This window comes from Mya arenaria, chromosome 9 (genome assembly GCF_026914265.1).
Source record: "Mya arenaria isolate MELC-2E11 chromosome 9, ASM2691426v1".
NCBI classification, from domain to species: Eukaryota; Metazoa; Mollusca; class Bivalvia; order Myida; family Myidae; genus Mya; species Mya arenaria.
Genome location: NC_069130.1, coordinates 53,546,794 through 53,618,882, shown reverse-complemented (window position 1 = coordinate 53,618,882; position 72,089 = coordinate 53,546,794). Strand labels below are relative to the sequence as shown.

Genomic DNA, 72,089 nt, shown 5'->3' with positions numbered 1-72,089 from the left:
TACCTCCAAGGGCCGCCTGTTTTCTCAAGGAGTATTTGTATTCATTATTGAACCTGGATGTTTCATACTCCTTTTGAGATCAGAAATAGCTTGCACAAAGATACCTTACATTTCGTTCGTTTTAATTGTATTTAAGCCTTAAGTTTAAATGTATTAGATTGTCTTTAAAGCTCTTATTACTTGCTGTTTTTGTAAACGTCAGGGATTTCTTTGATTTCGAAAACAACTTTAATAACACGTTTTATAACAACACGGCGTGCATTTTCTTTGCCACTTTATTTGGAGAAATAATATTTGAAACACGTTTTTGGCTCTCTTTAGTTTCCAAATGTTTTCAAGTGCAATTTTAAAGCCAATATGACAAATATACGTAAAAATTATAAAATGCATCAGTTTGGACCATTTTATTTTGAACTCAAATAAAGCGCTTGAATGTTTTAGACTTGACATCTCACTAAAAGTGTCCATGTGAACTTCTAATGATACAGCGGTAGAAGGAATATACATAACATTTTAAAACATAGCATGTTGTCGGAAGTGTACTTACCCTTTTAAATGCGTCAAACACGAACAACGAGGCAAAGACAAAGTAAAAAGTCACAACTGATAAACGTCTCGAACGATTAAAAACCATGAGGATATATCTTGAACAAAATATTCAAAAAAACCCTCTTCTGTTGGATTGTAATTATTATTATCAACGTGCATGCATTGTATCTCTATTCCACCACAACGTGTCCCTTGAAAAAAACTAGGACATTTATCAGCAAGATCGATACTTGTACTGGGAATGTAACGCTCGTGACAGAGCTATAGAACAGCTCCGGGATTAATGAAGGAAAGAGCTAAGTCAGCCTTACAAACAACAGGTTATAATTGTCTTCAATTCTGCGAAAAACGTGATTGTACTTAAATAGTGATATGAAGTTTCGTCAATGTCTTGAAATAGAGAGTTATGTAAATGTTACTAAGGGGAAAGTGCGCAGATTTCGAAATTTATACAGATACAATTTTGGTTGAATTAGATGGTTCTCATGCTTCGTCGTAACGTAGTTATCGTCTGAATCATTACATAATTATGTAACTTAAGCAAGACCTATTTTAAATTTATAAATGTCATTTATAGTAAAAGACAGAAGGGCAAAAAACAGGTCGCACTGGTAATGATCTTCTCGCACTGAACGTCATAGCCAAGCAATACGTTTTATTTTTACCTTAGAAAAAAGTTACATTGAAACTTGACGACGGCTGGTAGTCTGAGAGAAATATAAAGAAAGTGTACGGTCTCATTGATCAATGCCACGTTGAAAACTGTTATGAAATATATGTGTTGACTGACCAAGTGAAAGTACAATTTTTGAATCATGTACATGTGCACTAAGTACCGGGTCGTTCGGTTTTTCAGTAACCTTTAAGAGTATGTCTTCATAGTTAGTGCACATGTAAAAAAGTATAATATGCTTGATACTTCAAGTATGTTAATTATGTAACTTGTGTGTATATAGGTATTGTAGTAAGTTTGTATCAAATAGTTATATACCAAGAGTTCTAAAGAGGAATTAAATGTTTTGATCAACTTTGTTGTACTCTTGTGGTAAATGTTATAATACTACTCCTCCTTTTCCAGGATGTTTGTTTGTTTGTTATTGAATAGTCTTATTTTGTAGGACAATAGCTTATAGAGACAGTCCTATAAACCAGCAGGCCTTAATTTCATTTTTTTCAATTAGCCAATATACATGCTTAAAATGGATTTTGATTAAACAAATAATGATTTATTGTGATTATCATCAATACAATACCTATTCAAAGTCTACAAGTTCTTCAAGGAGTATAGATATTTCGCAACTTATAAGAGATGAAAAAGTGAGCTTAGCTTAATCCTGTTATAATGGACTTAGGAAGTTTCGAGAAATTGGGGCCTGCAGGTCCGTCCACTCATAGTTCCGTATTATAGTTAAATCTTCCCTTATCCGTTACCATTGAACACATGTGTGTGGCATTTCACTCCAACCGATATACACATCCCATCGAAAAACCACGAAAAACAGTGCCCAGAAAATTTCGGACCGTTAAACTTATGAGTCAAGGTTATGAAAAACATATCCGATTCGCCTATTTTATTTGATGGGATTTGGCAATATTAACTTTCTTTTAGCAATCGCGAGGAATGTTTTTTTCTTTCCATTTCCAACTGCCATCTGCATGTCAGCATGTACCTTTAATGCATAGCAGGCATTCAGCCGCCTTATCAATATTTGCACTAGTAGCATGTCATTTGATACTTAAGTATCGTTTAAACTATATATCACAGCAATTGTGAAGATAGTTTTATTACCTAATTGCTTAGTAACTCTCGATGGCACGACTGTGCGCGACAATGTCGTCTTGGTTGTGTCGGTGTACTCGCAGAAAACTTTCTCTTGTCCTACTTGCAGGTGACCACAAACTATCAGGACGCCTTGGTAAGAAGCTAGTGCGCTAACTGCCGTAACCGGGCAAGTCAAACATTATCGCAGGGTTACTATGTGGTTAAAACCAGGGGTATCCGACGATGGACGCATCACATGTTTATGTTCCGCTAGGTAGCTTCACTGTTACCACAGTCCATAACATTTCTGAGAGGTACTATCCACTCTTGCGCACAGTGGTCAGAAATTGGCTCAGTGTGAGCATTATTTGATAAGCTCATAGAGAGCTGAATTTTCTACCTTCTGTACCCTGTGCGTAAGAGTGTAACGCCTAGTTAGAATACATCAAATCTTAATTAGGAGATAAAAAGTCATAATAAGGATAATTTTATACTTTGTCTTTATTAGGAGATACTTAGTCAAAATTAGCAGATAAAAAAGAAATAACGAGGATATTAGAATTATGCATCATTAATCCTGATAACGACATACTGTCTCACAATTAGGACTTAGGACTAAGTTTACTATAAATAATAGTATGTATATCCTAACATGGAGATTAATCATTCTTCACCATTATAGACTGTGACACTAGGACGCTTCAATACATTGGTGCCCTACATTCTACGTCGCTGTTGAACTATCAGACAATCTGACATTGCAGTGTACTTGAAACATGAAGGAACCCGTTGCATGATCAATCAATGCTGTGAGAAGTGCCGAACATATATAGGCTGCTGCTCAACAGTAGTGGAAACCCTGTCATGTGATTTTAGTTATGTTTTCAGCGACCTTATGGGAGATATTTATGATCGTTTTCCATGAGTTGTTACTTCAGTTATGCGACGACTTGATAAGAAAATAAGATTTATTGCAATTAAAACAGACGACCCACTCATGCTGGCCTACTTTATGTCTATAGCAGAATACAGAGCGTTGCCAAAAGGAAATTACGCGATAACTGCTGTGAGCATTTACCAACATTACTTGCATTGAATGATTTAACTTTTGTGGGTGGATAATTCAGCATGTATTATCGGTGAAAGAAACCGTGTTCGTTTAGTAACTATCTTTTTTCCAATGCTGCAAGGGAGGAATCGTTTTTTTCTGAGATGGCAAGGGAGTGCTTGTTCATTTAGGTGAATGACTGTAAAATACTTTTTCTTGCAAATTTTGAGCTACGGAGTGATCTTTTTCTCGACATGAATAGCCCCGCGTCCTTTTCCCTTTTAAGACACCCATCTGAAAATATGTAAACACAATCGTTAGATTTTTGCCTTATAATACCTGGAAATACAGAATTAGAATTACGACGATCATTTGCTATCAAGTATTAATTTATTAGACACCAAATGAACCTTTAAGTCCGCGAAGCTGTGTGGTAGTAGGTCATACTTTAAAAAGATCGAAAATGATAGTAATTCAGTTAATTTTCATGTTATGAAATTGCTACAGTTTTTTCACAATTCGTTTCCTACTACATTACTATTCATTCATGAGCACCACAACCTATTCATTAGCACCACAACGTTCAGAAAATCGAGCGTAGTGCAGCAAGTATAAGAAATAAAGTTCTAAAATTTGTAACGCGGCAACCTTTTGTCAACAAAAAAGCCACACACAAGTAATTAAAATGTTTAAACCTAGGGTACGAGAACAATTCTCACAAAATCCAGATATTTACGTTGTCAACACCAACGTCTAGCAAGTTATGCAAGTTCTAGACGATCAGATATTAAATTTTATTCAGAACTTTTACATTAAGAACAACTCATGGTAATTCCTATGTGGAACTACATTTTCCATTTTTTTATATTTACTTGTATAATCCTCTAAAAAATGAAAAATAACAAACCATACTCACTGTTTACATCCATATTCCGCTCATTGGCACTATAACGGAAGACGCGTTGGAGCATTTTCAACATATAACAAAATGTGATTGCTCCAATGATTACCCGTCGTGTATAATAATCACTCTCTTTGGCACGATGTTGCTCGAGAGTTATTCTTGTGTTGAGGGGGAAACCTGAATACCAAGAGAAAACCCACTTGTCCAGCTTGGTGACCACAAACGAAACTCGCATGCTCCGATGCCGGGATTCGAATCCGGGTCGCCTCTGTGTTAATCTTTTCCCCTTTCAAACAAACAAAAAGTAGAGTGGAATTAAATTTTCGTATAAAACAATGGCTCGATATATCACGTGATTGGAAAAACGTGGTTCAACATCAACTCGCGGTCTTGGGGCAGGACCATTGTAACTCAAGATAGAAAGAGAAGACGTTACAACAGTCTGGCGTTAGACCTCGACCTATTCAATATAGCCGACTGATGACGTAAAGGTTCTCTATATATGGGAGCGGTGTGGTCAAGAGGTTCTGGCCTTTGTGAAGGTTATGTAGGCTGTTTGTAAAGTGATTAAGGCTATTGATTAAGTTATGTTTGGTCAACTCAATGTTCACATTGTGTTATAGCTGTATTGTTAATTCGCTTATTCAACTCAAGTAAACTCAACTCAGTGTATTCAAAAATAAAATATAAACATGCTGAAAGCAAATACATCTTACGTAGAATAAATGTTCGGCGTTTCACAAAGAAAATGTGGCTGACAATCATTCATCGAGCTTTCTAGATCTTGATCTTAAAATGGTTATTTAAACCTGTATTATTTTAATGTATAAGAAGGGCTAGTTAACTGCTTTCCCTTTGCCCATTGTTGATCATAACATGTTACTTCAGGTTATCTAACTATTACGTACACACATATAATGTTTGAACAATGAGTCCCCGATTAACGCCTCGTGCCCTGGCGCGTCACTTCCACGTCATAGTCGTATTTCGCTAAGTCACCAACTCCATGGTGATCATCAAGAGATAGTGGCCAGGGTATTTTCGAACTATTTACTTTTTTCATTAAAAGGCTTTTTACAAAAATGTATTCCTTAATTTATCTGAAATGCATAATTTCATGAACACATTTTCATCCGCCGTTTTACAGCAATTATTTATTCACGACTTTGTATATATAAGGGTGTATTTTATGAATATGTTTTGCTCATATAGGTCACACTCGTATATGCCTACTCTGCTTTCGTTTAAAGAAGTGTTTATTCAAGTGTGTATTTCTTATGATATTTTTTTGCGAAGACCTTGGGACTTTTGCATGACGAGATTGTCACCCATTGCACCCTTCCTAGGAACAACTCTTGCCAATAATGGGCAGGATACTACAACTTGAACTTTCAGCTCTAATTCCTAAACAAATGCAATAAAAGGTCTAAAAATATATATATAGCATTTTAATCAGATTTGCGGTAGGCATCTTTCAGACTGTTATCTGAATATGCGGGAAGAAATTGGAAGAAGTTGCAATTATTAATCAGATCGGGGTTACTTATGCAACAAGGAATGTTCCACATTAAATTACGCTTGCCAGTTTATAAATTTTGTGCCAGGAATCAACGTTTTCTACTTTATGGAACATGATATTTCATCCAATCACAGTTACTCGTCTTCTATTTTAGTGTATGGCCACGTGGTAATCGTGTCAGGGCGAGACGTCCAGTACCAACGGTCGCGAACGCATGATACATGTGTTTGAATTGACTGTATACATTTTGATCTTCTTTCCAATATGGTATTGGTTGCCATACAGCTAGGCTTTTTTATGAATTTGGTGTTTTAAGTGCTACTCTAAATCTAACCGCCAAGTGCTGCCATTCCATACCTTTAATTTATGTTTGGTTTGAAAAGATATGTGAAATGGGAGTCATCGAACATTATTCCTTTCATCTACATCTGATGGTTGCCATTCAGTTTGATTTCTTTCTTGTTTTAAAGGATTATCTTTTTCTTTACGTAGATCAAACTCCGATTCAGATCAGAAATAGCTGGCATGATTATGTCTCAAATTGTACTCGTTTCATTTGAATTTATTTTCTATTAAACAGCCATAATTTTAAAATGTTCGATTGTCTGTAAAGCTCTTGTTATTTGCTGTTTTTGCTAACGTCAGAGAAATTCTTGAATTCGAAAACAACGTTAATAGCACATTATATAACAACAACAAGACATTTATGTTCTTTAACACTTTATTAGAAGGAATTATTTTGCATCACTTTTCTTTGTCTGCTCCCAAATGTATTTTAAAGCCAATATGACAATTATATTTAAAATATAATAATATGCATCAGACAGGACCGTTTTATTCTGAAAGCACTGATGGCCTAGGTCTTCATTTAGGGGAATGTTGACAACCATGTTCTAAGAATTGAAAAAAAAATCGGCTCACATCACAAGGGGTCACTGTTTAATGGGCTAGCTTAAAGTTTAGACTAAAACTGCTTGCAAGCTGCAAAGGAAATTTGAAAAATCTAGTTAAGTGTGTGAAGAGTGAGGGGGTTGGGGGGGGGGGGGCTAAAGCGTTTAAACAGATAAAGTCATAGTTCTTTTGAATTTCTCAAAGTCGTTAAATCAGACTTGTACAAATTAATTTACGTGGTTGGCACACATACTTTCTTAATTTGATCAAATCCTTTTATATCAAAGGACTGTTATTTGCAGTTTCAGAGATTTTCAATGATGTAATTATATACTATATAGAAAACCTGTCACCTCTTTTTCAGGGGAGCTTTAAACCATAGGGCCATACTTTGAGCAATCTTTATAAAAGACATCTACATTGTACAGATTGCATACACAGTGCTATTAGGAAGTAGTTTTTATTTAAAAAGTGAAGAATGATTTTGTCCCTCTTAATTTGTGCTTGGTATTCAATTCATATAACATTTTACCATGATAACTTAGTGCTGTTGATAAATATTAGGCACTGCTCTCTGTCTAATGCTATTCATATTACGGCTGCAGACTTTTGTACATAGCAAAGCAAGTTGAGTAGACTAAGATGAGATGAATATCGTTTTTAAAGTTTGAAATATTGAATCTTTTAAATACTTTGACCATCAAATTTCATAACATGGTGTCAGCAGTTCATCACACTGCTAGTGAGAATGGAATACCAAACATAATTTTATTCTTTATTGTATACCCATCATCAATCCACATGCAATACATATCACAAAATACTTGTCATTAAACCAATGTGTGTATCCTTAAAATGAAATTTATTATGCAAAGATGTGGCTTCTAAGTGATCTTATAAGTAATGTATATAATAAAAGGGTTATTAGTACTGCGTTTTGATCCGGATATGGCGGAACGTCATATTTGATTCTGGTAGTTTTTTGTAGATTTTGATTTTACTCGGCTTGTGCCTTGTGAAATCCGAATCTGCAAAAGTCTACTTGAGTCGAATACAACCTCCTGCATCAAAACCCAGTACTTTTAACCCTATTATGTACAAAACCTGTTACCCCGTGGACAGAGAATCTTTAACCCACAGGGCCATTGTAACTTTGAACAATCATTGTAAAAGACAACTACATACATGTACAAGATGCTTGGAAAAATTAAGAACTATTTTCTCTGTCTTAATTTGTATGCATTAGATAACTCAATAAATGCAGCAGTTGACCATTCTTGTATTGTCCTCTGTCACTGTCCTGATAGCTCCCTATCTCAATAGATGCAAAAGGTTGTAGGTTCATGATTCTCCTGGTCCAATATGTCATACAGAAAGATGTTGAATGTAGAATCAGGAAGCTTTCTTTTCAGGCACTCCAAATTGAATAGTACTGTAACATTTGGAGTGCCAAGAATTTGTTGGATTCCTAGGCAACAGGTGTCAGGTGTTGCAGTATATTTGGCAAATACTTTTCACCCATCCTTGTAAATCTAAAAAAGCTTTCATTTTGCAAAAGTAGTTCATATAACTATATTAAGGTTGCTAAATCAGAGTTTGAATAATTCTGAAAACCAGATGTGCTTTTAATTGCAGCAATTTGAACTCCAACTCATAATGTCAATTAAGCTGGTTATGCAATACTGCAGTTCCTTGGTGTGGGGATTGCTTTATTTACTTGAATAAACAAACAGTTCTTGTGTTGGAAAATACAATGTATTAACATGCATTTTTCTTGCCCTGACTCCATCCAAGCCTTAATCTTAGATCAACATGTACTTGGGGCTATTTGTAATATCAAAGAGAACTATAAGTTATGTTCAATTTAGTGCCACTTATGATATTTCATTCCACGTACAAAAACACTAACATGTTCTTTAAAACCAATATCCTATGTTATGATAAAACCATTGCCAAGTTGGTAATTTGAAAAGACAAGAAATTATATCTGGTCAGGGTTTGACATAGTCTTTCTAGACAGTTGGACTTGTTTTGCAGTTACTTTGAAAATCTTTAAAAGCTTAACTGAACAAGACTGGAGCAAAAAACTCACAATACCAAAAGGGGTTTTAATGACTTACGAGCTCATTCTCACATGTTAAATATTTGAAAGTCTAAAAAGTTTCATTTTTTGTGTATCAAAGAACATTTGTGTGTATAATTTTGATGATAATAGATGATATTTTGTGATTCATTTAATTTCATTCTTGTTTCATTTTATAGTGTTCAATCCCAAGCTTTCTTGTTCACATTTAAGTGCAAGAAAAGTCACATAATTATGATCTGAATAAATTCATTATAATGTAAGGTCACATAAAGGATATATTGTGCTTTTAAAAATAACATTTTTTCATCTGTTTAAAATTATGTCAAATGTAGTGCATTGAAATTTTATGATGAGTTTAAAGCTGCACTCTCATTTTGACAACTTTTTATTTTTTGTCTTGGAACGAGCCAATTTTTGCGAAAATCCATGGAAACCAGTTATATAAGACTGCTGACCAAAATTTAGATGGCAAATTTTTATATTAAAGTTAAAAAATGATGTTTTAAGCATTATTCTTAAACTGTTAGTAACGGTTTAAGCCATAAAAAACATTAATTTTCGAACGGAAATATGACACACTACGAGCTGATTGTCTGATATCATTGGTTTGAAGATGTTTACGCAAAAATTTGCTCTTTCCAAGACAAAAAAAAGTTGTAAAAACGGTAAATCTGTGAGAGTGTAGCTTTAAACTATGACAGGAATAATTCAAGGGAATGATTTTTTGTGATTTCTAGCATTAAAATTGTCTGAATCGCATGGAAATTTATAAATTATGTAAAGTATTCTCGCATTGGTCACACTTTTTGAACTTTGTGCTGTCTTCTTTTTGTTTGTCTCAAATTAATACAGCACTGGCTTCACTTGTTGTTTATGAAAGGGACTGTACACCAGATTGGCACCAAAAAAGTTGTTTTTTCCTCTAACGAATCTAAGGACACTTTTTAATAAAATATTTTACTCTTTGATATCGTTATTGTAAATAAAATAACAAAATGAAAAAAGTGCAGTGAAGTGTCGTATCCACTTTGCTATGAAGACTTACTTTTACTGGGTGGAATTTTCCAGATGTATACCTAACTCGCTAACCATGTAATAACATCAACGGCAGATCACGCATAAGGAATGAATTCTACTCGGTAGACAACCTAGTAATCTGTTTTTAATGGAAAAACACGAAATAACTGCTATTAAGTTTCAATGCATTAATTGTACACATCGATACCAAGTTTGTCAAGTTTCTACAATTTTCTCTAAATTTTGGCTTTTTCATCATTAACTGAGTACAGCCCCTTTAAACTGTCCCTTAAAATGTCTGTGACTTATCAAATATTTAATAGTAATGGTCTTCAACCTAGATTTGTTTTAATTATCCAGGTTTCAAACTGCATTGTGAATGCGATTGGAAAGGTAATCATGAAAGCTCACTTAGTATAATTTTTACAAATAACATTCACCCTGCAAGGTACTCATATTTGGATGATACATAAAGATTTGCGCAGTCATTTATGTATACTTGCATTTATTGATAAAGGATACCTTTTTCAAATCTTTCATTTAGATTGCAAAGTATAACTTATATAAATAAATATATATTCAGGGATGTGATTGACCTGGCAGCTGGGGGGGGGGGGGGGTCTGGGGTCATTAGATCCGCGGAATTCCGTGAATCCGCGGACAAATCACATCCCTGATATTCTTAACTTTATCTGAATACACAAAAAGTGATGAAAATGTTGATAATTATGTAAATAATTCATCAGTTTATGGTTGATCTTTTAAATAAATATAAAAACTACTGTCTGGTATATATGTAGTGTGGAAAAATCAAGTTTTTATTCTCAATTATTTAAGAATTAAGTTATCTCCTAAAAACATTTTACTAAATTATCAATTGTAACCTGGAATGTATAACAAAACAGCATATAAAACATACCTGATCTAATATGTTTATTCATTTAATGTATGTACAAACCAATATAGTTTTGGATATATTTGTAATACATTTACTTGTTCCGTTTCGATTATATAATCGATGATTGATCGAAATGGCTCGTCCGATTATTTTCGATGATCGATTATGACTTTGGTCCGATTTTCAATCCCTAATGGTTGGTATCTCTCTGTACTTCAATATAATGTTTTGTAATATGTATAATGCAAGCCACCTTGTTCATAATCACCGACCTTGAGATACAAACCCAGCGAAAAGCGAGAATGCGATTACTAGGACGCCTATAGATGCTTGGAATGCGCTAAAAACTTGGTGAACTAAATGCAGGAGCAAAGAATATCATTGTTAGTTTAAAATTATTTATTTTTACAACGATTGTAAAACAAATTATTGTAGCTTATATTTATCACTTTCGTCGACCAATGTCCGACATGGTGACCACAAACCAAACTCACATGCGCCCAGGCCGGTAATCGAACCGGGGTCGCCTTGGTGATAATTGTTATAAGCTATCCCCCCCCCCCCCGAATAAAAAAGGGATAGCAAACAAAAAAGGTAAAGTCGAATTTCGTGTTATGTAAAACAATGGATGATGTATCACGTGATTGGAAATACGTGGTCGAACATCATCTGGCGGCCTTAGGGTAGGACAGGTGTAACTCTATGTAGAGAGGGAAGCTATTACAACAGGCTGGCGTTAGACCTTGACCTTTTCAATATAGCCGACAAATGACGTTAACATCTCTATATATTTATATAACTACCAGTTTATGAAGCATTATAATTATTGCGATGGTACAATAAAACAGACCAGACCAAACCAGACCAAACTAGAGCATAACATAACGTTATAGAAGAGAAAAGAGTAAACGATATGATTAGATCCTGAATCCCACTACTGACTTTGACATTTAATATACGAAGTTAAATTCAATAACTCTTAGGGTCGTAGGCCAGAGTGGGCTGATACATATTTAAACTTAAGGTCACCGCGTCCTTGACCATATATAAATCATTTAACGACTATGACCAACATCCGTATAGAAGCAAATTAGTTTGAACTGTCTAGCTGTGCGTCATAATATGTTATTATACAGCCAATATTCAGTAAATTGGAAAACGTGATCTAACTTGCGTTATCTTCTGTACGTGATCAACAAAAGTCATATCAGAGTGAAATTAAAACCCCGCAACACAATGGCCTCACTATGTGCATTTTTCCCATACAATACAATAGCGTAAACTACATATTGGTATTGGAAGATGTATTCCGTCCCGAGTGAGGGCCATCACAAACATGTAATAAAGTAAAACTTCTCGAGAATGATAAAAGTGAATAGCCTGAAACATTTAAGTAAATAAATAATAAATTCTCAAAACCGCCTCTAACTGTGAATTCAAGCATATTCAATCTTGTCCAATCCCAAATTGATATTAAATAAAACAAAGAATTTGAACATGTCCACATGCCCTCAATTCAACGAGCATATAATCACACCCAATATAAATTATGTATCAGTTAAACTCGCATGCAATTGTACACACGTTTTCAAAAACAAACAAAAACAAAAAACAAAAAATAAATAATAATAATTAAAAAAATCCAAACACAAAAAAGCACACTAATAAACCCACAAATAAACCAAAAAAACAGCATCAAAACAACAAAACACATGTGTTCTTTCACACTCACGACGCTCGATGACAAATACGTTGGTATCAAAACCACTCAAAAACGTCAAACGGTCAAATGGTATGTCACATAAAGTAAACAGTAGTAAGTTGTGTATATTTTAGGTTTGAAACGCATACCCAAAACATATAACTGTGTGTGTTTGTCCACGGATTAATAATTATTTTTATTTGTTTTAACAGATTATTTGTAATTAGTGATCTAGGGGAAGTAACTAAAATTTCAAAGCAGCCACAGACGATTTATTTATCTCCCTTTGGTAAATGCAGTTATCGTAGACGCAGATTGGAAGACGAGTGGTAAAAGGCTTGGTATGCAAATGAACCAAACCGTATCAGTATTTTTTTCAGGAAATATTATAGACCGCTCGTATTGTCAGTGCGGGGACAATAAAGACACCTTCTACACCTCCGTTCACTTTATCCTGTGGCAAGGAGCACCCAACTCAATAAGTTTGAGGACAGCACATACTGTCTTTAAACATGTACAAACCTATATTCGCCAAATAGTTCGTTTTGATTGTGTGCAATTTTAAAGAACCTGGCAGCCTGATTCTACTTCCTGGCACTGATCTGCCCTTTTAAGCACTTTATCCACCGACGGTGCAATTTGATGTATATTTCAAGATCTTTTAAGGTCATAATGTGTATGCTAATCGCACCTTAAATTAATAATAACACAACACAATTAATACAAGTATTTACATTTTAATGACTTCTAAAAATATTCAAAGAAGTGATACGGAGATGTACTGGTGAAACAAAGTCAATTCATCAGTGAACACATGTCATAGTTAAACAGAATGTCGCCGGGTCTCGCCTCGTGCCCTGACCGTCACGCCCACGTCATAAATGTATTTCTCCACGTGGCCACCCTCCATGAATATCATCAGGAGAGCTCAGGTCGTCGTTGCGTAGGCGAATCCACTGGGATGTCTTCACTCGCTTCAACGTCGAGAAGCCGCGTTCAGAGTATGTAGAAGACGCCGGGATCAGAAGGCCGACGGTAGCGATGACAGCAAGGTCCCCCATTACCGCATTGAACGGACCAACGACCCATTCCAAAATATCTGTGACATTCAGTCTCCGCAAAGTATCATCAAGCTGCTTCCAGCTGTCGGCTGCCCCCATTTTCCGATGCTTTGAAGGTGTCACTGGAGACGTTGGGACCGATGTCCGTTGTAGGTCGCTGACGTCTGTGCATATCTTCTTTGAGAACAATGAACCTCAAATCTAAAGCATTTTGTTCAATTATTTGGAAGACGAGCGGTCAGTCTTTGGGAACAACGACTGCTCAGTCTGTAAAGGATTTACTTAATTTCTGAATCATGTAAAGGTGTATAAAAACTTAAATAAAAACGTTTTGTTTTACCAGTTCGCAGATATTTAATGGTACAATGCGCTTTGACCCCACCCCCCTTAAGAAAAAATGAAAATGAGGCGATACGGACCTGGGGGGAATACTACTAGTTCTATGATATTTCTCTGTTGTTGTTTTTTATGAGGAACATTATCGTTTAATCCCAAATTATGGCATTTTATTTCATTTCATCTTTTTTGTAGCATGTGACGATTTCGTAATAGATCCACAAGGACGCATGGTTACATGACGCGTCACGTGTATTTTAGCAATGTGACGATTTCGTTCGAGTGAACATCAAGGCCTAACATATCATGTTCTTAGAATATGGATCGCTTATTGGCAATTATCGTTCAGTTATACAACTGTAAAACATTCCTCATGCACACTGATAGCGCACCTTCCGGGTCACATTGCCATAGCCAAGTAGGTTAGCTTTACTATTCAGTGTTTGTATACTGAACTATTTTGTACCAATTTGACCACTATAACTAAATATTGATACAGTTTAACTATTAATATAGGTTAACCGATAGATCCGTTATGTATAATGGATCAAAATTTATCTGATTACTGTTAATAACAAAGAGTCTATTTTTATATAAATGTATACGAGATAAAGACCCAGTTTGTTGACTGTTTATCATACCGGGTCCGTTTCATAAAAACTCATAGGAGATTTTCAACTGTTAAAATTCTCTTACGGGTATAATTTGAGAGACAAGAAACTAGATGATACAAATGCAAGAAAAAAGAAATGATCGAAAACTAACATGAAATTAATAAATCGTCGTGTACAACGCATCGAATAGTACATACTAATGTATCACATTGCTTACGACCCATTTATTTTTCGCAGTGTAATTTATCCGGTAAATAATCCACTGGGTGTACTAAGTGTATATACCTAAGTACGTCCAAGAAAGTTAAAAATAGAGTCGGTATATTCAGTGTGTGTATACCACGTGATAAATTACGCCATATATGCTACGTCGGAAGGCAAAAACTTGCTTAAAATGAAGACTTACATCAAAGATAACTTTTCATTTACAACACCATTTTAAGTGAAACAAAGGGCAGTCTATGCCGCTTAAAGAGCCCCGCATTTGTATTATTTCATAAATTTAATGAGGTCATTAGTTTCATGAAACACTTCGACAACCTGTTTCCATAATAATATTTTGAAAGTGCTCCGTCAGACTATTGTGAAAAGGTTTGTCGAAGTGTTTTAAGAAACTAAACTCGCAATCAAATTCTGGTAAAAGACCAAAGGTGGGGCTCTGTTAGGGGCGTAGAATGCGCTATGTTTCATTTAAAATGGTGAAGAAATAGTGAAGTTATCTTTGTTTAAAGTATTTTTTCAAATAAAAATATTGCCTTCCGACGTAGCATTTATGACGCAATTTATCACGTGGTATGTACACACACGGATTTATCATCACTCATCAGGTGACTTTCACATGCTAAATATACACACTGCATGGCTTTATAGTTATGTAATTACTTGTAACACAACATGATTAAGACCCATAGCATCACTCCACATCGTGCCAACGACCATACTATTATCTTGTTACGTTGAAATAACTTCTTTCATAATGGTTGACAATATATCTTGTTAATATTGAAATACATACACGTGTACGTGATTATTTTTGCAGTCGGTATGATTCAATTTTCACGAATTATATTATATAAATTATTGGGTTTGGATACAGTGACGTGAACGCGTGACGTTTGTATAATTGATTCTGGGCGGTGACGGTGAGAAGTAAAGGCGCTAAACACTCGTCTTTCCTTTTCCAGCTTTAATAAGTTTTGGGGAATTTTGAATTGTAAGAACCCGGATATTTGAAGAAATATGTGTGAGGAGCGTCGCTTATACAGGCAAAGTTTTTTGCACTTAATGTATGGTATGTCTTCTGCATTTCATACATTGGGACGTTTGTCTATTGTTCCGTTGTTCATTTGTCCGTCTGCTCGTCTATTTATTTGTCCGTCGAAGGGTAACTTGGCCATACGTCCAATCGCTTCACTTTAACACAATGGAATAGTATGTCTGTATTATTGACAGGTTTAAATACCCACTTGAAAACCAAATTTTAGAAACATTGAAAGTATGATTCCCCATTTTATATAGTATAATATACGACGAATCGGACTTCCAAACCGACCCATTTGTATTTGTTATGTAGCGAGAAGTTTTAGCCTGTATTGCAGGCCTTATGATAAAGAGGCTAATGTTTGGGAAAAAAATAACATTCATGTCATGTTTTGGCTCAACACGAATCGCCATTCTTTGTATAGTCGCAAGAGATATGCGTTCAAATGTGGACCAGTGTAGTCACCTATATTCCACAATACTGCCATGATGCGCGGTGCATAATATCACGTATTATTGAAAACTGCCAGATTTGTGTCAAGAATTGAATCAAGTTTGTCAATAAGGAGTATTTAGGAGCATTATTTTCGAGATGTATATGTATCTTTCCTTCTGAGATATTGGTTTAATCAATAATATGATACACAAACACAACAACATTTTTTTCGGGGATAAATTGATGTTCAGTAATATTTGAATAAATTATTCCTTGCGGGGAGAATGAGAGGGTAGGAGGGAGGGAGGAGGAAGGGGATGCCCGCTTGTCAGTGCCAGGAGGTTGAAAGAGGCAGTCAGTTCCCTTTAAATTGCACACAATCATATAATCAATTATTTTGCAAATTAAGTTCTGTACATGTTTGAAGATAGTCCTGAAAACATATAACTTCTCCAGCAGAGTACATTGTACACTGAGCGGAGACGAAGAAAGAGTCTTGAACGTTCCCGTCCTGACAATAAAGACAACCTATAATATAATATAAACATAAATACTTATCCAGGTTCACGGGATTGGTTCAAAATGCAAACGCCTCAGTCACAGATGGTTGACAACGCGACTAACAAAAATACGAGCGATCTAGGGGAAATAACTATAAGTGCAAAACAGCCAAAGAGAATGATTGACTTACCTCCCTTGGGTCAATAAAATTATAGCTACATTCTACTTCGAGTAAATCGAGCAGTAACAGCATTTTTGTCAAAAGAGCGGGGACATTGAAGACAGGTTTTATTTCTTCGTTCAATACTTTAAGAAGCACTCTTTGGAGAGACATACACTATATATCTCCAAACCCTTTGAGATCTTACAATATGAATGGAAACTGCTTCAATACCGGCTACGTCAATCAAAGTAATTTTAAGGCAATATAATATTATCAGGGTGCGTATAAAACTATGCGTATACTTTTGTATAGTACATAATAAATAACTCCCTTTGATACGCTACAGAATAATATAATAGTAACGACAAGAGATCGTCACCAGATGTGTCGTTTTCTTGGGACTGACCTGCATCTCAAAAAAGAGATGTTGACATTGATTTAGTTAGTACCTTGGTGTCGAATTCGTTCAAAGAGACGGTCCAGTCACCGTTTGTTACAATACACCCAAAAACATCAATATTAAAACAGAATCCTTTCAAAACATTTTTAGAATTTACCATCAATTAAAGCTGCACTCTCACAGAATGGCCGTTTTGACAAAAAAAAAACATTTTTTTTTGTCTTGGAATAAACCATTTGTGCGTGAATATCTGAACACCGGTAATAAAAGAATACTGAATAAAGATAAGATTGCACAAGTTGTTTTTGACGAAAAAAATCCCTATTCTTAATGCGTTAGTAACGCTTTCAGCCATAACACAGTATGAACGTAAATATAAAATGCGCCATCTGATCTTTTGTCAGCAGTCTTATATCATCGGTTTTCAGACATTTACGCACAGATTGGCTCGTTCCGAGACAAAAAAAAATAATATATTGTCAAAATGGTCAATCTGTGAGAGCACAACTTTTAAGAAAGTACTCTTGGTCCCGTTTGGTTCCCGGTTGATGACTACTTGAATAACAACATGAAACCACGATGACACGAAATGACCTCATAGATTATAATGGCTGCGGTCCAAACTGGTGTAAATCTTGACATAAAGTTAGTACGTTAACACATAATTACTCTTCATACCGCGATATATTCCCAACTCAGCAGCTGTTGCACTCCCCGGCGGCTTAATGCTATTTCCTTATCAAGCGATAACCGTCAGCCTTTACAAGGTAAAACCGTTCAGTTTTCACTGATATGTCCGCCCGGGAACTTCGTTTCAATTTAATATAAAAAAATATGACAAGTTTGAAAGTTAGTTAAAGGATACACGATCTTGGTAACGTCACTCTGACGTATCTCATCTTTGTTTTTAAAGCGTTTATTATGACGGCTTAAACGTGGATTGTAAAAGTCGGACATGTTCGAATGGGGGCAAATGAACTCAAATGTTTTGAAAACTGTTATATTTGTTTAACTTTGAAATTAGCACAACAACTTTTAAGCTTTGTTACCATGGAAACAGGGTAAACAAATACGTGTTTGAGTGGTTTCTGGAATGGCGGCGGTGGGCAACCCAACGTTAGCGCCCAACGTGGAGTACATTGTTATCACGTTTTGGGACAAGGTATGATTCTAATAAGTTTATAATAGTATTTGAAAATGTAAATACGGCTAGAATTTATGCTATGAAGCATTCACTGAGTATAACACATCACCACGGCTCTGAATTCAGTGTGTGTATACTACGTGTTAAATTGCGTCATAAATGCTACGTCGGAAGGCAATATTTTGATTTGAAAGAAGACTTTAAACAAATATAACTTCACTATTTCATCACCATTTTAAAATGAATTTCATCACCATTTTAAAATGAAACATAGTGCAGTCTACTCCGCTTACGGAGCCCGGCATTCGGTCTTTTACTAGAGTTTGATTGAGAGTATAGTTTCTTAAAACACTTCGACAAACCTTTTCATAAAACAGCCGTCTGATGGAGCACTGTCAAAACATTATTTTGGAAACAGGGTTGTCGAAGTGTTTGATGAAACTAATCACTTAAGTCCTTATCAAAATTCGGTTATAAAACGAAGACGGGGCTCTTTAAGCGGCATAGACTGCCCTCTGTTTTATTTAAAATGATGTAGTTAAAGAAAAGTTATATTTGATTAAAGTCTTCATTTTAAGCAAAATGTTGCCTTCCGACGTAGTATATATGACGTAATTTATCACGTGGTATACACACACTGGAGTATCCCCGGAAAGGATGATAGCCTAAGCTGGCCCTCTCGTGGGTGTTACATGGCTACCCAACCAATGCAACGCGCATTATAAGATAGTTTTTAGTATGCCAAAGCCGCTGATATTTGCATAATATTTTCTTAGATATTTCATTCAAATCAGTGTGTATTAGCTTTGTCAGTAAAGAAAAGGTTAAGCAAAAACACAAAAGTGCATTGCTGGCGGATATTGGGCGCCTAAAATGCACCATTTCGGTCTAGGAAATGTTAAAATGTTGGGGGAGGGGGGGGGCAGGCAACCCCAAACCCCGTCTGTCATCATATTATGGTTTACAAACATACAAACTTTGTTTGTTTTCAATATATTTCTTATCGTGTTTTTGATTAACCCAACAAATTCATAACCAATGGTAAAGTTGGCGGAGCTGTTTTGTTTTAGGGTGGTGTGGGTGAGTCGGACAAATGACAGGGATTGGACTGTGATTGTTACCCTTTTCTTTTTGTCGACATTATATACGTTAGGTTAAATTGTGTGCGTCCTATTAGAATAATTGATATTGCCCATCCATGAAAATGTACCAAAAGGCGGAGGGAAAATGCGTCAAATAGAGGAAGTGACGGACCAAAAATGCGTCAAGTGGCGGAAATGCGCCAAGCGCGAAAAAGCAGTAACACGAAATGGCAGAATTTAACCACCATAGGTTAAAGATTGATAGTTAGTTAATACATGTGCATTGTTCCTTTCTTTTTCTATAGTGCACATATACTTTATTAATGTGTTCATTGCTTTGTTCAAAATGCCAATGAATAAGTATTTAAAACATCTGGCTTCCTTCAATTCAATAGGTTGACATGAATTCCACCTTTGTCAACAAAAGACATAAACATCTTACTAAAGTGAGCCGAAAATCATAATAAATATCAGACCTACTGTTTTATAAAATAATTTACTTCTATTAAACTACCCCCAGATATACATAGTGTGTGGTGCTGCCGCCCTGCTGCTGTTGCTGCTGCTGTGTATGTTGTGTATTCTGTGTCCGGAGTGCTTCTGCCCCTGCTGCGTGGAGGACGAGAAAAAGCGTCAGTTTCAAAGGGATAGCGACAAGTCAGGTAGATGATTTTTACGAATTATCCCGATCGTTTTGGAACTCGGTATTCAACGTACTGAAGTCTGTCATAGCGCTTATCTGTACACATGAGGGCAGTGTTTATTCGTTCACTTTTAAATATACTCAAAAAGAGTTTAGTCCGTATTCTCAAAGCAACAAATTTGTCATCTTTTAGATACTGATAGTTCGTTCTAAAACAATTATGTGTATTGATATTAACAGGTTAATTAGAACAATATCTACGTTCTGGGCATTTTTATAACCATTGACAGAATTGTTCAAATTCAACTTCCAAATAAATCAAATTAGTTCTTACTAGGTATTTGGTGTGTAGGGACCCTGTCATGTTCGCCTATCTGGAAACTTTAAAAAAAAATAGTTTACACAGATGTTTATGAAGTTTATTTCGTCCTTTAAGTACTAAACTCATGCACGGTACAGCCAGAACTGTGGATCCCTTTATGACTTTACGAATGGTAATTGGGAATCACATAACGTTTTGCTCAAATGGATTTGTTTGTATTATGTGTATATATGCCTTCTCCTTTCAGCATCGCAAAGGTCCAACGCCAGCAAAGGGAGTTATGGCTCCACGGATTCTGACTTTATGTATGGTTCAGGCGACATCAAAGATAGCGGACCAATCAGGTGGATGCCGCTTGACGTCATCAGGGAGCAGACCACGGATTGGTCGTCTGATGCCAGCAGTGGACAGGACGTCATTTCCCTGGACAGGGTTCGAACATATTATTGAAACAATAGTACTAGTCAGGTGTTCATCTTCTAACAAGCGTTTTTTATGTCAACACGTCAGAATGCACGAAGTCACCACAACCACCACGACCAACACCACCACCACCACCACCACCACCCTAACCTACCACCACCACCTCCAACAACAACAACCCCAACTTCACCATCAGCAGTAACACCAACAACATCATCCCACAAACACTACCACCACCAACAACTCCACCATCACTACCACCACCACATACAACAACAACCCCTTCCCACCACCCTTCCCACCACCACCACTACCACAAACAACAATAACAACATTTGCAACAACAAAAACAAAAACAACAAAATCAGAGCTAACACTGACAGTCCCAAATGACTCATGTATTATTGTATTATCGAACATCTACGACAGCAACAGAAAAGAAAAGATATCGTGATATCGTGTTTTCTCATGTAGGTATACAGATATATAGCTGATGGCGACAGCTGCATATTGATCAGAGGCCGGTAATTAAATGTACATATACACGTTACTGCCATCTCCTGAAAAATAGAATTTCAGCGTATGTATCTTATGAAGTTTAATCTTCAAACTAAGAAGTTTCATATTTATAAAAATAAAACAACTGGAAATATCTTTGTCATTATGCTCCAGTCATTTGGAACCACGCCCCTCCCCCACCCCCCAAGTCCGGAGAATAGCGGGGACTTTGACTTTCGGTCCAGCCAACCCCGGGGAAAATCCCTGCCCTGCGGCGAAGAACATATGGTAAAATCCCCGCCAAATGCCCCCGCACCCCAAGGACCCTAGGTTAGGCCCAATCCCCGATGTATTTTTGTGAAAACAAAACCACCGCATTCACCCGGTAATGCGGGGCCACCTGGAAGGTAAAAATACGGCCCATTTCCTCGGCTATCCCCGGTATACCAACAGACCTGGGGGGGGGGGTGGCGTGGTAACAATTGACTGGTGCATTGATCTTTTCACTATAGCGATACCACCGTCATGCCACATGATTATCGCATACAAGACATTAAAGGCATTGTCAGATTGGCATATTGCAAGAAACCAAAACAATCAAGATAGTGTTGTTTAAATCAGTATTGATTTTGAACATGTCCGACGTTTTTTCAGATTTCCATTTATATACGTTGATAATTGAGTAGGAAGCCAGTGGCTTACCAGAAACCTCTTTCTTAACAATGCTTGTTTTTTGATAGTGAACTCTATGGAATTACCACTACTGTCCCAATGTAATTTTCAGAAGAAGAAAGAAGAAGAAGAAGTTCATTTCAGAAGTTCATTTTAATTTTAAGGAAACGCCCGTGTAGTTATATTATTAATCTTCTTTGAATAATAATTGAAATATTAAAAAATAAAACAAACCCACAATACGATACGATACGATACGATACGATACGACACACTACAGTACAATGCAATACAACACAATACAATACAATACAATACAATATCATACAATACAATACAAAATAATAAAATACAATACAAAACTATACAATACCATACAAAACTATACAATACAATACAAAGCTATACAATACAATACAATACAATACAATACAATACAATACAATACAATACAATACAATACAATACAATACCATACAATACAATACAATACAATACAATACAATATCATACAATACAAAATAATACAATACAATACAAAACTATACAATACAATACAAAACTATACAATACAATACAATACAAAACAATATCATACAATACAAAATAATAAAATACAATACAAAACTATACAATACAATACAATACAAAACTATACAATACAATACAATACAAAACAAGGGCCTTGGTCCTTTTCACGTCAATGGTGTGTATTGTGTAAAACAAACTATTGGGTGATATCCTATGCACAATTATTTAACAAATTTGTTTTGCTTTAGATTTCATAACAACTCTTGTATTCAGTTCGATTATTTCTACCTTTACAGAACAAGAAAAGGATCGGGTTTCTCCCTAACGGCAGTCAGAACGGTGACGTCCATCCCCCTGGTACGCCTCCCGTGCTGGAGAAGGGGGAGATCCACTTTGCCCTCAGCTACGTACAGACAGAGGAAAAGCTCGTCATAAAGATAAACGAAGTCAAAGACGTTGTTCTGACTGAAAACCAGCAGTTGATCAGCCCATATGTCAGGGTGTGCTTATATAGGTCACCCAAACAGTTCTTTACTTTCCGGGACGGTGGGAAGACGGAAAAGAATATCACAAACTTGGAAAAAGAGTTGAAGACCCGCATGAAACGCCCCAGTGATGTGTTAGCTTACAAGGAAACATTTGAGATTCCAATGGATTTGGAATCCTTGAAGTCAATGACAATAAACATTCTTCTGTGTGATATGGATAAATTCTCGCGTCACGTCACACTTGGCGAGATTTCAGTGAATCTTAAGAAGGCGAATTTGTTGAACATACAAGAGAGAGAATACTCCGAGGATTTTTCGGAACCAAATAAGGTATATTTTCCATTCATACTTATTGGATAATAAATAATTGTTTATTGTTAGCCATACCGCTAAAACATGGCTGTAGTTATCTTATAAGGTATATAAACACTATAATTAGGTAGAACATAAGTTACCTGAATTAGATAATAAATGAATTTCATTTGGTGCTTACTTGTAAGAACCGAATGGGCGCTAACTCTTGGTACAAGTAATATAAACAAGAAGACAATCGAAATCATTTGACGAACATAATTATGACTTCAATTTAAAATGTACATTGCATACGAGTATATGTACTCGTTTCATTTATATTATATCTTAACTATTCGTTTTGTGTTTATTTCAGGAGAATCTAGGAACACTAACTCTGGGTACAAGTTACCTGCCCACGTCTGAGAAGCTGTACCTGACAGTGGAGTCAATGAAGGACCTGCGGATCATTGACAAAAACAGCGGAACAACGGGTATGCGAGTGTTATACATATTTATATCGTAGATTACGTGTTTTCATTGGTTTGACGAGTCTTAAAACGTTCTAAGTATATCCATTTTACGTAATTGATAAGCTGCTGTTATTATGCAGACCAAAGCAGGGCTATTATTTTACAGTTCATCATTTCATTTCGCTGTATACGTTAAAGGCATTTTAGCTTCTGTCATTCGGAGCTCCTCGGCCATTTTTATCGAAAACAACCTCGGATGTATTTGGACGGTTTACATATCCAAAAAGTGGTACATTTAAGTCCGCTGCAAGTAGAGCGCGTAGTAATTGTATTTAGCAGTTAAACTTTATGACTTAACACTTGGAAATTTTAATTATATTTGCAATGATAAACTTCACTGGCAATCAATTAAAACTTAGATAAATAAATACAACTCTAGAGCACTACATTTAATTGATGATATAATTAAAAAAATACGAACTACTTCAACTGATATACCGGCATACATCCGAGGTTGTTTTCGATAAAAATGGCCGAAGAGTTCCGAATGAGTTTCTGTATGAAAGTGTTCTTTTCTACACAAAAAATCAATACCAACTCATGTGAGGCACGCCTTCGAATATGCCTACTATTTAATGTCCATATCTTGCAGACGCCTGTGTTAAGATCTATCTGATGTATGAAGGAAAACAACTGAAAAGAGTGAAAACCACGGTCCGTAAAAACGACACCAACCCAGTGTTCAACGAAAGTTTCTCTTTTGACGTCCCGCAGACGGAGATTGAGAAGGTTTACTTCTCGCTCGTAATCTGCCACTACAATGGTGAAAAGAAGGGGACGAAACTCATTGGGCGAATATATCTGGGTACGAATTTTGGACCGGAAGCGCGCGACTTTTGGGGCAGCATGATTCAGAACCCGAGAAAGAAAATAGTGAAGACATTTGACATCAGTAGTTAATAACGTATGCCTTTAAATGAAACGAACTATTTGGGTGAAAAGTGACATAGCCACAGGGACTTTCGAGAATACATTTATGACGGTCTTAAGGAATATGTACAGTTGTAATGGTGAAATCGATGTGTACTACCGTTATCATTCTCGGCACCCAGCGTATCATAAACTATATGATACAACTGCAACTTCTGCAACTCGGGCGAATTTCTCGCACATGTAAGAGAACATTCACTTGGAATACAACTGTTGTTGTCTAAAACTTAATTTGACACCTAAATATAATTTTAAGACAATATACAGGGTTATTTCGGCTTAAAAAACTACATGTCGGAAACTTGTCAATCAGAGATGTACAACTTATGTTTATATTGTTACCAAGGGATAGCTTTTTTCATTTTATTTTTTATAACGCAAGAAATATTCTCAAACATAATTATAGTCGTTTACAATACAAGAAAAATACTGCAGCGCATACAATATATGGAGAAAATATGAAACTTTAATCATTGTTTCGTATCGCATAATACTTGTCTGTATTGTTAAAAATAATGAGTTTTGAGTGGTAACCCACGCAAAAATTGTATACCAAAATGTCGGATTTTATAATAATGATGTTATTTGAAAAGAAAGAGCCTTTCTGTATTTTAAGTATGGCTAGGGAGAGAAAAGTAAAATGAAGACTGCAAATGGTGTAATGAAGGATGTATTCATGCATTAATTTAGTTATTCAAGAGAAGATTTTAGTTCCCATGCATATTTATCGCATCCTTTTTATCATTCTTTCCTAAACATACTTTTTTGGTTGCAATTCAATAAAGAAGTTTTTTTTTTATTTGAAGTGTTTCCAATATGAGCACCAAGATGTCATATAGGACACCAGATTGCCCATCTGTCCAAACTTCACGTAACTGTGCATTAAGTAAGAGGTAAACGGACATATCTTTGTAACAATCATTGACACTATATTTGAATGGTCACAATTGTATGTTTATTTGCACAAGCGATGATTATTCAATCATTGCAGCATTTGGATTTCATGTAATGGTTTTTGTTTTACATAAGTATGCTCCCGTTGCTTTCCACATGTCGGACGATAGAACAAACCTTTTGTGATTGATAAAGCGAGAACTCCTTTGCTTTAGGTCCTCCAACTTGGTGGATAGATTGACCGTGACCAGCATATGACCCTATTGATTTTGAGGTCAGAAGGTCAAAGGTCACTATGACTTTTAACACAAATGGCTGTCCGAGTGATAACTAGAATATATACTTGGGCATACTGTCCTCAATTTAAATGGAGGTTGGTCATGACCAGAATATGACCCTGTTGATTTTGAGGTCTGAAGATCAAAGGTCATTATGACATTTAACACAAAATGGCTGTCCGAATGATAACTAGATTATATGCTTGGGCATACTGTCCTCAATTCAAATGGAGGTTGGTCATGACCATCAATGACCCCTATCTATTTTGAAGGAAAAGGTCACGGTCGCGGTGACCTTGAACACAAATAGCTTTTTCGATTGATAACTCGTTTTTCTTGGTGCTAATTAAGGTCTTCGACCTTGGTAGGGAGTTTGGTCATGACCTGCAGATGACCCCGATTGATTTTGAGCATGGATTTCAATGTCACAGCGACGTTGGACACAAAAGCTTGTTCAACATTCTTAAGAGACCGCTTAAACCCAAAAGCCCATACGTTTGGTGGGGAGGTTGGTCGTGCCGTATAGTTTCAGAAGGTAAAACCCTCTCATTTGTAGGTCAACATCAGATCAAAGGTCTAGATCACAAGATTGACTACAGTCATGGTCAGATTACTAAAAACAACTGAACTATTTTGCCTGGAAGCTGCAAGAAATTAACCATAATTATTGCCATTTTACCATAAACAGTGTGTGTATACCACGTGATAAATTACGTCATATATGCTACGTCGGAAGGCAACATTTTGCATAAAATGAAGACTTAAATCAAAGATAACTTTTCTTTTACTACTCCATTTTAAATAAAACAAAGGGCAGCCTATGCCACCTAAAGAGCTCAGCCACCGTTTTATCTAAATGTTGAAGATATAGTGAAGTTATCTTTGTTTTAAGTCTTCATTCGAAGCAAAATATTGCCTTCCGACGTAGCATTTATGACGTAATTTATCACGTGGTATACACACACTGATAAACATATACATGTAGGTTACCACTTCAATTGACCTTTAAGCAGCCATCTGTGTATCTGTATAACTTGCAGTGCTAATATTCTTAGTTTTTATCATCCATTAAACCACTTTACAGCTGTCATGGGGTGCATACATGTTTTACTGATACCTATAACTCATTAACTCTTATAAAAGCATTTCAGAATGGCCATTAAATATCCATACTATTCACAAGCCTTGAAAGGATCTTGGTCATGACCTTCAATTACCACACAGAAATTCAATGTGAAAATACTAAGCTTACATGTTACTAGCATCGCTTGTTAGAGAAAGTATAATTATTCAGTGGAACTTTTTCTAACACTCTGTGCAAAACCTCATTAAATCATGTAATAATTGGTATTAATTTGTTTTCTGGAAATAGTAGACTGTCTGTAAATTCTTTACGTAATTAAGCACATGTTCTGTTAAATGTTAGCTTAGTACAGATGTACAGCTTACCATGGCAAAATGTACAAGTTCAAGGTTCTTTTCTTATGTGATTTTGAGGTTGCGGATTAGTTACTTGTTAGAATGTTATAGAATGAAATAAACATGTACAGATGGTGGTCCAATTATGTTTTTATATATATTACTTTACTAAAACAGGCGGTGTGACACACGTGAAGTCTCTGAGACTCTCAGATGTAGGGGAACTGTGAGATGGACCTTTCCATTCCCATCATTTAAGAAATGAATTAGTGGTTGATGTCATTGTGGCGGATCCTTGGTCTAGTGATAACTCTCAATCCAGTGGTCGAAGTTTCAACTCCCTGCTGCAATGCTAAAAAAAGTAATCGTCTTCCGGGAGGAACTTTAAATGGAGGTTCCTGTGACAGTGCTATACACTGGTGCACATTAAAGAACCAGGGTAGCTCTCACCACAATTACATTTTGACTGTGTTTTATGCTTAAAAAAACTAGAATGACGAACGGTGCTATCAAAGCACTCACCCAATGGTTTAGGCCCCAGTGCGAGTATAAATAGGCTAACACACCACCATTGATGCCATTTTGGAGTATGAATGCAGTTGGGCTGGTTAAAGCAAACTTTAATCAACACAACTACATTCATATCCCCGATAATGAAATCAGTCAAGCAAATCATTACATATGTTTACACCAATAGTTCATTATTTCTTTCCAGAATTGTTAATAAATATGTAATTTTATTGAAGAAAACCTTACAGTATTTCGTTCTCATCCATGCTGTAAACATAACGACCGGACCGGTTTACAAATTTTATTACTACGGACAAAAATTATTTCCAAAATAATCATTGTTAATGTAAAATTGAAATGGCAATGACATCGATACATTTTACTAATTATAAATTAACACTTTTTCAACATGTTGATTAAAAAAAATTCCGTTGGCTGATATAAGAATAAACAAAAGTAAAAGCTTTTTATATAAATATGTATGGATTCGCAATCCAAACATATCCAAATGTTGCGTTCACTGGTAAATATTGACATTTGCCCAAAATTATATTTATACTTACTGTTCATTGAAGGAATGGAAGTCGAGGTGTCATTATTTAACAAATGAACCATTACATACAAATCAAGGATCATAACTCTTGAGAGTCAGGGTGGGTATGCCTCAGCCCTGCTTGAGATACTATGCACCAATTGTGAATTTTGTCCAAGACTGGATACAATTGTACAAGTTTAAGAACAGACAATATCAATGTTGTCCAATTTTGACAATTAAAGGGCAATAACTCAATATTAAATTATCAACTGAAATTATTTTGACGGATAACAAACTCCTCCGAAATGATTCCAATACATCAAGATTGATACATAATGGATATGAAATCTTACACAGGAAACACTTTAGAGAGCAGACAGGGTCCATTTGATACAAGTATGACAAGGACATGGCTTAAACTGGGATTGCCTACAGCTGTTTAGTTTAAACATAATATATTTTACAACGATTGTGAAGAAAGTTATGATAATTTATACTAAGTCACTCTTGGCACGATGTTGCGAAAGTGTGGTCTTATGTTGTGGGGAAAACTGAAGTACCAGGAGAAAACCCACTTTTCCGGCTTGGTAACCACTAACCAAACTCACAGGCTGTGAATCAAATCGAATCCAACCTGTGTTGCCATGCTGAAAAGCGAGTGCGCTAACCAGACAACCTGTACAGCTGTTTGATTGGTAATTGATCTTGTTCCAGGAATGATGCTTATAAATAATGTGAGATTGAATGGCAGTTACTGAGTGGAGGATGCCACGTGACAACTTGCACTATCATCAAATAGACTCCTATAATATGTTCCGGATTTCATACTGGGTGTATACATCTTTTTAAACGGCAATAAAATCTTCCGTTTGTTGTGGCTTCCACATTTAAACCAATTTTATTTCATTGAATTGTTAACACCATCTTCATTATCTAAGCATGATAGTTTCGCTTAACATTTACACTTAGGACTTGAACTCAAACAATCCATTTATATCTTTATGTAATGTATATATTTTAATTGTATGTCATAATGCAAACACTTAAAGTACAAGTCTTAAAGTCAATGAGTACATAAAAACAACTGATATATGAAGATGTAAACATTTAAGTTTCTCAGTTATTCCCCGTGTTGCCCCTCAAAGGTCACGTGGCCACTGACTCAAACCCTGTTGCCCCCACACCAGCCCCCAAACTCCCCATCCCCAAGGTCACATAAAGTCACCGACTCACTGATCGTTCACATATATTGACAACACAATACCCTGCCTTTTTAACTCCTACTGTGATATTGTCTACTGCACATGACTCAACTTGAGCCCATAGAACACTCAGGTTTTAAGATCCAAACTATTCAGTTTCTCAGTAGCCTCAGTTACTCCCCCTGTTTCCCTGGGTTCACTGCCCCCTGTACCTGTGTGGACTACACACTCTTCTTCTTTCATTGTCCCTACTTTAGAACTGTCTGCTGCACTGTGGTTGTCTGCTGTCCCAGCTGTAGCCTGTTCTGGTTGACCAGGTTTAGCCAGTCTGTCTGTCTTGCGTAGTTCACAGGCTGCCTTGTATGGAGGGTTAATAGGGGACTGTGTTGGGGCGTGGTATTCATACTGTTTGCCAGGCAACTGAAAAAAACAAGAGCTGTCACAGAAGTTTTGGCGAAACATGCATGGATCACTGTTAGATTTGATTTCAATGCACTACATGATGTGCGGAGATATTAACAAAAATGTGGTAACATGCAAAATTTTAACCAGAATTTTTAAGTGTAAAAATAAGGGCCATTATTTGCAAAACACAGTTATCTAACTTTATTATTCAATTAGGTTGGGTGGTTGAATACCATTGTATAAAGTCTCAATGCAATACATCAAGTAGTTGCTGAGATATTATACTATGTGTGCTATCATGCAAGACCTTAACCAGAATTTCTAGAAGGTTAAATGGTTGGGAGCCTGTGTGTAAAGTTTCAATGCAATACATGATGTATTTGCTGAAGCACTGACTTAAAAGTGGTTACATGCAAAACCTTAACCAGAATTTCTATGTTGAATAAAAAAGGGGCCATTATTTGAATTTAATGCAAACCAGAGTTATCTTACTTGGTTATTTAAGTAGATTGGATGGTTCAGTACCATTTTATAAAGTCTCAGTGCAATTCATCCAGTAGTTGCTGAGTTATTAACCTATGTGTGCTTACATGCAAAACCTTAACCAGAATTTCTAAGTCAAATAATAAAGGCCTATTTTTTGCATTAAATGCAAACTAGAGTTATCTTACTTGGTTACTTCATTCGAAGCAAAATATTGCCTTCCGACGTAGCATTTATGACGTAATTTATCACGTGGTATACACACACTGATAAACATATACATGTAGGTTACCACTTCAATTGACCTTTAAGCAGCCATCTGTGTATCTGTATAACTTGCAGTGCTAATATTCTTAGTTTTTATCATCCATTAAACCACTTTACAGCTGTCATGGGGTGCATACATGTTTTACTGATACCTATAACTCATTAACTCTTATAAAAGCATTTCAGAATGGCCATTAAATATCCATACTATTCACAAGCCTTGAAAGGATCTTGGTCATGACCTTCAATTACCACACAGAAATTCAATGTGAAAATACTAAGCTTACATGTTACTAGCATCGCTTGTTAGAGAAAGTATAATTATTCAGTGGAACTTTTTCTAACACTCTGTGCAAAACCTCATTAAATCATGTAATAATTGGTATTAATTTGTTTTCTGGAAATAGTAGACTGTCTGTAAATTCTTTACGTAATTAAGCACATGTTCTGTTAAATGTTAGCTTAGTACAGATGTACAGCTTACCATGGCAAAATGTACAAGTTCAAGGTTCTTTTCTTATGTGATTTTGAGGTTGCGGATTAGTTACTTGTTAGAATGTTATAGAATGAAATAAACATGTACAGATGGTGGTCCAATTATGTTTTTATATATATTACTTTACTAAAACAGGCGGTGTGACACACGTGAAGTCTCTGAGACTCTCAGATGTAGGGGAACTGTGAGATGGACCTTTCCATTCCCATCATTTAAGAAATGAATTAGTGGTTGATGTCATTGTGGCGGATCCTTGGTCTAGTGATAACTCTCAATCCAGTGGTCGAAGTTTCAACTCACTGCTGCAATGCTAAAAAAAGTAATCGTCTTCCGGGAGGAACTTTAAATGGAGGTTCCTGTGACAGTGCTATACACTGGTGCACATTAAAGAACCAGGGTAGCTCTCACCACAATTACATTTTGACTGTGTTTTATGCTTAAAAAAACTAGAATGACGAACGGTGCTATCAAAGCACTCACCCAATGGTTTAGGCCCCAGTGCGAGTATAAATAGGCTAACACACCACCATTGATGCCATTTTGGAGTATGAATGCAGTTGGGCTGGTCAAAGCAAACTTTAATCAACACAACTACATTCATATCCCCGATAATGAAATCAGTCAAGCAAATCATTACATATGTTTACACCAATAGTTCATTATTTCTTTCCAGAATTGTTAATAAATATGTAATTTTATTGAAGAAAACCTTACAGTATTTCGTTCTCATCCATGCTGTAAACATAACGACCGGACCGGTTTACAAATTTTATTACTACGGACAAAAATTATTTCCAAAATAATCATTGTTAATGTAAAATTGAAATGGCAATGACATCGATACATTTTACTAATTATAAATTAACACTTTTTCAACATGTTGATTAAAAAAATTTCCGTTGGCTGATATAAGAATAAACAAAAGTAAAAGCTTTTTATATAAATATGTATGGATTCGCAATCCAAACATATCCAAATGTTGCGTTCACTGGTAAATATTGACATTTGCCCAAAATTATATTTATACTTACTGTTCATTGAAGGAATGGAAGTCGAGGTGTCATTATTTAACAAATGAACCATTACATACAAATCAAGGATCATAACTCTTGAGAGTCAGGGTGGGTATGCCTCAGCCCTGCTTGAGATACTATGCACCAATTGTGAATTTTGTCCAAGACTGGATACAATTGTACAAGTTTAAGAACAGACAATATCAATGTTGTCCAATTTTGACAATTAAAGGGCAATAACTCAATATTAAATTATCAACTGAAATTATTTTGACGGATAACAAACTCCTCCGAAATGATTCCAATACATCAAGATTGATACATAATGGATATGAAATCTTACACAGGAAACACTTTAGAGAGCAGACAGGGTCCATTTGATACAAGTATGACAAGGACATGGCTTAAACTGGGATTGCCTACAGCTGTTTAGTTTAAACATAATATATTTTACAACGATTGTGAAGAAAGTTATGATAATTTATACTAAGTCACTCTTGGCACGATGTTGCGAAAGTGTGGTCTTATGTTGTGGGGAAAACTGAAGTACCAGGAGAAAACCCACTTTTCCGGCTTGGTAACCACTAACCAAACTCACAGGCTGTGAATCAAATCGAATCCAACCTGTGTTGCCATGCTGAAAAGCGAGTGCGCTAACCAGACAACCTGTACAGCTGTTTGATTGGTAATTGATCTTGTTCCAGGAATGATGCTTATAAATAATGTGAGATTGAATGGCAGTTACTGAGTGGAGGATGCCACGTGACAACTTGCACTATCATCAAATAGACTCCTATAATATGTTCCGGATTTCATACTGGGTGTATACATCTTTTTAAACGGCAATAAAATCTTCCGTTTGTTGTGGCTTCCACATTTAAACCAATTTTATTTCATTGAATTGTTAACACCATCTTCATTATCTAAGCATGATAGTTTCGCTTAACATTTACACTTAGGACTTGAACTCAAACAATCCATTTATATCTTTATGTAATGTATATATTTTAATTGTATGTCATAATGCAAACACTTAAAGTACAAGTCTTAAAGTCAATGAGTACATAAAAACAACTGATATATGAAGATGTAAACATTTAAGTTTCTCAGTTATTCCCCGTGTTGCCCCTCAAAGGTCACGTGGCCACTGACTCAAACCCTGTTGCCCCCACACCAGCCCCCAAACTCCCCATCCCCAAGGTCACATAAAGTCACCGACTCACTGATCGTTCACATATATTGACAACACAATACCCTGCCTTTTTAACTCCTACTGTGATATTGTCTACTGCACATGACTCAACTTGAGCCCATAGAACACTCAGGTTTTAAGATCCAAACTATTCAGTTTCTCAGTAGCCTCAGTTACTCCCCCTGTTTCCCTGGGTTCACTGCCCCCTGTACCTGTGTGGACTACACACTCTTCTTCTTTCATTGTCCCTACTTTAGAACTGTCTGCTGCACTGTGGTTGTCTGCTGTCCCAGCTGTAGCCTGTTCTGGTTGACCAGGTTTAGCCAGTCTGTCTGTCTTGCGTAGTTCACAGGCTGCCTTGTATGGAGGGTTGATAGGGGACTGTGTTGGGGCGTGGTATTCATACTGTTTGCCAGGTAACTGAAAAAAACAAGAGCTGTCACAGAGACAGCGCGCTCGACTATTCCGCCGCTTTTCAGTGTAAGTACTGAAAAGTTTTGGCGAAACATGCATGGATCACTGTTAGATTAGATTTCAATGCACTACATGATGTGCGGAGATATTAACAAAAATGTGGTAACATGCAAAATTTTAACCAGAATTTTTAAGTGTTAAAATAAGGGCCGTTATTTGCAAAACACAGTTATCTAACTTTATTATTCAATTAGGTTGGGTGGTTGAATACCATTGTATAAAGTCTCAATGCAATACATCAAGTAGTTGCTGAGATATTATCCTATGTGTGCTAACATGCAAGACCTTAACCAGAATTTCTAGAAGGTTAAATGGTTGGGAGCCTGTGTGTAAAGTTTCAATGCAATACATGATGTATTTGCTGAAGCACTGACTTAAAAGTGGTTATATGCAAAACCTTAACCAGAATTTCTATGTTGAATAAAAAAGGGGCCATTATTTGAATTTAATGCAAACCAGTTATCTTACTTGGTTATTTAAGTAGATTGGATGGTTCAGTACCATTTTATAAAGTCTCAGTGTAATTCATCCAGTAGTTGCTGAGTTATTAACCTATGTGTGCTTACATGCAAAACCTTAACCAGAATTTCTAAGTCAAATAATAAAGGCCTATTTTTTGCATTAAATGCAAACTAGAGTTATCTAACTTGGTTAATTAAGTAGGTTGGATGGTTGAGTACCATTGTATCAAGTCTAAATGCAATACCTCAAGTGGTTGCTGAGATATAAACCTATGTGTGCTTGCACGCAAAACCTTAACCAGAATTTCTAAGTCAAATAATAAAGGCCTATTATTGGCATTAAATGCAAAGTAGAGTTATCAAACTTGGTTAATTAAGTAGGTTGGATGATTGAGTACCATTGTATAAAGTCTCAATTCAATACCTCAAGTAGTTGCTGAGATATTAACCTATGTGTGCTTGCACGCAAAACCTTAACCAAGGGGTGACGCCGACGCTTGGGTGAGTAGAATAGCTCTCCTTATTCTTTGAATAGTCGAGCTAAAAATAAGTACATAAATTAAAAAGATGATCCTGCAGACGAACAAACTGACCACTACTTCCATTACACTTAAAAATATAGAAAACAAATGTTTCCACTACCACGACCAACCTGCTCCACAATTAATTGTGTTTTTTTTTTCCTTAAAATCATATAGAATAATTGCTCTTTTGATAGAATTTATACCATAAATTAAAAGATTTTCAAACTAAAGGCTCAGAGAAGGCCTGAACAAACCTGGAGTGGGTAGGTCTTATCTGAATCAAACCCACTGAGATCTCCACACGCCAGGAACGGGACAATCACGCGGTTAGGGCCAACCAAGTTGTTGTAGTCCAGGTCTGAAACAAAAATTAACATTGCCTGGGACTCCTCTATGTTTTCCGCTAATGACCCATGTTTATGAGCTATGTGAGTCCAAGGGAGGCATTTAACCAGATTTTGAAATGAATCACTACAGTAATAAAAAAAGCAATATTCCAGACATCAAAAATGAGAAGTCCTTCATATAAATACATCAACTTTATAATATATAAGGTGTTTATAATGTAAAGTTTCAGGTAAATATATTGAGCAGTTTCCTAATTAAGGCCAACTTCTATACTTTGATTTGTGACAATATCAATGATGACACTATGGCTGTAATCCCAATGTTTCTCAGCAACAGTAGAACAGGCCATCTATGATCCAGTAAAAATTGATCATGAATAATTATCAACATGCAGTGATCGAAATTTGCACTAGCCCGATATTTAAAACCTAGTAATAGTGTTTCAGGCTTATGATTGCACTAGCCTGTGTTCAGAACCTAGTGATAGTGTTTTTAGGCTAGTGGTTGCCCTAGTTTAGTATACCTAATATATATGAGGCTTGCTTACCTTTTTGTACATTTAAGTATAGAAATTCTGGCTTGTGCTTGAAATTTATTTTTTTAAATTTCTAAAGTCTGTGAATCTTGTATAATTTAATGCTCAGAAACAGGGCTTTAGGTGCACAGTTAAGATCTTGACCAATTATACCAACATAAAATAACAGTGCCGTGGACGATCAGTTTGTGCAGAATAAATTTTAAATCTGCAAAAGATTGAAGCTACAATGCTCCAAATATTGACTGGGATACATTGGGATTAACCGTGTATAGGACCTTAGCATGGATGGGACACAGGAAAAAGAAATGGTGTAAAATTGGGTAGAAAACCGTCAACAATTTCAGAAGGCTTATATTATAGATAGGATGTAGGCAATTTTTTTATTGATTTCCGAGGCAAAAAAGTGGTGTCCTATACACAGTACAATACGGTAATCAATATATCTTTCCTTAATCTAAATCAGGTTAGAGAATAGCAGAAAGATTATATGTGACTAATCTTGAACTAAAGTTACAGGGATGTGATTGACCTGGCAACTGGAGGGCCGAAACCATTTCGGCCATGGGTTCTTATGGCACTTTTGGGATCAAAAGCACACTGCCGTAGAATAAAAACTGGCTTTTTAGAAGTTTTTATGAGGGTTCTTCTGACTTTAAATTTGAAGCAAACTGGGATATCAACTCTAACAACCAAAACCACACTAGTATATTTTTTAATCAGCTAAAAAAAAAAAATCATTTATTTTTTATTTATTATTGTCCCTGGGGCCATAAGATCCGCGGAATTCCGTGAACAAATCACATCCCTGTGTTATATGACACTGACATTCTCAATCTTCATCACTTAAAGAATAATGTTTTGTTTGATAGTTTAATTTATGATCCAGCTTCTATGGTTACCATAGTGATGGTCTAGCAAGGGGTTAGCCATGTTAGGAATGTAGCCTTCAGGGGGTGAGTAGTTCTGGCACACGACAAACGCCTCTGAAATGTAGAGTTGATGTATGTGTTAATAATGACATTGGCCATCCGTGTTTGTAAATGTACATTATTCAGGCCCAAAGATCACAAAAGTACTTAACTTATTAAGTCAAATCTATATCTGAACTCATTTTACCGAACAAGAAAGATAATAGTATGATTAAAAGTCATGTCCTAGTAACGCTTTTAGCCATAAAACATTGATCTTTGAACATAAATATAAAAAATGCAATCTGTTCTTTTGTCAGTAGTCTAATATCAATGAATTACAGAAATATATGCAAAAATTTGCTCATTGCAAGTAAAAAAAATAAAAAGTTGTCATAACGGTCTTTGAGAGTGCAGCTTTAAAATGGGTGTTGTAAATCACTGATACATGAAGATAACTGTCATAGAATATTAGCCAGAACTTAAAAGTGCAGGGTGCTGAGAAAAGGATACATGATATTGGGCAGTAAAGAACTTACATATGATTATGAATTTGATCATGAATTTGATCAAAAAAAGTAAAATATAGTTCATAAGAACTGAAGGGACTAGTAACATTTTCATGATCATTGATGTAAGGGGAACAACCTCCAAATATTGACTGTCCTGATCTAATACACAGTGATCTCCCTTGATAGAAAAAATAAATTTCCAATGGCCATGTTTTTTTCCTTTTTTTGGTAAAAATGTTTGGTTATAATCCCATGATTTACATGTTAGAAGTGATTATTATATTGTAAAGGGAAGTAACTCAATTGTGGTTTTGGGGAGCTTCTTAATTATATTGAATTTATTATTTAAATCATTTGAACTCAACAGGAATGACAGTATTAAAGAAATTTTATTGTTTTTTTTATAAAAAGTTAGTGTCGTGGGGTTCTTCTCCTTGCTTGTAACATGTTTCTTTTGATAATACCAGTGACAAGAGCAGAGTCATTCGATTATCGGATTAAAAATCTAAAATCATAGGCAACTCGCTGATTTCCTTTTTAAATAACTTTTTGTTTTAACTTACTAAGTATTAGGTAACATGCAGATAAATGTATGGATAAAAAATACTACATTATGACATTAAAGATAAACATTTAACCTAAATCATAAATGAAACACGTCCTAGACGTCTCACTTCTTTACTTCCTCTGCATTAACAAGTACACACCACATTGAAAATGGAAGCATCCTACCGATACTGGAGTTCCTACTGCTCCTGGGTTTGAAGACGGACACAAGGGGGAAGAAGATCTTCAGCTGGGAGTAGAGTAGGGATACATCTTTTCCTCGGAATATCTGAAGGGAAAACACCTGACTTGAAGACGTTCATACAATATATCAATGTGTATTTCATGCATTTAAGATCGAAAGATCACTTTAAATCAGGTTATGGAAATTATAATTTAGATGAAGATGAAAGAGTAATTAAAGTTTACATGATTTTCCTAAACTGCATAATTGCAAAGAAATATCGAGGAATTGAGGGGGGGATGCCTGTTAATAAACTGCTGCCATATGGAGTTAAATTTTGTAACTGAATAGGCGGGCAAAATGTCTGGCTCTAATATTACAAAAATGCATAAAGCTGCACTCTTACTGATTGACCGTTTTGACAACTTTTTTTTATTTTTTCCACGGAATGAGCCAATTATGAGCTTTAATGTCTAGAAACCAGTAATATAAGACTGCTGACATAAGATCAGATTGCAGTTTTTCATGTTTGTGTTCTTCGTAAACTAATGATTTATAGATAAAAGGGTTATGGTAGTAATGCTTACAATTGCATAAAACATCAATTTTTGAACATATATATGAACCCCTGCAATCTGATTTTTGTCAGCAGTCTTATTAGTTATATCTCTAGTTTCCATGCAGTTTTTTGCCAATATTTGCTCGTTCCAAGGCAAAAAATAAAAAGTGTCAAAAAGTTCAATCTGTGAGAGTAAAGGTATCAGGCATAAATGTGAAAGTGTGTATGTGTATATTTCTTTTTAAATTTTAAATCAGCATATGTTTTCCCTACCATTTGCTGTGTATATTTCAAAGACATTGAATATATAATAATTATATGCCTGTTTTTTTTTCTTTATGTTAGTTTGTTTCTTTTTCTGCCTGGTAGATAGATTTTCAAATTGGAATAGGATGCTAGAAACAGAATCAATTTGGCTTGGCCTCATACATGTACACAAAATACCCTTACCTATTTTTGAAAATGAAATGATTCTGAAAAAAATAAACATTTTTCACATATAACATGAAGATATTTGCAAATTAAAATTGCAAATTAGAATTGAGAATAAAGAAAAATGCTTATTTTAAGACCAACTGCAAAATGTTATGTTATGAAATGAGTTATGCTAAAACTTCATTATGATAAATTATAGCCATTTTTTTAAAATCCAAACTAACATCAAAACATACCTTTGCAACAAAATTTCCTCCTTTTTTAAGAACATGTGTGGTGATGTTCAAGGCCTGAAAAGGAATTCATAATAAATGTAGTACTGTAGATGTATACACTGCTGACTTTTTTTGTTCTGAGACAGCATAGCATGATATCACAGTCGAACCCCGTGTTTCAAACTCACTTGGCTCGAACTGGATGTAAAGGACCAATTGCTTTATACTGAAGGGAAGCTTGGCTCGACTTTTCCGAGGTTTGAGGTGTTTTTGCTGGTCCCTGTGAGTTGGAGCCAACAAGGTTTAACTGTATTTAGGAGTACATGTTAAACACTGTTTTAGTGTGATATACAAAAGATTTAATGGACAAAATTGTTAATTCTAAAATGAAACACAGATCTTTAATTTTTGAAACCAGATTATGAGATATGATCATACAGTATTGTGTACAGAGTTCTGCAAGTCGATACCAAGAGTTTTAGATGTATCAAATTTTATCAGTAAACCAAGAGATATAACAGAGTTTATTATGTGCTTTACGGTGGTTTATAGAAATCTATCAGTGAAATAAAATTGATATTTCCCTGTATTAAACAGTCAAAATGCTCTTGCTTCCGAATAATACGTCAGCGCACACAGGGCTGGGACACAATTTCAACGATGTCATTTAAGAAATGACATTACATGCACATACAAATTGGCAAACAAAAAGTCAAAAGTTTCTTGGGATCTTGAATTCCTGGATAAACCAACTCACGAAAGCCACAAAATTTAATATCCCACCAATATAAATGATTTCATAGTATATATAAACATGAATGAACTTACGGCAAGCAAAAGTTGTGCCTGTATGTATTCATCAATGTCATGGAGGCCTGTAACTGAAAATATAAAAAAAAAACGTTTAAATTTGTTTTTAAACGCCTTTACATACTGCATCAGAATATTGTGCCTTTTTCATTACAACATTCTATTTGTCTGTGGAACTATTTAAATTAAAGGCGGGACATTTTTACAAAGAAATGTTTTCCTTAAAATACTGCTCTTATCTTTTGTACCATAAACAATGGTTTAATGAGAAGCACACCAAGTCTATATGATCTTTCAATCCTTGGAAAACTGATATCAGGGCAAATAAACACACATCAAAGAAACACTTAACAGGTATATATTTAAAAGCTACATGTAGTTAAAGCTGCACTTTCACAGATTGACCATTTTGACAACTTTTTTTATTTCCTGCCTCGGAATGAGCCAATTTTTGCATTAAAGTCTCAAAACAATGACAACACTGCTGACAAAAGAACAGATCGCAGTTGTTCATATATACTAGTACGTTCCAAAATTGATATTTATGGCTAAAAGCATTACTAAAGCTTAAAGAAAAAGTATTTTTCAGCAGTTTTCCAAACATTTGAGATCTGCTCTATTGTGAATCATCTTATATGCCTGAGTCAAAGGCATTGTAGACTTGCTGAGCTTGCCTACCATCAGGCGCCCCGTCACAGACCACCAGGTCCGCGTGCTCTCCAGCAAAGTGACCAATGATCTCATGGGCGGTGGATGTCTGCAATGAACAAGTACCTTAAGAATTCATGCTTCAAGAGGTGCAAAGATGCACTCTTACTCTCAAATAAGATGTAGCACAATTAATACAATTGTTTGAATATACCAAAAAGTATAAATAAATATCGAAAACAATAGTTCTTATGAAGGATTCTGTGTTTAATTTGAAAAAAAGGTGGAGAAAACATGGTATTTATTACTCATGAGCCGATATTTGACCACTGTAAAGTAGTTAAAGGTTTATCACTCAAAATTTATGTTTTTTTATATATGTATGTATTGATTTTATATATGAGTGTCACTTTAACAATTAAAGTTCTTGCCACATCCTTTGAAAATCTTAGTTGTAATTTATTAGTCGGCGCCCAGAAGGGCGCCGACTATATTTGATATTACTTTAGAAATATTCCAACTTAGGGACTAGTTCATAAATTGCAGAACAATGCTTTCAATAGTTTCCACGTTGCATGATAAAATATGAAGTTTAGTATGTTTTTTAAAACTTTACACTTTAATTGATAATGAAACCTTAAATTATAATAGCCCTGCTTATCATTTTGAAAATTTTGATTTTAAATACCAACTCAATCATAACAACTCGGCCATCTCCGAGATAGATACAGGCCGAAGTGTTCCGATTGATATCAATAGCTGAAGGTTACACGGTACTATTACAATATCCTTTATGTTTGTACACCTCCTACACAGTAATCTTCCTTGGTGACGGCAAAAATGCTGAGTTTTGAAAAATTAACCTTGAGTTTAATTGTTTGTTTTGAAAATGTCATTCGAAAGAATGAACTCCAAATAATTCCCTCTTAATGTATAGTATTTTTTATCCCCGTTCTATATACTCATATGAGTGAAATGTGTTACTAAAACTAATGCAAAATATAAAGCTAGGAATTCACATAACATGCCGGTACCAATAAAAGGTGAATTTCATGCTATTGAAATCTATGTATTAGACCATTGACTCTATTTCTTCCGAAGAAACGTATGTATATTTTTGTTATAATTTAGTTTTAACCGGAGGAATAGCTTGGGGAAAAAAACAGAATATCTAAAATAACGGGCTTAAACTATTGTAACAATATTATTAACCATAATGTCCTTTGAGCATATGTACACCCAACATAAAAACAAATTTTATCATTGATATAATAACTATTTTTGGTTATCTGCATGCACGTTTTTCTTCTATTTTCATTGCGCCGACTTGATGCTATGCATCAACTTTTTTCTTGTTATCTCACTGTTATAAAGCTGTGTAACTTTCCAGTAGTTATCGTTTACAAATTTGTGGAAAGAAATTCTGTCTTAAATGTGCTGATATTGGTTTATTTGTTGTGTTACTCAGAATGTAAATAGTTAAAACAAATTTCAAGACAAAATCAAGAGTAAGGCCTGAAGTTAAATATTATACACAAGTAACCATACAAAATGGCTTTAACACTAATGAACTGTACATGTATTATACATAAACACATGTACCTCCATGTTGCCACTTTTGTGTCAGACATGACATTGTTCAAAGTTCATCATGACTGCCAAAAGTAGTTAGCCATACCAGATGTTAACTCCCACCTTTGTGATGTCCCCCTGTATTTGTATAACCCCTGGTATGGGGGCCATAGCCTGGAGGTCAACAGCCACTATCTTCACATCTTCATCTTTGGTACCCACTGGCCTGCAAGATATTATAGTAATGATAATATGTGTTTGGCTACATGATTTTTGCCTCTGTTACATGTAATAGGGTTATCACAATTTCAGGGCATTTCTATCGACAAATTTTAGGCAAAGAGCCTAAGGCAAGGAGTAACTGGTGTGTATGCAATCAAAATATAAAATTTGAATTTTAATGACTTATATGTAGTTGCTGATACATGCAATTTCAGATTTGTTTTATCACACATTTGTTTTTAATCACTGTCTGTAAGATGGGTCCAAAAACACATACATGTACCATGTACAGATTTAGCCAGGTCTCAGTGCTCCAGCAAGGCCTAAATAGCAGGGGGGAGCACTTTTCCGGCAGATAAAATAACAGCTTAGGTTTCTTAACAAACTAATAGTGTAGAAAGTAGTTATAACAAATACACAATATGAATTGAGCATTGCCTGTTGTGTGTGCGCCATTAATGCTCATTCAATGCACATCAACAGTGCTCTTTCTGGCCTGGCACCATGCATTTTTCAAATACTGGCTTAAACACTAAGGATAGTGTGCTGCATAAAAGTAAAGTGCGTATGTATTTATAATTGAATCCCAATATGAATTTTAAACAAAACACAACGTATATATATGATAGTCTTTAATCATATGAAGGCAGAAAGGTGCCCATGCTGGGTAGAATGGTGCCTCCAAAAAGGACAGGGTGCAGCACCCTTTTATAATATTTAGCTAAACTTTAAACCATGTACACAGTGAAACGTATATCTGTGAGTCTACAAGGTGTACAAATAAGCTAGCAACACAAGACTTATAACCTGAAAAATACAAATTAATGTTGGTTCATTTTCCCAAAGATAGCTTGAATCCAATATCAATTGCTGTTAAAGGCCCTGCAAGGCAACCTATTATGAAACAGAACAGAGTTCATCCACAAAATGTTAAGATATCTTTAAACTGTTTACAAGTTACCTTCCTAGTCTGTAAATACAAAGTGTTGGCTGTACCTGAGTTTCCTGGCGAGTACCTGACTCCAGCTTCCCGGGGCTGCACATAGATCCACCACCTTCCTCACACCTGTAAACACACAAAACACACATGTAAGTGACTCATTTTGCTCTGCATCCCAAGTCCTATGCACTTTTTCTCCTGATGACCTATTAATCTCATCTTAATCATATACATCAGCAGGATGCATTTTGTAGGTTATTTGTGAGGACAAAAACTATATGCTTGACTTTTGACAAGGACTAAGTGTAATGAAATTTGCAAGTCATACAGAGGCATCAAAGCAGATCTGAAAATGAATTATGACACTTTCTTTAGTTATTTTATCAATTGAACTTTGTATGCATACACTGTAACATCTCAATGTGCTGATTGTTTAAATATTAATTATTTATGAATTACTCCCACTAAACCTTGTAAAATTATACTGTATAATACATGAAAACAAAAACTAAAACTTTTTAGAACTTAAGTGTCCGGTGTAATGTTAGTAATTTAAGTTATTACTTGGAGTTAGACATATGAACATTTCACATTTAAGGTATGGAAGTATCAGACACATTGTAATGCTATTTTGATAAAAATGACAATCACGCCAGCAATTTTTCAATCAATCAAGCAGGTAACATCTTTATTTAAAGTGGACGGTTAAAGTGGATAACATATTTGGTACTAATTTTCAATTTTGTCCACAGGTTAATGATATAATGAAATGACAATGCACAGCAACAACCGGTAACCAATTCAAATCTTTTTGTGTCAGTCAAGTCACAAGAGATTTAAACTTGTCAAGTGATATTGATGTATGCATGATCATTTACAAGGAATTTCAAAGTAACGGACCAGTGTCAAAGATTGGATGCCTGACTAAGAAGATGTCAAGAATGCCTATTTATACCATTGAAAATGTTGAAGTCTTCATTGATCTGCAGAAGTTTGAATGCGCTTCTAGCTCTCCAGCCTTCCTCCTTTGCCAGGCGGTAGTAAACATCACGCTTGTCCTTTGATGACTTGCCCATCTTCAACCAACCTCAATATTCTGTCTGTATCTGGTAAAATATCATTTAGTGATTAAAAAAAGACGCTTTAGAACTCAAGTGGCAAAGTACCATGTTAAAAACTCAACAAAACTCAATGTATCTAGTCTAAAACAATAGACGTGTTATACGGGATTATTCTAATCCCTAACGTCTAAACGGGTTTGTGCAAAAACGGGATTGGTTTGGAAAATATTGAAATTGTATAAAGTGAAGTATTTTATGTTTGAAATGGGTAATAAAGGATTATATTCATACTTAACCACATAAGTGCAAAGCTATTTTGCACAAAACAAGCATTAAATACATTAAAAAATATTATTTACCTTTCCAATAAAACGAAACTTGACTGACACAGACAACAATTATGCCAAGCATAACAACTCGACCCAATCATAAAAACACGGCCACGTTCGACAAGCTTTGAAAAAGACCTCGTAAATATAATCGTAACAACTTGGCCATGGATGAAGTGTTCAGATTGTTTTTAAACTGTTAACTTCAGTCTTGCAGGTGGCCTTCATAAATATTGTTATGTTTTGACAGAATGAAGAAAAAACCCATCAAACTCATAATCGTTCAATATTTATTTTTTGTGTACGGAACTAATATAAAATAATATTAACTGGTAATATTTCTTGTCTTTATGATATTTTATAGTGGCAATATCATTTAACCCGGAACCCCGATCTTAATTACTACCCACTTATGGTACAAAACTATTTATTTCAAAAATCGTAAAAAAATGGGAGATCATATTGACAATTCTTTAATTTGTAAGTCATCATACTCAGACAAACTTGTTAAATGGTTGTATTTAGTTCTTCAGAATGTTGTAGTCAAAACAACGTCAACAATCCGAAAATAATTAATCCGAAATTACAGCAGCTGAAAACTTTACATTGATTTTCCAATTTCTTTGAGATGTCGAGAGAAGTAATCCTACGATTAATTAAAGCAGTATTAGTTAATACGTAATTTAATTACCAACTATTACGGTTACGAGTGAATACAGCAGAAATAAAACAATAATGTTTCGTGTGTGGAATTTAGCGACACTCAACAATTTCCTTACGACGTGGGCTAATATGGCGTGAGACCACAGTTATTTTTACTATATGTTTCATATAGACACTAACCTGGCTTTTGACTTTATACACACCCCAATTGAAAAACAAGGACATGGCATCTCTAGAACAATTCAAGACACAAAATATAATCACAAGAAAACACCATGTTGACCATTGACCCGACTGTCAAAATTGAGTTCAAATACATAACCCTTCCGCCAGGGAGTCAATCGGCTACAAACAACTAATTTTCAGACTTCCACAAGCTATGATTTTTCCAATATTTACATTGAAAACTATCAATTTCTGCAATAGAGTGTCAAATTCAGTCAAGTTCTCTGCAAAAAGAACATTTTTTGCTTCTTTTTCATTCAATTTTAATAAAATATTGATACTTGAACACAAGCACTCTTTGTTTCTGTATTCACATCCGGATCTTGGTCAACGGGGGGCAGATAACTGTGGTCTTGAGCCTATTTAAGCAACATTTTTTCAGAAACAGACTTCAAAACTCCTATAGTTCAGCTTCAGGCTATATGCAACACATACTGAAAGTTTGGCAATGATATATCAAACACTAAATGAATGAGACAAGTATTAGCACCTGTGGTATTTTCATAAAAAGCAGAAACAGCCATTTCCCTCAAATGTTAAGCCGCAAACCTTTGAAGAGCCATTATTTCCTTATGCATTGGAATAATTTGACCAAGTAAAGTTTTCCTTGTAGCTTTTAATGGTGTCTATAGAACAGCACCACAAAACTGGCCTGCCTACTCTTTTAAGATTTTTTCTAAGCAAAATAAGGTTTTTCCACTTCATCGGCTTAGTGTTTTATATAAAAAATGACATAGAGCCCAACTGAAATGCCTCAACTTGTCAAAATTTTGCTTTTCTGGTCCACTTATATACAAAGGTAACAGAACTGTTCAGTTTAACACAAGAAATTTAGTGATAATGTGTTAATAGACAGTCTAAACAACACTATATGCCAAATTGTTGGCTTCCGGGACAAATGGCGCAACAAAGGAAATGGCAAAAAAACACACCAAAACTTAAGGATTCATGACAACTGCTAGTGTTTTCATGTATGAGGTGGCTACATGATGTAGAAAATGCAGAGATAGCATTATTATGCCCATTTTTAAAAAAAATTTACTTTAAGAATCTGTTTTGAAGGCTAGATTTGGCATTAAATTCAGAGTACAGCACTTCACTATTGTCTATAAGATGCTTATTTACACCTGATTTGCTATAAATCTCACTCATTGGAATCATTTACACACAAACAAGCACTACAGAGTTGACTAACATCTTCATTCTTCTGAAATATTGGATTCAGAGCTGCATCTCCTGGATTCAGATTGCAGGACTACCGCCTGGGGAAAAGGCCGCAGCTAACTGGAGCTTATTGGCACATCATGATCTGCAAGCAAGACACAAAAGCAATGTTTTACACAAATAAAACTATCTGCCACTACTGTTAAAGTTTGAAAAAGGCCTGTAAACACTCATTTGAGGCATACACAACCTTTAATATAGTCATAAATGTGATAAATATGCAGAAAAGTTCATGAATTCAAGGATTTTCAGGACAAATTTAATAGAATATATAGTCTTTTGGACATTTTGCAATCAGTTTTTAACAACTCAAAGGTAAACCTCATCTTATTGAGTACCCAGATGCATTTTGCAAGCATTCAAACCAGACATGCTTAGAATTTCTTCTTACTTGGAGATGGTATTCCTTTCTTGAAAATCCTTGCCGAGAGCCGGTATGGAAAACCACAGAGACCACAGTTTTACCAGCACTGGTTCTTGTCCTTGAAAATACCTCTGTGGCTACAGCAACCAGGCTGGCTATTAAAATAAGCAATAAATTAGGGTTTTTAAAACATTTATACTGTATTAATGTTGTGTTTTTAATGCATTAAGGGAAAAGGCTCTATTCTTTATGAAAGCTGCTCACTTTTTATTTATTTTGCCTTGAGAAATGTCAAGTTTTTCAATGAATAAATTGAATAAATGAATGAATTAATGAATATATATGAATGATTGATAGAATGAATTAATGAATTAATGAAAGGTGGCATTATTTCTTTAAAATTGGGATCTCATTGTGTTGCTGTGATTGTTAAAGTATATGTTTTCTTGTCCATAAGCTGAAAATCATATGCACACTAAATAAAACATCATTCTGCATCCTATGTGCAGTAAGTTTTGTTTAATTGCTTATAGAATTTGCAATTATTGTAATGTTTGCTTAAAAGAGCAAACAAAATGTGTGAATAGATGCACAATACAGACCAAAGACTGATACAAGTCAGCAGTTTCATTAGAAAATAATATTATTATCAAAGCCACATCAGAAATGATTGACAACATGAAAGAAATTCATTTAGGAATGGAACAAACAGTCTCAATGGGCTTTTATGACCAAACTGTCTCACTTTGTACTTCAGTTTGGATACCATTTTCTAATATATTATCTTGAAGTACTTACAAATTACAGCATGTTGGCAAACACCAAGTACAGCTTGGCCTCTGGTGGGCAGCTTGGTGGTGGTGGGGGGTGGGGGGGGGGGGTCTTCAACAGACAGTTCCTCCTGGGTCTGCTTCCTATGTTAAAAAAATCCCTCCATTTATACTTTGGAATTGAAAGTGAGGCTTTCATTCATTAGTTACCATCATTTGGAACTATTTCCAAACATTAAATTGAAAGTGAAAGTAGTTTTTTTTAAAAATGTCAAAAATATATAAGAAAAATATATATTATTAATTTATATTATGTAATATAAGATTTTCACATTTCATACTCAAACACCAATATTCTATGGCTAAGCACTGTCAACTGGCCAAATTTCAACCAGATAGCTGTATAAATTAAGAATTTATAACAATTTAAAATAGGCCACCCCTCCAAAAGCTTCCTCTATATCAGGCGTGAGACCACAGTTATTTTTACTATATGTTTCATATAGACACTAACCTGGCTTTTGACTTTATACACACCCCAATTGAAAAACAAGGACATGGCATCTCTAGAACAATTCAAGACACAAAATATAATCACAAGAAAACACCATGTTGACCATTGACCCGACTGTCAAAATTGAGTTCAAATACATAACCCTTCCGCCAGGGAGTCAATCGGCTACAAACAACTAATTTTCAGACTTCCACAAGCTATGATTTTTCCAATATTTACATTGAAAACTATCAATTTCTGCAATAGAGTGTCAAATTCAGTCAAGTTCTCTGCAAAAAGAACATTTTTTGCTTCTTTTTCATTCAATTTTAATAAAATATTGATACTTGAACACAAGCACTCTTTGTTTCTGTATTCACATCCGGATCTTGGTCAACGGGGGGCAGATAACTGTGGTCTTGAGCCTATTTAAGCAACATTTTTTCAGAAACAGACTTCAAAACTCCTATAGTTCAGCTTCAGGCTATATGCAACACATACTGAAAGTTTGGCAATGATATATCAAACACTAAATGAATGAGACAAGTATTAGCACCTGTGGTATTTTCATAAAAAGCAGAAACAGCCATTTCCCTCAAATGTTAAGCCGCAAACCTTTGAAGAGCCATTATTTCCTTATGCATTGGAATAATTTGACCAAGTAAAGTTTTCCTTGTAGCTTTTAATGGTGTCTATAGAACAGCACCACAAAACTGGCCTGCCTACTCTTTTAAGATTTTTTCTAAGCAAAATAAGGTTTTTCCACTTCATCGGCTTAGTGTTTTATATAAAAAATGACATAGAGCCCAACTGAAATGCCTCAACTTGTCAAAATTTTGCTTTTCTGGTCCACTTATATACAAAGGTAACAGAACTGTTCAGTTTAACACAAGAAATTTAGTGATAATGTGTTAATAGACAGTCTAAACAACACTATATGCCAAATTGTTGGCTTCCGGGACAAATGGCGCAACAAAGGAAATGGCAAAAAACACACCAAAACTTAAGGATTCATGACAACTGCTAGTGTTTTCATGTATGAGGTGGCTACATGATGTAGAAAATGCAGAGATAGCATTATTATGCCCATTTTTAAAAAAAATTTACTTTAAGAATCTGTTTTGAAGGCTAGATTTGGCATTAAATTCAGAGTACAGCACTTCACTATTGTCTATAAGATGCTTATTTACACCTGATTTGCTATAAATCTCACTCATTGGAATCATTTACACACAAACAAGCACTACAGAGTTGACTAACATCTTCATTCTTCTGAAATATTGGATTCAGAGCTGCATCTCCTGGATTCAGATTGCAGGACTACCGCCTGGGGAAAAGGCCGCAGCTAACTGGAGCTTATTGGCACATCATGATCTGCAAGCAAGACACAAAAGCAATGTTTTACACAAATAAAACTATCTGCCACTACTGTTAAAGTTTGAAAAAGGCCTGTAAACACTCATTTGAGGCATACACAACCTTTAATATAGTCATAAATGTGATAAATATGCAGAAAAGTTCATGAATTCAAGGATTTTCAGGACAAATTTAATAGAATATATAGTCTTTTGGACATTTTGCAATCAGTTTTTAACAACTCAAAGGTAAACCTCATCTTATTGAGTACCCAGATGCATTTTGCAAGCATTCAAACCAGACATGCTTAGAATTTCTTCTTACTTGGAGATGGTATTCCTTTCTTGAAAATCCTTGCCGAGAGCCGGTATGGAAAACCACAGAGACCACAGTTTTACCAGCACTGGTTCTTGTCCTTGAAAATACCTCTGTGGCTACAGCAACCAGGCTGGCTATTAAAATAAGCAATAAATTAGGGTTTTTAAAACATTTATACTGTATTAATGTTGTGTTTTTAATGCATTAAGGGAAAAGGCTCTATTCTTTATGAAAGCTGCTCACTTTTTATTTATTTTGCCTTGAGAAATGTCAAGTTTTTCAATGAATAAATTGAATAAATGAATGAATTAATGAATATATATGAATGATTGATAGAATGAATTAATGAATTAATGAAAGGTGGCATTATTTCTTTAAAATTGGGATCTCATTGTGTTGCTGTGATTGTTAAAGTATATGTTTTCTTGTCCATAAGCTGAAAATCATATGCACACTAAATAAAACATCATTCTGCATCCTATGTGCAGTAAGTTTTGTTTAATTGCTTATAGAATTTGCAATTATTGTAATGTTTGCTTAAAAGAGCAAACAAAATGTGTGAATAGATGCACAATACAGACCAAAGACTGATACAAGTCAGCAGTTTCATTAGAAAATAATATTATTATCAAAGCCACATCAGAAATGATTGACAACATGAAAGAAATTCATTTAGGAATGGAACAAACAGTCTCAATGGGCTTTTATGACCAAACTGTCTCACTTTGTACTTCAGTTTGGATACCATTTTCTAATATATTATCTTGAAGTACTTACAAATTACAGCATGTTGGCAAACACCAAGTACAGCTTGGCCTCTGGTGGGCAGCTTGGTGGTGGTGGGGGGTGGGGGGGGGGGTCTTCAACAGACAGTTCCTCCTGGGTCTGCTTCCTATGTTAAAAAAATCCCTCCATTTATACTTTGGAATTGAAAGTGAGGCTTTCATTCATTAGTTACCATCATTTGGAACTATTTCCAAACATTAAATTGAAAGTGAAAGTAGTTTTTTTTAAAAATGTCAAAAATATATAAGAAAAATATATATTATTAATTTATATTATGTAATATAAGATTTTCACATTTCATACTCAAACACCAATATTCTATGGCTAAGCACTGTCAACTGGCCAAATTTCAACCAGATAGCTGTATAAATTAAGAATTTATAACAATTTAAAATAGGCCACCCCTCCAAAAGCTTCCTCTATATCAGGCGTGAGACCACAGTTATTTTTACTATATGTTTCATATAGACACTAACCTGGCTTTTGACTTTATACACACCCCAATTGAAAAACAAGGACATGGCATCTCTAGAACAATTCAAGACACAAAATATAATCACAAGAAAACACCATGTTGACCATTGACCCGACTGTCAAAATTGAGTTCAAATACATAACCCTTCCGCCAGGGAGTCAATCGGCTACAAACAACTAATTTTCAGACTTCCACAAGCTATGATTTTTCCAATATTTACATTGAAAACTATCAATTTCTGCAATAGAGTGTCAAATTCAGTCAAGTTCTCTGCAAAAAGAACATTTTTTGCTTCTTTTTCATTCAATTTTAATAAAATATTGATACTTGAACACAAGCACTCTTTGTTTCTGTATTCACATCCGGATCTTGGTCAACGGGGGGCAGATAACTGTGGTCTTGAGCCTATTTAAGCAACATTTTTTCAGAAACAGACTTCAAAACTCCTATAGTTCAGCTTCAGGCTATATGCAACACATACTGAAAGTTTGGCAATGATATATCAAACACTAAATGAATGAGACAAGTATTAGCACCTGTGGTATTTTCATAAAAAGCAGAAACAGCCATTTCCCTCAAATGTTAAGCCGCAAACCTTTGAAGAGCCATTATTTCCTTATGCATTGGAATAATTTGACCAAGTAAAGTTTTCCTTGTAGCTTTTAATGGTGTCTATAGAACAGCACCACAAAACTGGCCTGCCTACTCTTTTAAGATTTTTTCTAAGCAAAATAAGGTTTTTCCACTTCATCGGCTTAGTGTTTTATATAAAAAATGACATAGAGCCCAACTGAAATGCCTCAACTTGTCAAAATTTTGCTTTTCTGGTCCACTTATATACAAAGGTAACAGAACTGTTCAGTTTAACACAAGAAATTTAGTGATAATGTGTTAATAGACAGTCTAAACAACACTATATGCCAAATTGTTGGCTTCCGGGACAAATGGCGCAACAAAGGAAATGGCAAAAAACACACCAAAACTTAAGGATTCATGACAACTGCTAGTGTTTTCATGTATGAGGTGGCTACATGATGTAGAAAATGCAGAGATAGCATTATTATGCCCATTTTTAAAAAAAATTTACTTTAAGAATCTGTTTTGAAGGCTAGATTTGGCATTAAATTCAGAGTACAGCACTTCACTATTGTCTATAAGATGCTTATTTACACCTGATTTGCTATAAATCTCACTCATTGGAATCATTTACACACAAACAAGCACTACAGAGTTGACTAACATCTTCATTCTTCTGAAATATTGGATTCAGAGCTGCATCTCCTGGATTCAGATTGCAGGACTACCGCCTGGGGAAAAGGCCGCAGCTAACTGGAGCTTATTGGCACATCATGATCTGCAAGCAAGACACAAAAGCAATGTTTTACACAAATAAAACTATCTGCCACTACTGTTAAAGTTTGAAAAAGGCCTGTAAACACTCATTTGAGGCATACACAACCTTTAATATAGTCATAAATGTGATAAATATGCAGAAAAGTTCATGAATTCAAGGATTTTCAGGACAAATTTAATAGAATATATAGTCTTTTGGACATTTTGCAATCAGTTTTTAACAACTCAAAGGTAAACCTCATCTTATTGAGTACCCAGATGCATTTTGCAAGCATTCAAACCAGACATGCTTAGAATTTCTTCTTACTTGGAGATGGTATTCCTTTCTTGAAAATCCTTGCCGAGAGCCGGTATGGAAAACCACAGAGACCACAGTTTTACCAGCACTGGTTCTTGTCCTTGAAAATACCTCTGTGGCTACAGCAACCAGGCTGGCTATTAAAATAAGCAATAAATTAGGGTTTTTAAAACATTTATACTGTATTAATGTTGTGTTTTTAATGCATTAAGGGAAAAGGCTCTATTCTTTATGAAAGCTGCTCACTTTTTATTTATTTTGCCTTGAGAAATGTCAAGTTTTTCAATGAATAAATTGAATAAATGAATGAATTAATGAATATATATGAATGATTGATAGAATGAATTAATGAATTAATGAAAGGTGGCATTATTTCTTTAAAATTGGGATCTCATTGTGTTGCTGTGATTGTTAAAGTATATGTTTTCTTGTCCATAAGCTGAAAATCATATGCACACTAAATAAAACATCATTCTGCATCCTATGTGCAGTAAGTTTTGTTTAATTGCTTATAGAATTTGCAATTATTGTAATGTTTGCTTAAAAGAGCAAACAAAATGTGTGAATAGATGCACAATACAGACCAAAGACTGATACAAGTCAGCAGTTTCATTAGAAAATAATATTATTATCAAAGCCACATCAGAAATGATTGACAACATGAAAGAAATTCATTTAGGAATGGAACAAACAGTCTCAATGGGCTTTTATGACCAAACTGTCTCACTTTGTACTTCAGTTTGGATACCATTTTCTAATATATTATCTTGAAGTACTTACAAATTACAGCATGTTGGCAAACACCAAGTACAGCTTGGCCTCTGGTGGGCAGCTTGGTGGTGGTGGGGGGTGGGGGGGGGGGGGGTCTTCAACAGACAGTTCCTCCTGGGTCTGCTTCCTATGTTAAAAAAATCCCTCCATTTATACTTTGGAATTGAAAGTGAGGCTTTCATTCATTAGTTACCATCATTTGGAACTATTTCCAAACATTAAATTGAAAGTGAAAGTAGTTTTTTTTAAAAATGTCAAAAATATATAAGAAAAATATATATTATTAATTTATATTATGTAATATAAGATTTTCACATTTCATACTCAAACACCAATATTCTATGGCTAAGCACTGTCAACTGGCCAAATTTCAACCAGATAGCTGTATAAATTAAGAATTTATAACAATTTAAAATAGGCCACCCCTCCAAAAGCTTCCTCTATATCAGGCGTGAGACCACAGTTATTTTTACTATATGTTTCATATAGACACTAACCTGGCTTTTGACTTTATACACACCCCAATTGAAAAACAAGGACATGGCATCTCTAGAACAATTCAAGACACAAAATATAATCACAAGAAAACACCATGTTGACCATTGACCCGACTGTCAAAATTGAGTTCAAATACATAACCCTTCCGCCAGGGAGTCAATCGGCTACAAACAACTAATTTTCAGACTTCCACAAGCTATGATTTTTCCAATATTTACATTGAAAACTATCAATTTCTGCAATAGAGTGTCAAATTCAGTCAAGTTCTCTGCAAAAAGAACATTTTTTGCTTCTTTTTCATTCAATTTTAATAAAATATTGATACTTGAACACAAGCACTCTTTGTTTCTGTATTCACATCCGGATCTTGGTCAACGGGGGGCAGATAACTGTGGTCTTGAGCCTATTTAAGCAACATTTTTTCAGAAACAGACTTCAAAACTCCTATAGTTCAGCTTCAGGCTATATGCAACACATACTGAAAGTTTGGCAATGATATATCAAACACTAAATGAATGAGACAAGTATTAGCACCTGTGGTATTTTCATAAAAAGCAGAAACAGCCATTTCCCTCAAATGTTAAGCCGCAAACCTTTGAAGAGCCATTATTTCCTTATGCATTGGAATAATTTGACCAAGTAAAGTTTTCCTTGTAGCTTTTAATGGTGTCTATAGAACAGCACCACAAAACTGGCCTGCCTACTCTTTTAAGATTTTTTCTAAGCAAAATAAGGTTTTTCCACTTCATCGGCTTAGTGTTTTATATAAAAAATGACATAGAGCCCAACTGAAATGCCTCAACTTGTCAAAATTTTGCTTTTCTGGTCCACTTATATACAAAGGTAACAGAACTGTTCAGTTTAACACAAGAAATTTAGTGATAATGTGTTAATAGACAGTCTAAACAACACTATATGCCAAATTGTTGGCTTCCGGGACAAATGGCGCAACAAAGGAAATGGCAAAAAACACACCAAAACTTAAGGATTCATGACAACTGCTAGTGTTTTCATGTATGAGGTGGCTACATGATGTAGAAAATGCAGAGATAGCATTATTATGCCCATTTTTAAAAAAAATTTACTTTAAGAATCTGTTTTGAAGGCTAGATTTGGCATTAAATTCAGAGTACAGCACTTCACTATTGTCTATAAGATGCTTATTTACACCTGATTTGCTATAAATCTCACTCATTGGAATCATTTACACACAAACAAGCACTACAGAGTTGACTAACATCTTCATTCTTCTGAAATATTGGATTCAGAGCTGCATCTCCTGGATTCAGATTGCAGGACTACCGCCTGGGGAAAAGGCCGCAGCTAACTGGAGCTTATTGGCACATCATGATCTGCAAGCAAGACACAAAAGCAATGTTTTACACAAATAAAACTATCTGCCACTACTGTTAAAGTTTGAAAAAGGCCTGTAAACACTCATTTGAGGCATACACAACCTTTAATATAGTCATAAATGTGATAAATATGCAGAAAAGTTCATGAATTCAAGGATTTTCAGGACAAATTTAATAGAATATATAGTCTTTTGGACATTTTGCAATCAGTTTTTAACAACTCAAAGGTAAACCTCATCTTATTGAGTACCCAGATGCATTTTGCAAGCATTCAAACCAGACATGCTTAGAATTTCTTCTTACTTGGAGATGGTATTCCTTTCTTGAAAATCCTTGCCGAGAGCCGGTATGGAAAACCACAGAGACCACAGTTTTACCAGCACTGGTTCTTGTCCTTGAAAATACCTCTGTGGCTACAGCAACCAGGCTGGCTATTAAAATAAGCAATAAATTAGGGTTTTTAAAACATTTATACTGTATTAATGTTGTGTTTTTAATGCATTAAGGGAAAAGGCTCTATTCTTTATGAAAGCTGCTCACTTTTTATTTATTTTGCCTTGAGAAATGTCAAGTTTTTCAATGAATAAATTGAATAAATGAATGAATTAATGAATATATATGAATGATTGATAGAATGAATTAATGAATTAATGAAAGGTGGCATTATTTCTTTAAAATTGGGATCTCATTGTGTTGCTGTGATTGTTAAAGTATATGTTTTCTTGTCCATAAGCTGAAAATCATATGCACACTAAATAAAACATCATTCTGCATCCTATGTGCAGTAAGTTTTGTTTAATTGCTTATAGAATTTGCAATTATTGTAATGTTTGCTTAAAAGAGCAAACAAAATGTGTGAATAGATGCACAATACAGACCAAAGACTGATACAAGTCAGCAGTTTCATTAGAAAATAATATTATTATCAAAGCCACATCAGAAATGATTGACAACATGAAAGAAATTCATTTAGGAATGGAACAAACAGTCTCAATGGGCTTTTATGACCAAACTGTCTCACTTTGTACTTCAGTTTGGATACCATTTTCTAATATATTATCTTGAAGTACTTACAAATTACAGCATGTTGGCAAACACCAAGTACAGCTTGGCCTCTGGTGGGCAGCTTGGTGGTGGTGGGGGGTGGGGGGGGGGGGGGTCTTCAACAGACAGTTCCTCCTGGGTCTGCTTCCTATGTTAAAAAAATCCCTCCATTTATACTTTGGAATTGAAAGTGAGGCTTTCATTCATTAGTTACCATCATTTGGAACTATTTCCAAACATTAAATTGAAAGTGAAAGTAGTTTTTTTTAAAAATGTCAAAAATATATAAGAAAAATATATATTATTAATTTATATTATGTAATATAAGATTTTCACATTTCATACTCAAACACCAATATTCTATGGCTAAGCACTGTCAACTGGCCAAATTTCAACCAGATAGCTGTATAAATTAAGAATTTATAACAATTTAAAATAGGCCACCCCTCCAAAAGCTTCCTCTATATCAGGCGTGAGACCACAGTTATTTTTACTATATGTTTCATATAGACACTAACCTGGCTTTTGACTTTATACACACCCCAATTGAAAAACAAGGACATGGCATCTCTAGAACAATTCAAGACACAAAATATAATCACAAGAAAACACCATGTTGACCATTGACCCGACTGTCAAAATTGAGTTCAAATACATAACCCTTCCGCCAGGGAGTCAATCGGCTACAAACAACTAATTTTCAGACTTCCACAAGCTATGATTTTTCCAATATTTACATTGAAAACTATCAATTTCTGCAATAGAGTGTCAAATTCAGTCAAGTTCTCTGCAAAAAGAACATTTTTTGCTTCTTTTTCATTCAATTTTAATAAAATATTGATACTTGAACACAAGCACTCTTTGTTTCTGTATTCACATCCGGATCTTGGTCAACGGGGGGCAGATAACTGTGGTCTTGAGCCTATTTAAGCAACATTTTTTCAGAAACAGACTTCAAAACTCCTATAGTTCAGCTTCAGGCTATATGCAACACATACTGAAAGTTTGGCAATGATATATCAAACACTAAATGAATGAGACAAGTATTAGCACCTGTGGTATTTTCATAAAAAGCAGAAACAGCCATTTCCCTCAAATGTTAAGCCGCAAACCTTTGAAGAGCCATTATTTCCTTATGCATTGGAATAATTTGACCAAGTAAAGTTTTCCTTGTAGCTTTTAATGGTGTCTATAGAACAGCACCACAAAACTGGCCTGCCTACTCTTTTAAGATTTTTTCTAAGCAAAATAAGGTTTTTCCACTTCATCGGCTTAGTGTTTTATATAAAAAATGACATAGAGCCCAACTGAAATGCCTCAACTTGTCAAAATTTTGCTTTTCTGGTCCACTTATATACAAAGGTAACAGAACTGTTCAGTTTAACACAAGAAATTTAGTGATAATGTGTTAATAGACAGTCTAAACAACACTATATGCCAAATTGTTGGCTTCCGGGACAAATGGCGCAACAAAGGAAATGGCAAAAAACACACCAAAACTTAAGGATTCATGACAACTGCTAGTGTTTTCATGTATGAGGTGGCTACATGATGTAGAAAATGCAGAGATAGCATTATTATGCCCATTTTTAAAAAAAATTTACTTTAAGAATCTGTTTTGAAGGCTAGATTTGGCATTAAATTCAGAGTACAGCACTTCACTATTGTCTATAAGATGCTTATTTACACCTGATTTGCTATAAATCTCACTCATTGGAATCATTTACACACAAACAAGCACTACAGAGTTGACTAACATCTTCATTCTTCTGAAATATTGGATTCAGAGCTGCATCTCCTGGATTCAGATTGCAGGACTACCGCCTGGGGAAAAGGCCGCAGCTAACTGGAGCTTATTGGCACATCATGATCTGCAAGCAAGACACAAAAGCAATGTTTTACACAAATAAAACTATCTGCCACTACTGTTAAAGTTTGAAAAAGGCCTGTAAACACTCATTTGAGGCATACACAACCTTTAATATAGTCATAAATGTGATAAATATGCAGAAAAGTTCATGAATTCAAGGATTTTCAGGACAAATTTAATAGAATATATAGTCTTTTGGACATTTTGCAATCAGTTTTTAACAACTCAAAGGTAAACCTCATCTTATTGAGTACCCAGATGCATTTTGCAAGCATTCAAACCAGACATGCTTAGAATTTCTTCTTACTTGGAGATGGTATTCCTTTCTTGAAAATCCTTGCCGAGAGCCGGTATGGAAAACCACAGAGACCACAGTTTTACCAGCACTGGTTCTTGTCCTTGAAAATACCTCTGTGGCTACAGCAACCAGGCTGGCTATTAAAATAAGCAATAAATTAGGGTTTTTAAAACATTTATACTGTATTAATGTTGTGTTTTTAATGCATTAAGGGAAAAGGCTCTATTCTTTATGAAAGCTGCTCACTTTTTATTTATTTTGCCTTGAGAAATGTCAAGTTTTTCAATGAATAAATTGAATAAATGAATGAATTAATGAATATATATGAATGATTGATAGAATGAATTAATGAATTAATGAAAGGTGGCATTATTTCTTTAAAATTGGGATCTCATTGTGTTGCTGTGATTGTTAAAGTATATGTTTTCTTGTCCATAAGCTGAAAATCATATGCACACTAAATAAAACATCATTCTGCATCCTATGTGCAGTAAGTTTTGTTTAATTGCTTATAGAATTTGCAATTATTGTAATGTTTGCTTAAAAGAGCAAACAAAATGTGTGAATAGATGCACAATACAGACCAAAGACTGATACAAGTCAGCAGTTTCATTAGAAAATAATATTATTATCAAAGCCACATCAGAAATGATTGACAACATGAAAGAAATTCATTTAGGAATGGAACAAACAGTCTCAATGGGCTTTTATGACCAAACTGTCTCACTTTGTACTTCAGTTTGGATACCATTTTCTAATATATTATCTTGAAGTACTTACAAATTACAGCATGTTGGCAAACACCAAGTACAGCTTGGCCTCTGGTGGGCAGCTTGGTGGTGGTGGGGGGTGGGGGGGGGGGGGGTCTTCAACAGACAGTTCCTCCTGGGTCTGCTTCCTATGTTAAAAAAATCCCTCCATTTATACTTTGGAATTGAAAGTGAGGCTTTCATTCATTAGTTACCATCATTTGGAACTATTTCCAAACATTAAATTGAAAGTGAAAGTAGTTTTTTTTAAAAATGTCAAAAATATATAAGAAAAATATATATTATTAATTTATATTATGTAATATAAGATTTTCACATTTCATACTCAAACACCAATATTCTATGGCTAAGCACTGTCAACTGGCCAAATTTCAACCAGATAGCTGTATAAATTAAGAATTTATAACAATTTAAAATAGGCCACCCCTCCAAAAGCTTCCTCTATATCAGGCGTGAGACCACAGTTATTTTTACTATATGTTTCATATAGACACTAACCTGGCTTTTGACTTTATACACACCCCAATTGAAAAACAAGGACATGGCATCTCTAGAACAATTCAAGACACAAAATATAATCACAAGAAAACACCATGTTGACCATTGACCCGACTGTCAAAATTGAGTTCAAATACATAACCCTTCCGCCAGGGAGTCAATCGGCTACAAACAACTAATTTTCAGACTTCCACAAGCTATGATTTTTCCAATATTTACATTGAAAACTATCAATTTCTGCAATAGAGTGTCAAATTCAGTCAAGTTCTCTGCAAAAAGAACATTTTTTGCTTCTTTTTCATTCAATTTTAATAAAATATTGATACTTGAACACAAGCACTCTTTGTTTCTGTATTCACATCCGGATCTTGGTCAACGGGGGGCAGATAACTGTGGTCTTGAGCCTATTTAAGCAACATTTTTTCAGAAACAGACTTCAAAACTCCTATAGTTCAGCTTCAGGCTATATGCAACACATACTGAAAGTTTGGCAATGATATATCAAACACTAAATGAATGAGACAAGTATTAGCACCTGTGGTATTTTCATAAAAAGCAGAAACAGCCATTTCCCTCAAATGTTAAGCCGCAAACCTTTGAAGAGCCATTATTTCCTTATGCATTGGAATAATTTGACCAAGTAAAGTTTTCCTTGTAGCTTTTAATGGTGTCTATAGAACAGCACCACAAAACTGGCCTGCCTACTCTTTTAAGATTTTTTCTAAGCAAAATAAGGTTTTTCCACTTCATCGGCTTAGTGTTTTATATAAAAAATGACATAGAGCCCAACTGAAATGCCTCAACTTGTCAAAATTTTGCTTTTCTGGTCCACTTATATACAAAGGTAACAGAACTGTTCAGTTTAACACAAGAAATTTAGTGATAATGTGTTAATAGACAGTCTAAACAACACTATATGCCAAATTGTTGGCTTCCGGGACAAATGGCGCAACAAAGGAAATGGCAAAAAACACACCAAAACTTAAGGATTCATGACAACTGCTAGTGTTTTCATGTATGAGGTGGCTACATGATGTAGAAAATGCAGAGATAGCATTATTATGCCCATTTTTAAAAAAAATTTACTTTAAGAATCTGTTTTGAAGGCTAGATTTGGCATTAAATTCAGAGTACAGCACTTCACTATTGTCTATAAGATGCTTATTTACACCTGATTTGCTATAAATCTCACTCATTGGAATCATTTACACACAAACAAGCACTACAGAGTTGACTAACATCTTCATTCTTCTGAAATATTGGATTCAGAGCTGCATCTCCTGGATTCAGATTGCAGGACTACCGCCTGGGGAAAAGGCCGCAGCTAACTGGAGCTTATTGGCACATCATGATCTGCAAGCAAGACACAAAAGCAATGTTTTACACAAATAAAACTATCTGCCACTACTGTTAAAGTTTGAAAAAGGCCTGTAAACACTCATTTGAGGCATACACAACCTTTAATATAGTCATAAATGTGATAAATATGCAGAAAAGTTCATGAATTCAAGGATTTTCAGGACAAATTTAATAGAATATATAGTCTTTTGGACATTTTGCAATCAGTTTTTAACAACTCAAAGGTAAACCTCATCTTATTGAGTACCCAGATGCATTTTGCAAGCATTCAAACCAGACATGCTTAGAATTTCTTCTTACTTGGAGATGGTATTCCTTTCTTGAAAATCCTTGCCGAGAGCCGGTATGGAAAACCACAGAGACCACAGTTTTACCAGCACTGGTTCTTGTCCTTGAAAATACCTCTGTGGCTACAGCAACCAGGCTGGCTATTAAAATAAGCAATAAATTAGGGTTTTTAAAACATTTATACTGTATTAATGTTGTGTTTTTAATGCATTAAGGGAAAAGGCTCTATTCTTTATGAAAGCTGCTCACTTTTTATTTATTTTGCCTTGAGAAATGTCAAGTTTTTCAATGAATAAATTGAATAAATGAATGAATTAATGAATATATATGAATGATTGATAGAATGAATTAATGAATTAATGAAAGGTGGCATTATTTCTTTAAAATTGGGATCTCATTGTGTTGCTGTGATTGTTAAAGTATATGTTTTCTTGTCCATAAGCTGAAAATCATATGCACACTAAATAAAACATCATTCTGCATCCTATGTGCAGTAAGTTTTGTTTAATTGCTTATAGAATTTGCAATTATTGTAATGTTTGCTTAAAAGAGCAAACAAAATGTGTGAATAGATGCACAATACAGACCAAAGACTGATACAAGTCAGCAGTTTCATTAGAAAATAATATTATTATCAAAGCCACATCAGAAATGATTGACAACATGAAAGAAATTCATTTAGGAATGGAACAAACAGTCTCAATGGGCTTTTATGACCAAACTGTCTCACTTTGTACTTCAGTTTGGATACCATTTTCTAATATATTATCTTGAAGTACTTACAAATTACAGCATGTTGGCAAACACCAAGTACAGCTTGGCCTCTGGTGGGCAGCTTGGTGGTGGTGGGGGGTGGGGGGGGGGGTCTTCAACAGACAGTTCCTCCTGGGTCTGCTTCCTATGTTAAAAAAATCCCTCCATTTATACTTTGGAATTGAAAGTGAGGCTTTCATTCATTAGTTACCATCATTTGGAACTATTTCCAAACATTAAATTGAAAGTGAAAGTAGTTTTTTTTAAAAATGTCAAAAATATATAAGAAAAATATATATTATTAATTTATATTATGTAATATAAGATTTTCACATTTCATACTCAAACACCAATATTCTATGGCTAAGCACTGTCAACTGGCCAAATTTCAACCAGATAGCTGTATAAATTAAGAATTTATAACAATTTAAAATAGGCCACCCCTCCAAAAGCTTCCTCTATATCAGGCGTGAGACCACAGTTATTTTTACTATATGTTTCATATAGACACTAACCTGGCTTTTGACTTTATACACACCCCAATTGAAAAACAAGGACATGGCATCTCTAGAACAATTCAAGACACAAAATATAATCACAAGAAAACACCATGTTGACCATTGACCCGACTGTCAAAATTGAGTTCAAATACATAACCCTTCCGCCAGGGAGTCAATCGGCTACAAACAACTAATTTTCAGACTTCCACAAGCTATGATTTTTCCAATATTTACATTGAAAACTATCAATTTCTGCAATAGAGTGTCAAATTCAGTCAAGTTCTCTGCAAAAAGAACATTTTTTGCTTCTTTTTCATTCAATTTTAATAAAATATTGATACTTGAACACAAGCACTCTTTGTTTCTGTATTCACATCCGGATCTTGGTCAACGGGGGGCAGATAACTGTGGTCTTGAGCCTATTTAAGCAACATTTTTTCAGAAACAGACTTCAAAACTCCTATAGTTCAGCTTCAGGCTATATGCAACACATACTGAAAGTTTGGCAATGATATATCAAACACTAAATGAATGAGACAAGTATTAGCACCTGTGGTATTTTCATAAAAAGCAGAAACAGCCATTTCCCTCAAATGTTAAGCCGCAAACCTTTGAAGAGCCATTATTTCCTTATGCATTGGAATAATTTGACCAAGTAAAGTTTTCCTTGTAGCTTTTAATGGTGTCTATAGAACAGCACCACAAAACTGGCCTGCCTACTCTTTTAAGATTTTTTCTAAGCAAAATAAGGTTTTTCCACTTCATCGGCTTAGTGTTTTATATAAAAAATGACATAGAGCCCAACTGAAATGCCTCAACTTGTCAAAATTTTGCTTTTCTGGTCCACTTATATACAAAGGTAACAGAACTGTTCAGTTTAACACAAGAAATTTAGTGATAATGTGTTAATAGACAGTCTAAACAACACTATATGCCAAATTGTTGGCTTCCGGGACAAATGGCGCAACAAAGGAAATGGCAAAAAACACACCAAAACTTAAGGATTCATGACAACTGCTAGTGTTTTCATGTATGAGGTGGCTACATGATGTAGAAAATGCAGAGATAGCATTATTATGCCCATTTTTAAAAAAAATTTACTTTAAGAATCTGTTTTGAAGGCTAGATTTGGCATTAAATTCAGAGTACAGCACTTCACTATTGTCTATAAGATGCTTATTTACACCTGATTTGCTATAAATCTCACTCATTGGAATCATTTACACACAAACAAGCACTACAGAGTTGACTAACATCTTCATTCTTCTGAAATATTGGATTCAGAGCTGCATCTCCTGGATTCAGATTGCAGGACTACCGCCTGGGGAAAAGGCCGCAGCTAACTGGAGCTTATTGGCACATCATGATCTGCAAGCAAGACACAAAAGCAATGTTTTACACAAATAAAACTATCTGCCACTACTGTTAAAGTTTGAAAAAGGCCTGTAAACACTCATTTGAGGCATACACAACCTTTAATATAGTCATAAATGTGATAAATATGCAGAAAAGTTCATGAATTCAAGGATTTTCAGGACAAATTTAATAGAATATATAGTCTTTTGGACATTTTGCAATCAGTTTTTAACAACTCAAAGGTAAACCTCATCTTATTGAGTACCCAGATGCATTTTGCAAGCATTCAAACCAGACATGCTTAGAATTTCTTCTTACTTGGAGATGGTATTCCTTTCTTGAAAATCCTTGCCGAGAGCCGGTATGGAAAACCACAGAGACCACAGTTTTACCAGCACTGGTTCTTGTCCTTGAAAATACCTCTGTGGCTACAGCAACCAGGCTGGCTATTAAAATAAGCAATAAATTAGGGTTTTTAAAACATTTATACTGTATTAATGTTGTGTTTTTAATGCATTAAGGGAAAAGGCTCTATTCTTTATGAAAGCTGCTCACTTTTTATTTATTTTGCCTTGAGAAATGTCAAGTTTTTCAATGAATAAATTGAATAAATGAATGAATTAATGAATATATATGAATGATTGATAGAATGAATTAATGAATTAATGAAAGGTGGCATTATTTCTTTAAAATTGGGATCTCATTGTGTTGCTGTGATTGTTAAAGTATATGTTTTCTTGTCCATAAGCTGAAAATCATATGCACACTAAATAAAACATCATTCTGCATCCTATGTGCAGTAAGTTTTGTTTAATTGCTTATAGAATTTGCAATTATTGTAATGTTTGCTTAAAAGAGCAAACAAAATGTGTGAATAGATGCACAATACAGACCAAAGACTGATACAAGTCAGCAGTTTCATTAGAAAATAATATTATTATCAAAGCCACATCAGAAATGATTGACAACATGAAAGAAATTCATTTAGGAATGGAACAAACAGTCTCAATGGGCTTTTATGACCAAACTGTCTCACTTTGTACTTCAGTTTGGATACCATTTTCTAATATATTATCTTGAAGTACTTACAAATTACAGCATGTTGGCAAACACCAAGTACAGCTTGGCCTCTGGTGGGCAGCTTGGTGGTGGTGGGGGGTGGGGGGGGGGGGGGGCCTTCAACAGACAGTTCCTCCTGGGTCTGCTTCCTATGTTAAAAAAATCCCTCCATTTATACTTTGGAATTGAAAGTGAGGCTTTCATTCATTAGTTACCATCATTTGGAACTATTTCCAAACATTAAATTGAAAGTGAAAGTAGTTTTTTTTAAAAATGTCAAAAATATATAAGAAAAATATATATTATTAATTTATATTATGTAATATAAGATTTTCACATTTCATACTCAAACACCAATATTCTATGGCTAAGCACTGTCAACTGGCCAAATTTCAACCAGATAGCTGTATAAATTAAGAATTTATAACAATTTAAAATAGGCCACCCCTCCAAAAGCTTCCTCTATATCAGGCGTGAGACCACAGTTATTTTTACTATATGTTTCATATAGACACTAACCTGGCTTTTGACTTTATACACACCCCAATTGAAAAACAAGGACATGGCATCTCTAGAACAATTCAAGACACAAAATATAATCACAAGAAAACACCATGTTGACCATTGACCCGACTGTCAAAATTGAGTTCAAATACATAACCCTTCCGCCAGGGAGTCAATCGGCTACAAACAACTAATTTTCAGACTTCCACAAGCTATGATTTTTCCAATATTTACATTGAAAACTATCAATTTCTGCAATAGAGTGTCAAATTCAGTCAAGTTCTCTGCAAAAAGAACATTTTTTGCTTCTTTTTCATTCAATTTTAATAAAATATTGATACTTGAACACAAGCACTCTTTGTTTCTGTATTCACATCCGGATCTTGGTCAACGGGGGGCAGATAACTGTGGTCTTGAGCCTATTTAAGCAACATTTTTTCAGAAACAGACTTCAAAACTCCTATAGTTCAGCTTCAGGCTATATGCAACACATACTGAAAGTTTGGCAATGATATATCAAACACTAAATGAATGAGACAAGTATTAGCACCTGTGGTATTTTCATAAAAAGCAGAAACAGCCATTTCCCTCAAATGTTAAGCCGCAAACCTTTGAAGAGCCATTATTTCCTTATGCATTGGAATAATTTGACCAAGTAAAGTTTTCCTTGTAGCTTTTAATGGTGTCTATAGAACAGCACCACAAAACTGGCCTGCCTACTCTTTTAAGATTTTTTCTAAGCAAAATAAGGTTTTTTCCACTTCATCGGCTTAGTGTTTTATATAAAAAATGACATAGAGCCCAACTGAAATGCCTCAACTTGTCAAAATTTTGCTTTTCTGGTCCACTTATATACAAAGGTAACAGAACTGTTCAGTTTAACACAAGAAATTTAGTGATAATGTGTTAATAGACAGTCTAAACAACACTATATGCCAAATTGTTGGCTTCCGGGACAAATGGCGCAACAAAGGAAATGGCAAAAAACACACCAAAACTTAAGGATTCATGACAACTGCTAGTGTTTTCATGTATGAGGTGGCTACATGATGTAGAAAATGCAGAGATAGCATTATTATGCCCATTTTTAAAAAAAATTTACTTTAAGAATCTGTTTTGAAGGCTAGATTTGGCATTAAATTCAGAGTACAGCACTTCACTATTGTCTATAAGATGCTTATTTACACCTGATTTGCTATAAATCTCACTCATTGGAATCATTTACACACAAACAAGCACTACAGAGTTGACTAACATCTTCATTCTTCTGAAATATTGGATTCAGAGCTGCATCTCCTGGATTCAGATTGCAGGACTACCGCCTGGGGAAAAGGCCGCAGCTAACTGGAGCTTATTGGCACATCATGATCTGCAAGCAAGACACAAAAGCAATGTTTTACACAAATAAAACTATCTGCCACTACTGTTAAAGTTTGAAAAAGGCCTGTAAACACTCATTTGAGGCATACACAACCTTTAATATAGTCATAAATGTGATAAATATGCAGAAAAGTTCATGAATTCAAGGATTTTCAGGACAAATTTAATAGAATATATAGTCTTTTGGACATTTTGCAATCAGTTTTTAACAACTCAAAGGTAAACCTCATCTTATTGAGTACCCAGATGCATTTTGCAAGCATTCAAACCAGACATGCTTAGAATTTCTTCTTACTTGGAGATGGTATTCCTTTCTTGAAAATCCTTGCCGAGAGCCGGTATGGAAAACCACAGAGACCACAGTTTTACCAGCACTGGTTCTTGTCCTTGAAAATACCTCTGTGGCTACAGCAACCAGGCTGGCTATTAAAATAAGCAATAAATTAGGGTTTTTAAAACATTTATACTGTATTAATGTTGTGTTTTTAATGCATTAAGGGAAAAGGCTCTATTCTTTATGAAAGCTGCTCACTTTTTATTTATTTTGCCTTGAGAAATGTCAAGTTTTTCAATGAATAAATTGAATAAATGAATGAATTAATGAATATATATGAATGATTGATAGAATGAATTAATGAATTAATGAAAGGTGGCATTATTTCTTTAAAATTGGGATCTCATTGTGTTGCTGTGATTGTTAAAGTATATGTTTTCTTGTCCATAAGCTGAAAATCATATGCACACTAAATAAAACATCATTCTGCATCCTATGTGCAGTAAGTTTTGTTTAATTGCTTATAGAATTTGCAATTATTGTAATGTTTGCTTAAAAGAGCAAACAAAATGTGTGAATAGATGCACAATACAGACCAAAGACTGATACAAGTCAGCAGTTTCATTAGAAAATAATATTATTATCAAAGCCACATCAGAAATGATTGACAACATGAAAGAAATTCATTTAGGAATGGAACAAACAGTCTCAATGGGCTTTTATGACCAAACTGTCTCACTTTGTACTTCAGTTTGGATACCATTTTCTAATATATTATCTTGAAGTACTTACAAATTACAGCATGTTGGCAAACACCAAGTACAGCTTGGCCTCTGGTGGGCAGCTTGGTGGTGGTGGGGGGTGGGGGGGGGGGGTCTTCAACAGACAGTTCCTCCTGGGTCTGCTTCCTATGTTAAAAAAATCCCTCCATTTATACTTTGGAATTGAAAGTGAGGCTTTCATTCATTAGTTACCATCATTTGGAACTATTTCCAAACATTAAATTGAAAGTGAAAGTAGTTTTTTTTAAAAATGTCAAAAATATATAAGAAAAATATATATTATTAATTTATATTATGTAATATAAGATTTTCACATTTCATACTCAAACACCAATATTCTATGGCTAAGCACTGTCAACTGGCCAAATTTCAACCAGATAGCTGTATAAATTAAGAATTTATAACAATTTAAAATAGGCCACCCCTCCAAAAGCTTCCTCTATATCAGGCGTGAGACCACAGTTATTTTTACTATATGTTTCATATAGACACTAACCTGGCTTTTGACTTTATACACACCCCAATTGAAAAACAAGGACATGGCATCTCTAGAACAATTCAAGACACAAAATATAATCACAAGAAAACACCATGTTGACCATTGACCCGACTGTCAAAATTGAGTTCAAATACATAACCCTTCCGCCAGGGAGTCAATCGGCTACAAACAACTAATTTTCAGACTTCCACAAGCTATGATTTTTCCAATATTTACATTGAAAACTATCAATTTCTGCAATAGAGTGTCAAATTCAGTCAAGTTCTCTGCAAAAAGAACATTTTTTGCTTCTTTTTCATTCAATTTTAATAAAATATTGATACTTGAACACAAGCACTCTTTGTTTCTGTATTCACATCCGGATCTTGGTCAACGGGGGGCAGATAACTGTGGTCTTGAGCCTATTTAAGCAACATTTTTTCAGAAACAGACTTCAAAACTCCTATAGTTCAGCTTCAGGCTATATGCAACACATACTGAAAGTTTGGCAATGATATATCAAACACTAAATGAATGAGACAAGTATTAGCACCTGTGGTATTTTCATAAAAAGCAGAAACAGCCATTTCCCTCAAATGTTAAGCCGCAAACCTTTGAAGAGCCATTATTTCCTTATGCATTGGAATAATTTGACCAAGTAAAGTTTTCCTTGTAGCTTTTAATGGTGTCTATAGAACAGCACCACAAAACTGGCCTGCCTACTCTTTTAAGATTTTTTCTAAGCAAAATAAGGTTTTTCCACTTCATCGGCTTAGTGTTTTATATAAAAAATGACATAGAGCCCAACTGAAATGCCTCAACTTGTCAAAATTTTGCTTTTCTGGTCCACTTATATACAAAGGTAACAGAACTGTTCAGTTTAACACAAGAAATTTAGTGATAATGTGTTAATAGACAGTCTAAACAACACTATATGCCAAATTGTTGGCTTCCGGGACAAATGGCGCAACAAAGGAAATGGCAAAAAACACACCAAAACTTAAGGATTCATGACAACTGCTAGTGTTTTCATGTATGAGGTGGCTACATGATGTAGAAAATGCAGAGATAGCATTATTATGCCCATTTTTAAAAAAAATTTACTTTAAGAATCTGTTTTGAAGGCTAGATTTGGCATTAAATTCAGAGTACAGCACTTCACTATTGTCTATAAGATGCTTATTTACACCTGATTTGCTATAAATCTCACTCATTGGAATCATTTACACACAAACAAGCACTACAGAGTTGACTAACATCTTCATTCTTCTGAAATATTGGATTCAGAGCTGCATCTCCTGGATTCAGATTGCAGGACTACCGCCTGGGGAAAAGGCCGCAGCTAACTGGAGCTTATTGGCACATCATGATCTGCAAGCAAGACACAAAAGCAATGTTTTACACAAATAAAACTATCTGCCACTACTGTTAAAGTTTGAAAAAGGCCTGTAAACACTCATTTGAGGCATACACAACCTTTAATATAGTCATAAATGTGATAAATATGCAGAAAAGTTCATGAATTCAAGGATTTTCAGGACAAATTTAATAGAATATATAGTCTTTTGGACATTTTGCAATCAGTTTTTAACAACTCAAAGGTAAACCTCATCTTATTGAGTACCCAGATGCATTTTGCAAGCATTCAAACCAGACATGCTTAGAATTTCTTCTTACTTGGAGATGGTATTCCTTTCTTGAAAATCCTTGCCGAGAGCCGGTATGGAAAACCACAGAGACCACAGTTTTACCAGCACTGGTTCTTGTCCTTGAAAATACCTCTGTGGCTACAGCAACCAGGCTGGCTATTAAAATAAGCAATAAATTAGGGTTTTTAAAACATTTATACTGTATTAATGTTGTGTTTTTAATGCATTAAGGGAAAAGGCTCTATTCTTTATGAAAGCTGCTCACTTTTTATTTATTTTGCCTTGAGAAATGTCAAGTTTTTCAATGAATAAATTGAATAAATGAATGAATTAATGAATATATATGAATGATTGATAGAATGAATTAATGAATTAATGAAAGGTGGCATTATTTCTTTAAAATTGGGATCTCATTGTGTTGCTGTGATTGTTAAAGTATATGTTTTCTTGTCCATAAGCTGAAAATCATATGCACACTAAATAAAACATCATTCTGCATCCTATGTGCAGTAAGTTTTGTTTAATTGCTTATAGAATTTGCAATTATTGTAATGTTTGCTTAAAAGAGCAAACAAAATGTGTGAATAGATGCACAATACAGACCAAAGACTGATACAAGTCAGCAGTTTCATTAGAAAATAATATTATTATCAAAGCCACATCAGAAATGATTGACAACATGAAAGAAATTCATTTAGGAATGGAACAAACAGTCTCAATGGGCTTTTATGACCAAACTGTCTCACTTTGTACTTCAGTTTGGATACCATTTTCTAATATATTATCTTGAAGTACTTACAAATTACAGCATGTTGGCAAACACCAAGTACAGCTTGGCCTCTGGTGGGCAGCTTGGTGGTGGTGGGGGGTGGGGGGGGGGGTCTTCAACAGACAGTTCCTCCTGGGTCTGCTTCCTATGTTAAAAAAATCCCTCCATTTATACTTTGGAATTGAAAGTGAGGCTTTCATTCATTAGTTACCATCATTTGGAACTATTTCCAAACATTAAATTGAAAGTGAAAGTAGTTTTTTTTAAAAATGTCAAAAATATATAAGAAAAATATATATTATTAATTTATATTATGTAATATAAGATTTTCACATTTCATACTCAAACACCAATATTCTATGGCTAAGCACTGTCAACTGGCCAAATTTCAACCAGATAGCTGTATAAATTAAGAATTTATAACAATTTAAAATAGGCCACCCCTCCAAAAGCTTCCTCTATATCAGGCGTGAGACCACAGTTATTTTTACTATATGTTTCATATAGACACTAACCTGGCTTTTGACTTTATACACACCCCAATTGAAAAACAAGGACATGGCATCTCTAGAACAATTCAAGACACAAAATATAATCACAAGAAAACACCATGTTGACCATTGACCCGACTGTCAAAATTGAGTTCAAATACATAACCCTTCCGCCAGGGAGTCAATCGGCTACAAACAACTAATTTTCAGACTTCCACAAGCTATGATTTTTCCAATATTTACATTGAAAACTATCAATTTCTGCAATAGAGTGTCAAATTCAGTCAAGTTCTCTGCAAAAAGAACATTTTTTGCTTCTTTTTCATTCAATTTT

At 34.9% G+C, this 72,089-nt stretch overlaps 2 protein-coding genes and 1 long non-coding RNA gene across 9 annotated transcripts; 1 reads left to right on the top strand and 2 right to left on the bottom strand.

The window, feature by feature from the left end:
• Positions 1-17,909: 17,909 nt before the first annotated feature.
• LOC128245526 (synaptotagmin-B-like) lies at positions 17,910-27,432 on the top strand. Its single transcript, XM_052963719.1, has 6 exons — positions 17,910-18,309; positions 19,894-20,035; positions 20,586-20,770; positions 22,759-23,280; positions 23,618-23,735; positions 24,367-27,432. The coding sequence occupies exons 1-6, from the start codon at positions 18,241-18,243 to the stop codon at positions 24,672-24,674; spliced, it is 1,344 nt and encodes a 447-aa protein (XP_052819679.1). The 5' UTR covers positions 17,910-18,240; the 3' UTR covers positions 24,675-27,432.
• Positions 27,433-29,326: 1,894 nt separating this feature from the next.
• On the bottom strand, positions 29,327-45,696 carry LOC128246841 (putative tRNA (cytidine(32)/guanosine(34)-2'-O)-methyltransferase). 7 transcript variants are annotated; one of them, XM_052965327.1, is made up of 12 exons: positions 45,528-45,692; positions 44,250-44,400; positions 43,351-43,420; positions 42,256-42,358; positions 40,591-40,669; positions 39,931-39,983; positions 39,124-39,177; positions 37,896-37,998; positions 36,643-36,726; positions 35,112-35,215; positions 33,611-33,818; positions 29,803-29,962 (listed from the first exon to the last, which is right to left on the bottom strand). In XM_052965327.1, the coding sequence occupies exons 2-12, from the start codon at positions 44,368-44,370 to the stop codon at positions 29,943-29,945; spliced, it is 999 nt and encodes a 332-aa protein (XP_052821287.1). In that variant the 5' UTR covers positions 44,371-44,400; positions 45,528-45,692; the 3' UTR covers positions 29,803-29,942. The 7 variants fall into 7 exon arrangements, with proteins under 7 accessions (XP_052821286.1, XP_052821287.1, XP_052821280.1 ...); XM_052965326.1 differs by lacking the exon at positions 33,611-33,818 and having other exon boundaries at positions 29,327-29,962; positions 45,528-45,696; XM_052965320.1 differs by lacking the exon at positions 29,803-29,962 and having other exon boundaries at positions 31,949-33,818; positions 45,528-45,686.
• A 19,835-nt stretch (positions 45,697-65,531) lies between these two features.
• On the bottom strand, positions 65,532-67,721 carry LOC128246842 (uncharacterized). Its single transcript, XR_008263378.1, has 3 exons — positions 67,608-67,721; positions 67,188-67,301; positions 65,532-65,577 (listed from the first exon to the last, which is right to left on the bottom strand). It is a non-coding gene; the product is annotated as an uncharacterized LOC128246842 (long non-coding RNA).
• Positions 67,722-72,089: the final 4,368 nt, after the last annotated feature.

Bases quoted from the DNA above. Each gene is read 5' to 3' on its own strand.
- LOC128246841 (XM_052965326.1), bottom strand. From the start codon at position 44,370: ATGGGCAAGTCATCAAAGGACAAGCGTGATGTTTACTACCGCCTGGCA. The intron at 43,421-44,249 runs GTATAAATAGGC...GTGTGTTTACAG, and splicing joins AGACTTCAACATTTTCAATG to GTGTGAGGAAGGTGGTGGAT. The intron at 36,727-37,895 runs GTAGGATGCTTC...TCTACATTTCAG, and splicing joins CAGTAGGAACTCCAGTATCG to AGGCGTTTGTCGTGTGCCAG.
- LOC128245526 (XM_052963719.1), top strand. From the start codon at position 18,241: ATGGCGGCGGTGGGCAACCCAACGTTAGCGCCCAACGTGGAGTACATT. The intron at 18,310-19,893 runs GTATGATTCTAA...AACTACCCCCAG, and splicing joins TTATCACGTTTTGGGACAAG to ATATACATAGTGTGTGGTGC. The intron at 23,281-23,617 runs GTATATTTTCCA...TGTTTATTTCAG, and splicing joins ATTTTTCGGAACCAAATAAG to GAGAATCTAGGAACACTAAC.